The sequence below is a fragment of the Arvicanthis niloticus genome, unplaced genomic scaffold (genome assembly GCF_011762505.2).
Source record: "Arvicanthis niloticus isolate mArvNil1 unplaced genomic scaffold, mArvNil1.pat.X pat_scaffold_914_arrow_ctg1, whole genome shotgun sequence".
In the NCBI taxonomy this organism is placed as follows: Eukaryota; Metazoa; Chordata; class Mammalia; order Rodentia; family Muridae; genus Arvicanthis; species Arvicanthis niloticus.
The window spans coordinates 1-52,691 of NW_023046486.1; the positions used below are offsets into that span (position 1 = coordinate 1).

The following is a 52,691-nucleotide window of genomic DNA, read 5'->3' on the forward strand; positions in this document are numbered from 1 at the left end:
TTTCCATCCCTTGCCCATGTTCTCTAGTGGATGATTCCTCTGGGGCACAACAAGCTGCCCTGAGCAGTCTCCTATCCACAGTGGACATCTATTCTTCCACTACCTCTCTGCCCACTCTCGTCAGACTTTTTAATCCTGAACCACACAGTTTAGATTCTCTTCCTCCACATATCTTCCCTGCTCTCTAAATCCTCTGGGCAGGCCATGCTGCTTTGAGCAGCATGACAGCACAGATGAACCTCCATTCTTCTCCCAACTCTCTACCCACCTTCATTGGTTCTATGGCTCCTGAACCATACACACCTGCAGATTCTGAACCATACAAACATTCAGATCTAGAACCATACAACCCAAGGATAACCATCTGAGGCTTTCTATACTAGGAGCATTGAGGTTAACATCCCTCCCAATACCTACTACAACAAAAACATCTAGGGACCAAAGCTATCCAGATGGCCAAAGGCCCCCAAAAGGACACAATCAACAAATCCAGGGCAATTTGACATCTGCAAAGCACAGATACCCCACTACAGCAAGCTCTGGATATTCTAACACAACCAAACCACAAGAACATGACCTTAAATCCACACTTATAAAATAATAGAGGTATTTAAGGAGAAAATGAATAAATCCTTTGAAGTAAATACAGGAAAATACAGTCAAACCGATAAAGGTATTGAAAGATGAAATAAACAAATCCCTTAAAAGATATATAGGAAACTACAATTAAACAAGTAAAGGAAATAAAACTGTGCAAGACATGAAAGTGGAAATAAAAGAAATAAAGAAAGCACAAACTGAGGGAATCCTGGGGATAGAAAACTTAGGGAAGAGAACAGGAACTACAGATACAACCATCAGGAACAGAATACAGTTGATGGAGTATAAAAGATACAATAAAAGAAATTGATACACCACTCAAAGAAAATATTAAAGCTAAAAAAAATCCCTGACACAAAACATCTAGACAATCTGGGATACCATGAAAAGACCTAACCTAAATATATATATATATATATATATATATATATATATATATATATATATATATGAAGAGTACCACCTCCAAAGCCTAGAAAATATTTTCAACACAATCATAGAAGAAAACTTCACCAACCTAAAGAAAAAGATGCCTATAAATATACAAGAAGCTTATAAAAAAACATTTACACTGGACTAGAATAAAAATCCTCCATCCACATAATAATCAAACCACAAAATCTACAGAACGAAGAAAGAATATTAAAAGCAGCAATGAAAAATGGGCAGGTAAGATACAATGGCTGACCTATCAGAATTACTCCTGACTTTTCAACAGAGACACTAGAAGCTACAAAGTCCTGGTCAGATATCTTGTAACCTCTTAAAAATCCCCAGGTGCCAACCTAGGCAATATACCCAGCAAAACTCTCAATTACTATAGATGGATAAAACAAGATATTTCAAGACTGATCAAAATTCAAAGAAGATCTATCTACAAATCCAGCTTTATAGAAAATACTAGAAGTAAAACTCCAAGAAGGATAACTACATCTAAGAAAATGCAGGAGATAAGTAATTTCATACCAGCAAAAAAAAAAAAGAAAGTGCATGTACACACGCAAACACACACACACACACACACACACACACACACACACACACGCACCACTACCACCACCAATGTCAAAACAATAGAAATTAGCCATCACTGGTCATCAATATCTCTCATATCAATTAATTTAATTCCGAAATAAAAATACAAAGGCTAACAGAATGGATGTAAAAACAGGATCCATCGTTCTACTTCATACAAGAAACACACCTCAGCCATAAAGATAGACATTACCTCAGAAGAAAGGGCTAGGAGCTGTTTTCCAAGCAAATAGACATGAAGCAGGATGAAGTAGCCATTCTAATTTCCTCATACCTGCTACCATACTCCACAGCCCTGCCTGTGTCCTAAGAGGTGTGCTCTAAGTCTAGACACAGAGGCACTGTTCTAAACAGGGACACAGTAGGTCTTCTCTAAATAGGGACACTGGAGTCCTGCTCCAAACAGATACAATACTGCCTGCCTCCCAGGAGGCCTGTTTTAACCCATGTCACACAGATATACCTGCCTTAGGGCAGGTCTGTTCTAATCTGAGATACTAAGGTCACTTAACACCAGAGATAACCAGATGGCCCAGGGCAAACACAAGAACATAAGCAGCAGAAGCCAATGTGATTTGGCACCATCATAGCCCAATTCTACCATCATAGCATGTCTTGGACACCCAAACATACTCAAAGATGAAGATTCTGACCTAAGATTCAATCCCATGGAGATAATAGAGACCTTTAAGGGCCACATAAATAATCCCTTTAAGAAGTACAAGAAAGCACAGGCAAACAAGTAGAACCCCTTAAAGAGGATACAAATCCCTTAAAGAAATACAAGGAAAAAAACCAGTCAAAACAGGTCAAGGAATTTAACAAAATTGTCCAAGACCTAAAAATAGAAACAATAACAATAAAGAAATAACAAATGAAGGAAACCCTGTTATGAGCTGGTCTGCATGTAGACAAATACAAATAGATCCACATTTATCACCCTGCACAAATCTCAAGTCCAAGTAAACTAGGACCCCAATATGAAACCAGATACACTGAATCTAACAGAAGAAAAAATGGAAAATAGCTTCCAACAAATTGACACACGGGAAAGTTTTCTGAAGAGAAGACCAATGGCTCAGGCTCTAAGGATAAAAAATGATATATGGAAATCTTGAAGCTTAAAAGCCTTTGTAAGTAAAAGGACACTGACAATAAGACAAAATGGGAACCTGCAAATTGGTAAAAGATCTTCACTAACCCTATATCCAGTAGAGGGCTAAAATACAAAACATATAAAAAACACAAGAAGTTAGACTTCAAAAAAACAAACCCAATTTAAAAATGGGGTACAGAGCTTAACTGAGAATTCTAAGTAAAGGACTCTCAAATGGTTGAGAAACACCTAAAGAAATGTTCAGCATCCCCAGTCATGATGGAAAAGTAAATCAAAATTACTCTGAGATTCCACCTCCCACAAATCAAAATGGCTAACATCAAAACTGCAATTGAGCACATGCTGGCAAAGATGTAGAGAAAGAGGAACATTTCTCCATAGCTAGTGAGATTGAAATCTTGTACAAGTACACTGGAAAATCACTCTGGGGTTTCCTCCAAAAGTTAGAAATAGTTCTACCTAAAGACCCAGCTATATTACTCTTGGGCATATACTCAAAGGATGCCCCACCATATCACAAGAATACTTGATCCATTATGTCCATAGCTCCCTTATTCAAAATGGCCAGAAACTGGAAGCAACCCAAATGGGCACAGAAAATGTGGTTCATTTACACAATGGGATACCATTCAGCTGTTTTTTTTATTTGGTTATTTTTTTTTTATATTTTATTTACATTTCAGATGCTGGCCCCTTTCCCCATTTCCCCTCCCTAGAAAACCCCTATCCCATGCCCCTTTTTCCATTTTGCTTTTATACAATTTTTAAAATGTTAATCAAAGGCTTTATAAGTTTGGTAATGCTCAATCAGAAGAATAACCCAGTATCCAAACTAGATATATAAACTATCTTTGACTGGTGGAGACATGTGAACATCTGCCTCCATGCCCCTCCTCTCTTTCTCTCTCTTTGTCTCTCTCATCACCTAGCTTCTCCTCTCCTTCATCTTCTCCTCTCCTTACTCCATCTCTTCCTCTTGGTACTCCTTCCCCCTTAGCTCCTCCTACATATCATCCTTCCTGTTAAAATAAAACTTTTTTCTCACAATTAGAGCATACTTATGCCCAACTGTACCAGTGAGGTACAAGATAGTCCTAATACCCAGTCCATCATTTTGGTGACTAACCAGAACCTCTGTCATCTCTCCTAACTAAAACACTTAATTTTGAACCTGGCTTTTTTCTTGGCTTTAGAATAAATGTCAGCTGAAAATCATCCACTCAGATCTTTTCTCTCAAAGTAAATAGTCAGGATTGGCTATGAGACTATAGGTCTTCAACCCTGTCAGAAATCCAGAATGACTGAGTTAACTGAAATTATGGGAAGCACTAAACATAGCTTCTAAGACTTAGGCGATTTATAGAGACCACTGAACACCTGGAAAGCCCCTATACTACCGAATGCTGGAGCATCAAATCTTCAGCCTTCTGGCCCAGAATCATCTGACAGACATTAGTGATGCAGAATTATTAAGGGCTGATTACTCTGTCTAGGCAGATATAATCAGTTGACTATTCTGCAAGTGTGTCCTTTTCTGGACAGTAATTTGTCTGTAGATGAGAAGAGGCAATTCTTCCCTAGTGGCTATCACTGCACAATTGGAGTAACTCCCAAGAATGCTCAATTTCTTCTTAGAATACATGACAGGAGGCTGTCCGGAGCAGACAGGTCTCTAATCAAAATGAACATTAATATATAAATATTTGTAATGTCAATTCTATGGACTTCTGATGTTTTGAAAACCAACTATCCATGTAAGGTAACCTGGACTGTTGTTTGTTAACTCCTCTCAGCTATTTCTAAATAAAATATGGAAAACACCCTAACAATAAACTCAAAGCCATGAATTTGCTATAGTCCCTTAACTCATAGGCTAACTGTCCCAAATCAGTCAAAAAAGTAAAAGAAGGACTGGGTCTAAGCTTTGTATTACTAAATGTGTTATACAGGCACAATGCCCATGAGAGTATCAATATTCATCTCACTTTTATATCAGTAAGAAGCTTGTACCAATGAAAACCTTAAATTTGAAATCAAAGTAAATTTTGTACCATTTAAGAAATTATAACTTCATCTTGATAATAATTATACAGATTTCTACCAATAGGTTGTGGCTATGCAATAAGTCCTAGCTAATCCTCCCTGTTCCAACAAAACCACTACTTTTCCCTAGAAAGACAGCCCAATACTAACCACCTTAGTCCCCAAGCCCAGGGAATAGGGGCGCTGACTCTTCTTTACTCCGCTGTTAAAAATGGTTTTTTGCAGACACATGGATGTAATTCGTGAAGTGTTTATAAAAAGGTAAAGAGATAAAGAGAGTATGTTCTCTGAGTGTGTTGAGAGGTATGGGGAAGGAGATATCTCAGCGGGCCCATGTAGAGGCATCTCTTCCTGTGAGAGACCATTCTCACACCAGTATAGTATAGAATAGAGTTTATTGAGGGCATGGTGAGTGGAGCCAGGAGGGTAGTAGAGGCAGAGAGAGAGAGAGAGAGAGAGAGAGAGAGAGAGAGAGAGAGAGAGAGAGAGAGAGAGAGAAGCAGAGAAGCAGAAAAGCAGAGGAGTAGAGGCTGGCATGACCATGTGGAGAGAGAGGAAGGGGGGAGGGGACAGAGAGACAAGAGAGTAAGAGATTAAGAGGGTAAGAGAGTAAGAGATTAAGAGAGTGAGGAGGGGCAAGCAGCCCCTTTTATAGTGGGCCAGGCCTACCTGGCTGTTGCCAGGTAAATGTGGAGGTGGAGTTCAGACAGAATACTAACATTGCCCCGTTTTGGTTTAATTAAAAAAGAAAAATTACAAAGAGGTGATGGTGATGCAGGAATAGGGTCTTGTGATATCTGGCTACTTCCTGCTGGCATTGGGGTGATGTGTCTCTATGGGGAACCTAGAAGAATGGGTATGGGGGGTGTTTGTCCGGTCTTAGGAAAGTTGACTATTTCCTGCTCTCCAAGGTCTATGGAGCCCATCTGAGGTAGGTCAGAAGGAACTGGTCCAGTAGAAGCAGCTGTGTATGTGACAGGATGTGGGGAAGAAATTTCGCGGGGGTGAGGGAGTCTGGCGGTGGGGTCCTGGCAGTCCAGCAGCGGGTCAGGGGCACGCTTCCCACACTGCCGGCCAGGGGTCCCACATTCACACAGCTGCCTCAGGCTGGTGGCTGCAGTGGCGGCTGTGGTTCAAGGTTCCAAAGGCTGGGAATCTGGCGGAGAGACCAGGCGACACATGGAGTCCGGTTTTCCAAAGCTTTATTGTTCACGACATGGCAAGTGGGTGTACATGAGGAGCACTCCCCCGAAAGCCAGGCTCACATGGCCTTTTATAGGGAGGGGGGAAAGGGGAGTGAATAATTTAATTAGCTATGCCCCTGGCCTTTAGATAACTCATTAGTATTTAAATCTCTGGAGGTGGAGACTTGTTAATCATGCCCTCTACCTGTGTCCTATGTGATTGATGGGTGCAGGTTAAATGGAGTTACCTCATCCAAGGCCCAACAACAGGAGATGGAGCAGCTGGAGGTTGCTTCTCTGGAAAGAAAATTTTTTCTAAGATGTACATTTGAAACACAGAGGGATCCTACTCTTTGGAATAGGTAGTAAGTGGGAACTTTAGGCAGATATACTTATCTGGATGGCATTTATTTGGTCTGTGAGAGGTAGATCTGAGTGGGTTTCCTGTAGCTTATAAGTTTACAAAAGAGATAACAGCATGAGTTAATAACATGAGTAGTCTTTTAAGATCTGTTAGATTGTATAGTGGAATGTTTTATTAGAAGTAGGTGACCCGACCTGAGGGTCTTGGTTATTCGTGGGCACGATGAGGACTGTAACCTGAAAGAAGAATGGGAGAGACAGGGGAAAGGGCTCAAGGAAGCAAATGCTTGTCAAGAATCATGTATTTGGGCACAAAACACATTTTTTTATACCATAGTTTGTAAAGGGAGAGGTAAAAGGGATCGAGGTGGTGGGAAAGTACAGAATCTTCTCGGCCTGTGCCCTGAAACAATATGGGGTCCACCTGATTTTCTCAAAAGATTTGGTACACTGCTTTTTCCAGAAGACACAGTACGCTGCTTTGAATCTACCTGCAGCTTCCAAGCAGGATCTTGTGGTTGCCAGGCAGGATGAAGCTGCAGAGGACATTGTGCAGGTGGGGAGAAGTAGGGGGTGAGGGTAAGAGGCAAGGGTCCTGGCTTCTGACAAGTCGACAATTTTATAGGAACTCAGATAATATTAGGACAGTGGCATAGCAAAAAGAGGAAATATGAAGCATTTAATTGAAGGTAACTGAGTTTAGGTAATGAGGTAACAGATTACATCTGTGAAAGGTTAGCTGTCAATGCAGTCAGAAATCTGAAAGAGTAAACAATAATCTACCAGTTATATATTATTTTAAAAAATGACAGAGTCTACTAGCCAACAGTTCCTATGGTCTCCATAGACTCTTGGGCAAAGTCAGTTTGGCTTCCAAGTGCAGAAGACACAGGGCTCTTTCTCTGTGGAATGGATACGTGTGACATGAGAAATGATTTACCTTGGTTTAGCCAAGTCATTTGACTCAGGGCATCCAGTTTATTCCACTGCGTTTGTTAGTGACCATATCATCGCATACAATCCAGGCTGTATTTTCTAGGTGTCCAAGTCTTCTGAAACCATCTTGGGTCAACTGTTATAGCCTTTGGGAATTCTGTCAGCTATAAACTTAAATATATTATTAGCAGACTTCTGACAAGATTGAGAGCCATAAGGATTAATTGTAACTGAATAGAATTTAATAGCAGTACTAAAAATCTATTAAGACAGGATAGGAAAGAGTCTTAAGTAACTGTGGCAGGTTTCATAGGTAGAGAAAAGCACATTCTTGTATTAGCAAAGAAACGTTTGGCTAGGACCAGAATAAGAAAGCTGGCAACAGTAGCATAGGATCATAAGGCTGGCGGGTCAGGGCTGTGGGCCACAGGTGCTGCAGGTCAGGTCAGTTGTGGCAGCAGAGTAGGACTTCCGACTAGCAGCCGGAAGTCACTGCCCAGTACCTCTGACAGCTAGAGTCGGCAGTGGGCAAGGAAAAGCATGTCACAGCAATGTTCATGTTAGCTGCTCCTGTGGCAGAAGGCACCCCTAACACTCACTTTACAGGTCCCAGGCAGAGAGGGAGAGAGAGAGCCTTCCTTGATTGTGCGGGTGGCCAAGCCCTTTGTGCGGGTGGTTGTGCATGTGGGGAAGCAAGTCTCAGAGAGGGTCCCTGGCAGAATGTAAGGAGTAGACCCAGAGCAGAGCAGAGCTAAGGAACACAGGGGAAGGGAGCAAGCCAGGTCCCGGACCCACTGCTTTTCAGGCAAACCAGCTGAGATAAATGGTCACAGCTGGCCGCAAATGATGGAGGGGCAGGAGAAGAGTCCTACCTTAGCAGGCAGAGGACTGACCCCTCCAGGAGACACGCTAGGGACTAGAGCTTGGAGCAAGTGCTCCTGAGAGAGAGAACAGTCTGTCCAGGCCTGGCCTGGGGTACTCTGCTGTGAGTAAGAAACTGTCTCAAGAAAAGAGGAAAAGTGTCTCATCCAAGGGGAGTCCTAGAACAAGGGTCAGGGAAGGAAAGGGTTATCTCTGAGCTCAAGAAATCTTTCTTGGGACCATGTGGATGGTTACTCTGATCAGTGGCAGATGGCTAAAAAAACAACCTGGGGTGGGGAACAGGTAGAACACATGGAGGGATTAGAGTAAAAGTAGATGAATGCTTGGATATAGGAAATTTCTTTCCATTTACCAGACTGCTGTCTGTATGTATGAAGACATTTAAAATGACTGGGTCTAGTGTGCCATTAGGTAGCCATTTTAAACCATTATCTAGAGGATACCAAATCCAGACTTTATTGCAGAGATATATCAATTTGGAAGGCCTCAAATCAGGCGTTAATTTTAGAGATCTGAGGTTTTTAAGGAGACAACCCAGTGGGGTGTCTGGGGGTGCAGCTGAAGACAATGTAGTGCCCACTGGGTGATGGGGGGGGGGGCTTACTGAGCTATTCTTATTGGCATCCCAATACAAATAATAATAATAATAATAATAATAATAATAATAATAATAATAATAAGGTCGTCACAAGAAAATTTTGTGACAATCTTGGGGCCTTGGCAAAATCCTGGAGATCGCCAAAAGCAGTTTAACCTGGTACCAGGATTTCTGGCAGCTGCAAGAGCTCAGAGGGGGGAGGGAGACTGTAAACTGCTTTGGGGCGGTCACCCAGTGGCCAATGTCCTAAGTAGTAGTTCAGCTAGGAGGCCAGTCATATGGACTGGGGCATACAAATGCCAACACCTCTCAGCCCAGGGAAGGCTGGCCAGGCCTTATCTGGGCATCTAGGGTCCCTCCCGCCAATTGGAATCTCCTTACCAATCCATATGCCAGTGTGTGTTTGCAGGCTTATGCAGTCTGGTATCAGGAAAATGGAAATGGGAGATCTATGTGGGCCTGTCTGGCTGCCTAACCCATGTGGCAAAGTACCATGTGGTAGGCCATAGGCATATTAAGTCTGCAACAGTGGTAGAGATTCACATGATCGGTGATGGCAGGTAGCAGATATGGAGTCTACATGGCACAGAGGCAGTTGCAGTAGTGGTAGAGGCAGGCCACATGGCATTGGTCCTGCTCAGTTACAGCAGCCAGCTGCTGTGGAAGACTGCAGCATGGCAATTCCCGAAGTTTTTGTATCCGAGTCTCGGCACCAGTGAAGTGTTTATAAAAAGATAAAAAGATAAAGAGTATGTTCTGTGGGTGTGTGGAGAGGTACAGGGAAGGGGATGTCTCAGCAGGCTCATGTAGAGGCATTTCTTCCTGTGAGGGACCATTCTCACACCAGTATAGTATAGAATAGAGTTATTGAGGGCATGGCGAGTGGAGCCAGGAGGGTAGTGGAGGCAGAGAGAGAGAAAGAGAGAGAGAGAGAGAGAGAGAGAGAGAGAGAGAGAGAGAGAGAGAGAGAGAAAGAGAAGCAGAGAAGCAGAGGAGTAGAGAAGTAGAGGCTGGCCATGATCATGTGGAGAGAGAGGAAAGGGGGGGAGGGACAGAGAGACAAGAGAGTAAGAGATTAAGAGGGTAAGAGAGTAAGAGATTAAGAGAGTGAGGAGGGGGCAAGCAGCCCCTTTTATAGTGGGCCAGGCCTACCTGGCTGTTGCCAGGTAACTGTGGAGGTGGAGTTTAGACAAAATACTAGAAATATTAGAAAATATCATCCTGAGTAAGGTAACTCAGACACAAAAGGACATATATGGTATGTACTCATTGATAAGTGAATATTAGCCAAAAAGTACCGAATATCCATGATAAAACCCACAGGCCATAAGAAGATCAACAAGAAGGAAGGCCCAAGTGTGGATACTTTAATTCTACTTAGGAGGGGGAACAAAGTAATCATTGGAGGCAGAGGAGGGAGGGACCTTAATGGGAGAGAAAAGGGGTAGGGGTAATGGGGCATGATCAAATATGGGGGGAGACATGAGAGAACTCCAGAGGGCTAGGAGAATGAATGGAAATTTGCAGCTGCTGGGGGTGGGCAGTGCTGGTCTGTTAATATACAGAAAGTCTTAGAGACCTGGGATATGTGAGGTACCCAGGACTCAATATGGGTGACCTTAGCCTACATACCCAAAAGTGGGGTGACAGAACCTGAATAATCCATCTCTAATATAGTAAGACAGGGTATCCAGTGGAGGGATAGGAACACCAAATCACCTTCAAAATTTTAGATCCAGAATTATTCTTATCTAAAAGCAATTCAGGGAAAAAATGGAGTAGGGTCAGAAGGAATAGCCAACCAGTGACTAGCCTAACTTGGGATCCATCTCATGGACAGGCACTAAAGCCTGATACTATTGCTAATGCTATGTTGTGCTTTGGAGAAAGGAGACTAGAATGACTGTCCTCTGAGAGGCTCTACTATCAGCTGACTGAGACAGATGCAGGTACATGCCAGCAACCTTTGGACTGACATTAGGAAGCCCTATGGAAGAGTTAGGGGAAGAACATAAGGAGTTTAACAGGATGGCAACCCCATAAGTAGACTAACAGTATTAATTAACCTGTACTAATAGATCTTAAAGACTGAGCCACCAACTTAAGAGCATACAAAGGCTAGTCCAAGTCCCCAGCACATATGTAGCAGAGGACTAACTGCCTGTTTGACCCCAGTGGGAGAGGATGTACCTAGTCCTATAGAGATGTAATGTTTGTAGAGAAGATATCCTGTGGGAGGCACCCTCTCAATGGTGAAGAGGAGTGATGGGATGGAGAAATCTGGAAGGGGTCAACTGGGAGTAGGAACAACATTTGAGAAGTAAATAAAGTAATAAAAAAGAAAGAAATTAGAAAATGACACCATTTACAACAGCCCCAACTATCTGGGTATAACTTTAACCAAGCAAGTAAAGGATCTGTGTGACAAGAACCTCAAGTCCCTGAAAAGAAATTGAAGAAGATCTCAGAACACGGAGAAATGCTCATGCTCAAGTGTAGGATCCCAGTCAAAACACTAACACAGTTTTAATAGACCTTGAAAGAACAATTCTCAACTTCAGGTGGAAAAAATCCAAGATACTCAAAACAATCCTAAACAATAAATAAACTTTGGGAGAAATCACTGTCTTTGATCTCAAGCCTTACTACAGAGCAATAGTGATAAAATCTGCATAGTTTTGGTGAAAAACCAGACATAAGGGAGGCACCCATGAATCAATGGGGGTGACCTGAGTTGTGCCTGATAGCATTGGGGATATGGAACCTGAAAAAGCTTCCTGCTGTAATGAGACAGGAACCCTGGTAGTGTGATAGGGACATTAACCCCCACACAAAGTCATTTGGAACTTTTGAGTGTGGCCAGTTTAAGGAGAGTTTACAGGCCTCATTTTACTCCACTCATTGTCTTAGAACTTTTAAGTACTTAACTACATCATTTAGACTAACTTAGTATTGGACTGATCACAGAGGACCTTTCCAACTTTATTATATTATATCCCTAATTAAAGGTCTTTCTTAGATGGACATAAATAACGAAGGAACCATAATATTAATTATATCTTTACCAATGTAGTACATGTTATATGACTGAATACGTACTGCAATATATAACTCTATGATTATTTTATTTGCTGAAATAAACTCAGAAGTACCATTTCAATTGTGATCTTCCCATGTCATATAATTAAAAAATAAATAAATCCCTGAAATCCAGCTGCAATACTAAATCTACAAATTGAACAATATTTTAAAAATTATGAGTGGTAGTTATGTCTACCTTCTTTAAAATGACCAAAAACATAATAAAGAATAATTTTATTTCCTTTTTAAAACTGTGGAAATAAAATATTTCTTAAAAGAATTCACACATAAACATTTAAAGGTAAGAATGTCCTACATGCTTGGAAAGATTCACAAGTGGAAAAATCTCAAGGAGGCTTGAGAGCCTTGTTTTATAACCACATCATATTATCTGATTGTTCAGATCCTTGTTTTATAACTACAACATATTATCTGATTGTTCTGTAGAGAAATGTACAAGGCCAGCCAAAAAGAACTATAATATAGAACAGTTTATCATTTCAGTTGCTAAATGCAATGTATTTTAAATATTTTCAAGGGTAAGTTTTATGTCTAAGTATTGCAAAGTTGATAAAGAAGTACTATTACTATAATCAATTTTATTATTGACACACATATGCTCAAACATACCTATAATATAACCAATAAAGACTTAAAAAATAATTAGTAATTGCTGCATTAATATGTTCACAGAATATTTCTTTATACATTTAAATAATAGCATCACTTTATTAGTAAAATTTTAGCAATTACAATGTTTTGGGTAAAGGCATTATTTAGATATTTATTAACAATGCTGAGATAGAATTCAGGTAATGTTGTAGAACAGATGAGCATTCTATGACTAACATACATTTCTGGATGTTACAGGACACATTTCACATATTAAAATAAATTTTCATTATAATTTAAAGAAATAGAAATTACTTGGTTGTACTTATTAAGTTGTATTGTCTACATCTTCCATGGTTCCTAGAGACCTCTCCCTCCTAACTCTCTCCTCATTCATTGCTTTATCCCAGCCCCAAATCCTAAGGCACTTGTTACTAACACAGAGAGGCCACTCTTGCCAGGGTCACAGGTAGGCTGACTGCAAATCTTCAGCTCTCCCTCTGTTCCTATAGATCCAATTCTCTTGTCTTATCCCAACTCTGAAGCAGAAAACATGTGGCAGCTTCCCTAAATTCCACTCCAGCCAGTTTCCTGCCTGGCTCTATAGTATATCTTCTGGGGGTGAACTCTTTTCACTTTCTGCTCCCATTCCACGGAGACTAAATGAGCAGATTCTGATATAACAGGCTGCTTTCTTCCCATCTGCTACCCCCCTCAGCCTATCTCTATTCCAATATTCAGAAACACATTTTCCCTGGAAACTCCAGTGGTCACACATACTAAGGCCACAGAATATTCTCTGCCAGGCAATACAGGCACCATACTAACCCAAAAATCAGAGACAAATTAGAAGCAAGGAAGAAAATACCTCCACCCAACAAAGACAAAACCAGGTGTCAGCACCTAGACCTGTAATTTTCTCTATTACAGATGCCTAGATGCCAAGGCAAAAATACAGTAACTGCAAGAATAATATGTGTCCACTGGAGCTGAAAAATCCTACAACAGTGGGCCATTAATATTTCAACATAACTAAAGCACAAAGAAAGAGACCTTAAAAATTGCCTGTATAAAATACAATAAATATCTTTAAGTGGGGAATGTTTTCATCCTTAAAGATATTCAGAAAATACAAAAAAATTATTGAAAGAAGTGAATAAATCTGTTCAAGACCTGAATTTGGAAATACAATCAATAAAGAAAACCCAAACTGAGGGAAATCTGGAAATGAAAAACTTAGGAAATCAATTGAGAACTACAGATTCACCAACAAAATACAGAGTTAGAAAGGAGAATCTCTGGTGTTGATGGTGCAACAGAAGAAATGGATATATTCATCAAAGATAATGTTAAAGAAAAAAATACTCTGGCACAAAATATCTAAGAAGTTAGGAACATTTAGCAATATTTGGAACAGAGAATGGAAAAGAAACCCAGGTGAAGGCCCAGAAAAATATTTTAAAAAATCATACAAGAAAAATTTTGACCATAAAGAAGGAGATGCCTATCAAGTACAAGGAGCAAAACAGAAATCAAAAGATATTAGACCAGAAAACAAAATACATGTGGTGCATAATAATCAAAATATTAAACATATGAGACAAAGAAAGAGTATTAAAGAATTGTAATGGGAAAAGACCATGTAGTATATAAAGGTAGACCTATTAGAATAACACTGGACTACTCAGTGTAACCTCTAAAAATTCAGAGGGGCCTGAGCAGATGTTTTTAAGATGCTAACACAGGCTACTATATACAGCAAAAATTTCAAACACCATAGATGGAGAAAATAAAACATTCTATGATAAAACCAATTTAAGTAATATCCAGCCATACAGAAGGTACTGGAAGAAAAACTCTCACCTTAAAACATTAACTATAACAATAAAATACAAAAAATAAATAATCACTCATTATCAAAAACAAAAGAAAGGGAAGCAAACAGTACACATATACAACCAACACCAGAATCACTACCAACAAGTTCATAGTGCTAAATCCCTACCATTAAAAAGAAAGAAAGAAAAATCTGTACAAGTAAGTAAACAGCACACATGAAATCTCTAGAACAAAAATTAAAAATCACACCCATAACTGTCCAAAAAGTACTCAAACTCAGGGTTGAGATACAGATGCAGATACAGCCAACCATCAGACTGAGCCCAGGGATGCCAATGGAAGAGCTAGGGGAAGGGCTGAAGAAACTGAAGGGGATTAAAAGATTAAAACCCCACAGAAAGAACAATATCAATAAACTGGACCACCCAGAGATCCCAAAGACTAAACAACTAACCAAAGAGTATACATGGAGTGATTCATGGCTCCAGATATATATGTAGCAGAGGATTACCTTATCTGATATCAATGGAAGGGGAAGTTCTTGGTCCTGTGGAAGATTGATGCTCCAGTGCAGGGGGATGCTTAGAGAAATGAGGCAGGAGTGATTGATTGAGTGGAAGAGAACCATCATAGAGGCAAAGGGAAGGGGAAGTGTGGGGATGGGATGGGGGTTGTGTAGGGATAACCGAGAAGGGGAATATCATTTGAAATGTAAATGAATAAAATGAGTAATAAAAAGAAAAGAACTTTAAATACATACTTCACAGAACAAATAACTATGTGTGAAAAAGAGAATCAAACATAAAATAATAAAAAGAATCAATGAAACAAGGAGTTTGTTTTTTGATAAAATGAATAAGATTGACAAACCATTATTCAAATGAACTAAAATGCTGAAAGGTAATATCCAAATTAACAAACTCAGAAATGAAAATGAGACATAACAATATATATTAAGGAAATACAGAGAATCATAAAGGCATAGTTTAAAACCCTGAACTTGACCAATTGAAAAATCTTTTAAAAGTGGATAATTTTAAATCAAGATTACTCAACAATTAAAACAAACATGTAACCCCTAGGGAAATAGAGGTAGTCATTAAACTTGTCTTAACCCAATAAAGCCTGGGTTTAAATGGGTTTAGCATAGAATTCTACCAGACTTTCTTTTTTTAAAAAATGCCCCCATTAGACTGGCCTGAAGGCAAGCCTGCACTGCATTTTCCTCTTCCTTGTCCTCCCTCCCTCCCTCCCTCCCTCCCTCCCTTTTTTTTTTTTTTTTTTTTTTTCGAGACAGGGTTTCTCTTTGTAGTCCTGGCTGTCCTGGAACTCACTCTTTAGACCAGGCTGGCCTCAAACCCAGAAATCTGCCTGCTTCTGCCTCCCAAGTGCTGGAATTAAAGGTATGCACCACCACCGCCCGGCCTCTACCAGACTTTAACAGAAGTGTTAATACTAATACTCCTCAATTTTTCCACAAAATATAAAGAAAAGGAACATTTACTATTCATTGTACAAGGCCACAGATACCCTGATACCCAACTACCTAAAAACCCAACATGTCCTAAATAAGATAATCAAGATCCAAACAGAAAAAATATAGTATGTATTCTGTTATATGTACATATTAGTCATTAAGTAAATGATAGCAAAACTTCAGAGGTTACATATAAAGAAAAAGACTAAGGGCAGCCCATGAATCTTCCTTGGAGAGGAAAATAAAATAGATCTTATGAGTGGACTGGGTTCAGGGTGGGGCAGAAACTGAAGAAAGTTGGAGACCAGGAAATTGAGTTGAGGGAAGGAATAGGAAGATATAAAGCTAAAATTGAGGGGCAATTGAAAGGTGATATAGAAATCCAGTGCAGTTAAAACTCCCTAAAGTCTGTAAGGAGATCCTAATGAAGTCTACACATAATTGGGGAGACAGAGTCTTAACTGATTATATCTTGTTTGCAAAATGAAGCTTCCAGTCCTAGGACTGGGTGGAATCCCATTGAATTGTTGGCCAAATGGGTCCCACAGAAATCCTCAAACAAGTCATACTATTCCTAAAACAATAGGTGTTATCCACAAACTGAGAGCAAGGCTACCTTGCTAGAGATAATACCTATACTACTCACTGAACATGGAGAGGTTGACCTCATGCCTCACCCTTACAAAGAACCTTCATCCTACATTCTAGTGTTTTCGTGCTTCATGCCTACATAGAACCTGCATCCTACATTTTAGTGTCTTTGGTACTGGAAGGTACTTTGCAGACTACAAAAATAGAGATAAAAACACCAACTCAGGCACAAAACCTTTGGTCTACTCTGATTGGCTGCTTACTCATCACCCCATATTATGCCCCAGGATGGGCAGTGGCTTGGCGTGCTTTTGCCTCTTGCACCTGCGCAGTTTAGTTGTTTACTTGTGGGAGCATCGGATGCCTGCGCCATCTTGTAATGGAGAATGTTGTCACCGCTCACCGTGGCTCCCTACATCTCTCCCTATCTATTTTATGAAGATGGAACAGCCTTTTGCCTATCAAGTATGGCACCAACTCAGTGAGAGAAAGCAGAGGCCTGATCCCCTGTGCAAAATGAGATATTGTAATGGGTTTTCTTCACTTGTAGTCGTGCAATGAGTAATACTTCCCATACCCATCTCGATGCCTTTGTCGGGGAAAGGGAGCCTCTCCCTGGGGTGCCACCAGGAGAGGAGGTTTTTGGCATCAAACCTTTGTGCAATCAGGCATACTTTCGGGAAATCTATCCACACTCGTGGAACATTCCCTGTCGAGTACCCACTCACAAACACCTCTAATATTCAGGTACCACAGTTATTCAGGCAAGGGCTGGCTAGACTTAGACCTCTCATCGATCCAGTGCAATGGGCTGACCCTTGGGGTGCATCGACTGAGGGTCTCAGTCATCAGTTTACTTTCTTAGCATCGATAGCCAAATTTCAGCGGAAGATCCTTATTCCAAGGTTATGAGTGCTTGGGCAATAGCAACCTTGTCACGTTTTTGTTGGGCTCTGAGCTTGCAGACCAACCATAACATGAACACTAATCCACAACATAGGGCTGCACCAAACAGGCCTATCCCCACCCTTTCCTTAAAGAAAAGAAAATGCAGAGGTAAGCCAAGAAGTAAATCGCCAAGGGTAACAGGGTCCAATCGTGTTCCATTAAGGCTCAAGATCCGGATCTGCAATTGCTGCTGCATCTGGTCCAGCTCCTTAGTCCAATTCCCTTGTAAATAAGCAGAAAGATTATGGCTTTGAATAAATGTATCGTTCATAAATCTCAAGGTGTAATACATAGATGTGGGGTTGCTGACACGCAGCTCATTTGAACCACATCTGTGAGTTGTTCCACATGGGCTTGGAGCAAATCAACTTTCTGATTGACCAACAGAATGCCTGTGATGCCAAGTGTGCATCCAATTTCTGTAGAGTGGTCAAAAGCCTCAGAAGTCTTTTCCTGAAATTTGATTAACAATGGTAGCTGTTGCAACTTGATTAGCCATGGCTATGCCGGCTGTCACAGCTGCAGCTGCAGAGATGATAATAGCAGTGATAATGGCTGCAGTAATGCCAAAGTCTCTCTTCTGTCTAAATAAAGTCAAGGTCCAGACGTCTGAACGGGGATAGGGAATCCATTGTTGTATTCTGGCTATTAGGGGCCTGCTTATAGACAAGAGCAGAACAGCACTGGGACATAAAGCAAATTACATTGGTACAAGTATTAAAGGAGTGGTTGGATAAGATGAAAAGAAATGAAGGATACACACAAACTGGAGTGAGGCATTAATTTGCTCAGTATAGTTAAAGGTATAGGAGAAATTCTGTTTAGCAGAAGTGGCACCTTTTAAGAAGGCAAGGGCATAGGTTTTGGAAAAAGCAGATAGGATAGCCATCTAAATTCACTATATATACTAGGAACCCAAGCTTGGAGAATCCATGTAGAGATTCAAAAGCATTCTTAGGGGAATCCGCTGAGGAATCATCATCCGCAACCGTGAGGCCTCACGTCAGGCGTTCCGGCAACCAAAACGGGTTGTCTTCTTCCTGTGGAAAAACACAAACCGCTCCCCTGGATCTTATTAAAATAGGATCCGGGCCTTTCCACTGACCAGTCAAAACATGCTTTCCATTTTTATCATTCTTTTGGGCTAGTTGGTTCCAGGCAATGGCGATGAGCCGCCGTGTTGCCCTGACTGTCCAAATTCAAAAAATTAAGAGTAAAAAGTGCCAGAGAGACAATACCCGTGGCACCATGGGCAGAGCTTCCTCAACTTCTCCTTTTTGTTTTATCAAATAAGTTTTTAAGGGTATGATGAGCACGCTCAATGATGCCCTGTCCCTGAGGGTTGTAAGGAAGACCCATCAGGTGTGTTCACCTCCATTTGGCGACAAAATTGTCTAAACTTTTGAGAAGTGTAGGGTGGTAACATTGTCAGTTTAAGGATTTTAGGCTTTCCCCCAGGCACTCCAAGCCTCGAGACAATGTTGAATAACATGGGCTGCCTTTCTCCTGTCAATGGAGAGGCGAACATAACTCCAGAACAGGTTATCAATGGAGACATGCAAATGTTGTAAATTTGCCAAAGGATGGGATGTGGGTAACATCCATTTTGCCAGATCTGTAATGGCCCAATCCCACCGAGGGTTAATTCTGGTATGGGGAACAGGTAGGAATTGACAGCAGTTTTGGCATTGAGTCACGATATCTCTAGCCTCCTTTCTAGTGATGTTAAATCGACATCGTAGAGTCTCAGCTGTCACATGAAACCTTTTATGGAAGTCTTTATCCAAATCCAATTTTGGTGAAAGGGCAATTGCAATCAACTTTGTGGCTCGATCTGCCAGGTCATTTCCACGGGACATAGGTTCCAGTAAGCCTGAGTGAGCCCTAATATGAGTTATAAGACAGGGAATCTTCGCTTAGCCAGGGTAAGCTGAATCTTTTGAAAAACTTCCACAAGTCTGCTAGATGTCTTAATTAACCCAGCAACTTCTAATGCTTTTACTGCATTAACCACATAGAAGGAATCTGAAACAATATTTAAGGGACCTGGAAAGATTTCCAGAACCTCTGACACCACTAGGCATTCCACAATTTGAGGTGAGGTTTCATGGTATTGTTTGGATATAACCTTATCATTAACCACATAGGCACCCACTCCTGTTTTTGACCCATCCGTATAAACTACCATTCCATCTGGGAGTGGCTCCTGAGACACAATATGCAGAAATATGATAGCTTGAGTTAAGGCAAATTGTAAGATGGGATGCTTAGGATAATGATTATCTATTTGACCATTGAAGGAAGTAACCAGCACTGCCCACACATCAGAGGTTGCCGTTAATATTTGGAATTGATGGGCAGTATAAGGCACTACCAAAACCTTAGGCTCCTTTCCAAAATGGGTAATGGCTGCTTTTAGTCCACGAAGGGCAAGCTGAACGACTGAATCTGGATACCATTCAATGGTCTTTGCAGGAGAAGCATTGGGATGGATCCATAACAAGGGCCCCTCCTGCCATAACACAGCAGTTGGTAAGTGTCTAGTTTTAAAAACACATAAGTCAAAGGCTTTGGTTTCATCTATGCATTTTAGTTGGGCATCTTGTAAAGCATTTTCTACTACTTGTAGAGCACGGCTCGCAGCCGGTGTTAAGGCCCTCGGTGAGGAAATATGAGCATCCCCTTCCAAAATATCAAATAAAGGTTTCAGCTCAGCCGAGGGAATTTTTTAAAATGGTGTTAGCCAATTTATATCATCTAATAATTTCTGAAAATCATTCAAAGTATGTAAATGTTCTCTGCGAATCTCTAATTTTTGAGGAACTATTTTTTCTGGATAAATAACCGTTCCTAGAAAAGAGCCAATTTCTGAAATTTTTGGGATCTGAAATGCCCAAAGATTCTGCCAGCTGCCTCAGTCATATGGGCCACAAAGTCACAGAAGGACTCACTGGTCCCCTGAGTTATTTTGGACAAATAAAGATTACTCCCTTCTCGTCTGAGGAGAGACTTCCAGGCCTTAACAGCAGCTGTCGCTATTTGTGCATATACCTGCCAAGGGTGAGCGGTCTGGTCATTGGCATGTGCGCCAACTCCAGCCAGCATGTCAAAAGTCCATAATTGTTGACCCTCAATGCTTGCATTAGCTCTGGCTTGTTTTTGTAACTGCTCATGCCAGATCGCTTTCCATTCCAAATATTGGCCCATATTGGTAAGTACCACCTTCACTGTGTCCTGCCAGTCCCCTGGCGTCATAGCAGCTGTACTTAATCTCTCCACTTGGGATACGGTAAAATTAGCCCCAATTCCATATGCATGTACTGCCTCAGCTAATTCTTTGACCTGCCTATACTCTACTGAGGCATGAACACGGGCTCCCTCTGCCCCTTCAAAGACCAAAAATGCCAGCTGTAGCTGTCTCTGATCTCCTGAGCTGAGAAATGAATTAGAGACGCTGCCTGGGCGTAGGCAAGAGGCAAGGGAGGGGGCCAAGGGACTCAAGGTCTTTCTTAGTCTTATCTCAGGATGGTTATTTTTTGGTCCATATCTGTTTGTTCATAGGCGGCTCCCTCTTCCTCTAGGCTTCCTTCCTCTCCTTGCGTTAGATCTTCTTAGGAGCTGCTAAGGTCTATGGCGGCAAGCTCCTTAATGGGGTAAAGGGGGGGTCCTTTTGACCTCCACTCTCTCTTTACCAGCCGGTGAAGGGTCCTTATTCTTAACAGGCCCTGCAGTGGCCTCCGTTTCTTTTGAGTACTCTCTCTTTTTACCAGACTCCTGGGTCTGCTTCTTTTGTCCAGGCCTTCTTGCCTGCTTCCCTTTCCTAGGCTCCTTGGCCTTACCTTCCCCCCCCCCGGCTCCTTGGCCTGATGATGGCTAACATGCTCTGTTTCTGATACACTGGAGTGGACCTCTTCTAAAACCTTTTGACTTGCATTAATAGCTGTGCTGCAAGCTGGATCTTCACAACACAAATAAGCTAAAAGCGAAAGCAACACAAGCAAGAGGCCAACTAGTGCAGCGGCTGCAATGAGTGAAAATCCGCTCGCAACCAGGCTTCCACCCCAAACATACCTCTCAGAGACGTACCTCGATCCTGGAGTCTTTTAACCCGCCCTGAGTCTCGGGGGGGGGGGTGTCCGCAGCGCCTTGAAGTTCCCAGGTTTTCGGCACCAGATGTTCCGCACCCCTTCCGAATCCCCTCGCCTGCAAGAGAGACACGGGAGGCAGTGTTTGGGTAGTTACTACAGCGAGGCTTTATTCTTGTATCAGCTGAAGCAGAAGACACCAAGCTCCAAAAGGCACTGCTTATATGCACCCTAGAGTGGCATGTTTACTTCTGATTGGCTGCTTACTCATCACCCCATATTACGCCCCGGGATGGGCAGTGGCTTGGCATGCTTTCGCCTCTTGCACCTGTGCAGTTTAGTTGTTTACTTGTGGGAGCACAGGATGCCCGAGCCATCTTGTAATGGCGAATGTTGTCACCGCACGCCGCGGCTCCCTACAGTCTACAATGTTATTCTGCCTAAAATATTCTAAGGCAACTAACTGTATCACCAAGATTGTGGGAGTAATCTTGGATTTGACTTAATACCCACTCCATGAGATAGAATGCATACATGAGACTAAGTGGATGACCACAAACCAGAGACTAGATACTCCAGAGATCTAGGATAAAACCAAATACTAGTAGTAGCAATAAATGACTCCTAATAATATTATTGCCATTATCAGAGATGCTTCCTCCCACAGCAGATGAGAACAAATGTAGAGACCCATAGTTTGACATTGCATACAGAGAGATAGACTTTGAAACATCCAACTCTAGATGGTATGTCTCCATAAAATTCCTTACTTTAGAGCTTAGGGATTCCTGCAGAAGAGGAGACAAAGAGTGCCAGAGCCAGAGCAGATGGATAATACCACATGTGCAGGCCCCTTAAATCAACTAAGCAAACTCATATGAACTCAGACTGAAGCAGCATGCACAGGACTTGCATACTTCTGCAGTAAGTCCTCTACATATATATTATAGCTTTCAGTTTGGTATTTTTATGGAATTCCCAAGTGGTGAATGAGTGGGTCTCTGATGCTTGTGGCTTCTCTTGGAGCTCTTTTCTCTCTGCTAGTTTTCTTCTCCAAATTGAATGTAATTTTTTATCTTATATTTGTTTTTATGTTTTGCTATCTCTTAGAATCCTGTTATTTCCTGATGAGACAGAAGGGACTAAGTAGAAGTGTGAGGGAAGATGAGGACCACCTGAGATAAATAAAGAGAATATATACTATAATCAGTGTATATTCTAAGAGATACGAATTTATTTTCAGTAAAGGGGGGGGAAGGCGAATCAGCCTAGGTGTCAACAGATAAATGGATAATGAAAAATGATTCCCTATCTAGGAATTCTGTTCTGTGAAAAAAATGAAATTTGTGAGTAAATATATAGAAGTTAGAAAAACATTATAGTGAAGCAAACTATATCCAGATAAGCAAACACAGCATGTTCAATTTTATTGTTCCTAACTTTGAAATAATCATTTACATATTTAATCTAGAGTAAATGTGAAAACCAGACTAGAAAGGGCATATTAAGGGTATAATATAATGCAATAAATTGAAAGTAGGAAGAGTTCATAGTAAAACATAGTAACATGAATAAGAGAGGGAAAATACTGTGGTCAAAAGTTTAATCAGGTAATAGGATAGTGTGTCCAGGGGCAGGTAAACAGTATGAAGGTATATGAGGAAGCTGTGTAGAAACCAACTACTTTATAACCCAACAAAAATATTATTTAAAAATAATAGGTAGGAAAAATTGTAGGGGAGAGGTTTTAGGCAGAGCTCAGAGAACCCTGAGGAAGAGTGTGAGGAAGAACTCAGGAGCCAGAGGGGTCAAGAACACCACAAGAAAATGGCTCACACAATCAACTGAGCAGGGCTCCTAGGGGCTTATAGAGACTAAACTGATGATCAGGGAGTCTATATGGGTCTGAGTGAGCTCCTCTACACATATGTTGTATAGTTTAGTGTTTATGTGTGACTTCTAACAGTGAGAGATCAAGTTGTCTAACACTTTTGCCTGCTTTTAGAATCCTTTTTCTTCCTTCTAAGTTGCCCTATCCAGCCTTGATATGAGGCTTGTTACTAGAGTTATTGTAACTTGTTATGCTGTGCTTGGTGTCCCTGGGAGGCCTGATCATTTGTAAATTGGATGGAAGAGGAGTGGATCTGGGAGGGAGGAGAGGTTGGAGGATGGAATGGGAAAAGTGGAGAGAGGAGAAACTATGGTCAGGATGTAATATATGAGTAAAGAATAAAAAATAATAGTTATAATGAAAATACCCTGCATGCCTTGATAATGTTGTTTCTAGAAGTTATGGTTTATGAAACAACAGTGTAAGAAGGATATTGCTGTATAAGTTGTTAATAAACTTAGATGTCCCCATAACAGGCCAGGATATTCTCATCCTTCTTTGTAGCTGTTTAATTTAATTTCTGATATTGTAATAAATATCCCGAGACAAAGCAATTTATGGGAGAAAGGAATTTATTTCCACTTATCGTCCATTATATTAGAAAAGGCATCATAGCAGGAAGTCAATGTAGCTAGTCACATAATGCACAGTCAGGAGCATGTGGAAATAAATGCATGCATGCATCCTTTATTGCTTGCTTTCTCTTTTCTTAAGCCAAGCATAACAAATAGTACTGCCCACATTGGACTGAACTTTCCCACATCAATTAACAAACAAGGTGATGCCTCACAGGCTAACTTGATCCATACTCAAACTTCAGTTAACAAACTCTTCCAAAGCTGGAAGTGGTGGTACATGTCCTTAATCCCAGCACTAGGGTGGCAGCCTAATCTAGAGAAAGTTCCAGGACAGTTTGAATGAGATCATGATAGAAAATTCTTCTCCCAGGTGACCCTATGTTGTGTCAAGTTGACAGTTAACAGTTAACTGTCAACTGTAAATATCTCCTAAGCAAAATATAGGTTCTTGAATGCTACCCATTCTAAAATTTTGGCTGGCTTGATCTAACAGTTCTTTTGCAAGTAACCACAAATGTAATGATTTCACATGTGCAACAATTCTGCCATATCCAGAAGACAGCATTTGACAACATTCCAGAATACTCTCTTTTTATTATATCATTTCTTCTTTATTGACAAAGGTTAAGAGCAACTTAGGTCTATGGGTATGAACATAAATATTTAGAAAGTTTTTGACAACATGAATTTTTAATAAAATAATAATAAGCAGGCTCTACTCTAGAGCTTATGACACTCTCAGCCATGGGTTTTTGTGATTTTGACCAATATGATTTAAAAAGTAACTGGTTATACCAAAAGAAGAACTATTCTTTGTGTGTAGCCACTGGCAGGTTGTCCATGCTCCATTGAATTACTCCACAATTATGCACATATAAGTGGCACTAATGGAACTTTTGGGGTTACTAAAATAATATACACAAAGAGGACATAAATTTGTGTAACAGGGAAAGATCAAGAGGTACTTTAAGTGAATAATATAGGTGAATACTATCATATTTTATTGTATACATGTAGGGGATCCTTAATGAAAAAATAGTAATGTACAAAAACTTTCCTGACAATCATGTTTTTCCTATCATAATCAGATGATAAAACTTCATGATGAAAAATAGAGCTATAAATGTTCCTTTTTGGTAGCTAATATTCATAGTTGTTAATGGACTCTACAAGCTATGAGTAGAGGAGAGCAGTCAATAGTTTTCCAGCTATAAATCCTATGAACTTCTATACCACATATCAGACAAGATGTACTTGTTTCACAATAATGACAAGAAATATTATACTGGTAAACAGCTGCTGTCTGATTGGATTTGAGTGGATTGCACTGACTCATAAATGTATAACCCACTCAAAACCATATGGATAAGAAATTCATAAAATACTGGATTGGGGAACATATTATAGTTGTTAAGCTAAACTGTGACACAGCATCAAACTGCTTGCAAAATATTTTTGTTTCTACTGTCAGTATTATTCTCTCTGTTATTCAGGGATGCCTGTCTTTGTATTGAAGGGTCATGAACGCACAGATTCATGGATACTCAGGTGCTAAGAATCCGTGATGGCTGAGTGTTTATCCAAAGCAGGGTATTTATATAACTACCTCTAAGTCTACATTGCTACATCTATGAAACAGAAGAGAAGACCGAAAGAATGTATACACCAAAAGATTGGGAGAAGACCTAAAAAACATCAACTTTGGGACATAACACAGCCACTGCAATCTTGAACACACCACAGTTATGGTTGCCTAAATTGGGACTATAAAAAGAAAAGTCTTGTCACAGTCAGTCATCATTAGGGATAGGGAAGAAACACATAGGGGTCTTATCTCTTCATGCTGAAATATCAGTTACTAAAAGTTTGTGATAGTAGGTGGTCATTTGGTCAAATGTACCAACAGTGGGAGTTGGTACATTTCTCACTCTTTTACCTGCTCTTAAGACTCCTTTCCTCCTATTGAGTTGACATGTCCAGTCTCAATAGGAAGCCTCTCACCTTGTCTTACTGTATATTGTTTTGGCCAGTTTGGCTCTAATCTCTGAGATACCTACTCTTTACTTAAGAGGAAATGGAAGGAGGGTGGATCTGGAGGAGAAGGAAAGTTGGAGGAAGCTAGGAGGAGTAAAGGGAGGAGAAACTGAGACTGGAATGTATTGTATGACAAAAAAATCTATTTTTAATAGAAACAAAAAGAAACATTAAAAAGAAAGAAAATACTTAATTCTGGGACAGGCAACTTTAGTCTAAAGCTAACCCTCTCATTTAAGATCATAGGCTACTTACAATCTGTGATGTGAGTTCTGTAGTATTTCATCTCTCAACAAATGACTAGTGTTGGCTCAGAAACATCTCCCAAACCATCCTACCTTTTTTGCTTCTGAATGCATGCAGCTATTGCCATGGCTACATTATGACATAAGGAACAACTATCCCTGAAGTGGCCTCTCAGCAGATGCTGAACCACTAGAAAGGAGACAACATTCATGGGCTAAGGACCTGCTGCTCTGGTGGACTGGGAACAACGGAGGTACCTTTCATTCCCCTGGGTAGTCCAACTAAACATTCTATTGCTGACGTGTAAATGATCAAATCCAGACATGCTTAATTCACCTAGTTTAGATAATCCAGCTGTGATTTTTGACAATGGTTCTGGACTTTGTAAAGTTGGAATTTCAGGAGAGATTGTACCCCATCATGTCATCAACTCTGTTGTTGGTCACCCAAAATTCAACATACCATCTGCAAGATCCAATCGGAAAAGGTACTTTGTGGGAGAGAAGCCCAGTGCATGTACGATGGCTTATACCTACACTATCCTATTGAGCGTGGACTGGTAACTAGATGGGATGACATGGAAAAGCTATGGAAGGACCTTTTTGAGTGGGAGCTAGGAGTGAAACCCAATGAACAGCCAGTTTTTATGACTGAGCCCTCCTTGAACCCCCGAGAGACCCGAGAGAAGACTACAGAAATAATGTTTGAGAAATTTAACGTACCTGCCTTGTACCTTTGCAACCATGCAGTAGGAGCCTTGTGTGCTTCTGCCTGTATCACTGGCCTGGTGCTGGACAGTGGTGATGGGGTAACTTGCACTGTTCCTGTCTACGAAGGCTACTCTCTGCCTCATGCTATCACCAAGCTATACGTGGCAGGGAGAGATATCACAGAACACCTCACCCGACTCCTTCTTGCTAAAGGCTACACTTTCCCTGCATCCTCAACAAAGCTGTGGTGGATGATATTAAAGAGAAGTTATGTGTTGTCTCCTGTGGTTATAAAGACATAGAAAAGAGCTGTGAGCAGTCCCTATGTGAATACAGACTACCAGATGGAAATATCATCCAGATGAATGACCACCTGTGTCAGGTACCTGAGGTTCTTTTTACACCTGACCATCTAGGTATTCATGATTTAGGAATCTCTAAAATGGTCTGCAACAGTATCATGAAGTGTGACACTGACATCCAGGAGAATCTGTTTGCTGAGATTGTGCTTTCTGGAGGAACCACATTGTTTCCCGGGCTTCAGGATAGACTACTCAAAGAACTGGAAGTTCTGGCTTTTGAGGGAACCCCTATCAAGATCACAGCTTCCCCAGACAGATGTTATTCAGCTTGGATTGGTGGATCTGTCATGACATCCATGACAACATTCAAGCAGATGTGGGTCACTGCTGAGGATTTCAAGGAGTATGGGGCATTTGTGGTTCAAAGAAAGTGCTTTTAAGTACCATTGAACGATGGGAACCACTATAAATACCAGATGACAGGAGTATTGGTGGGGGTAAACATCATTCCTTGGCATTTAACAGAATAAACAATAAAGCTGTCACTGATTTCATGTTTCAATTATTTATGCCCCCCAAATAACTTCTTTTTCTTTATATTTTCTTTTTTTGTTTTTGTTATTAATATTTCTTTTTCTTTTATTGGATATTTTCTTTATTTACATTTCAAATGTTATCTTAAAGATTTATTTTGTGTGTGTGCCCAAGTATATGTATATGCACCAAACACATCAAGGGCCCTTGGCACCAGTAGAGGACATCAAATTCCTTTTCCTTGGAGTTACAGATGGTTGTGAGTAACCAGTTTTGGATGCTGAGTGACAAACTCATGTTCTCTACACTCAACTTCTGAGTCATCTCTCCAGTTATCCAAAAGGTTTTTATTTGTTGTATTACATATGTCTTTAGTTTACTATAGGTCTCTTAAGTGTGTTGTTTACTCAGAAAAGAGTGTGAATTGTTTAAATGAGCATTTGGTAGGTGTGCAGTAAAAGGTACTAGGACCTTATGCATAGAAAGCTGGTTGATTAGAGTCCTATGAATCTGTTTCAAATTGCTTTCTCATAAACCCCAGTGCTTAGTACAAACAAAAATGTCTAAGAAAACAGTATAGCTTTCAAATAAAGTGCAAGAAACAATACCACCTTACACCTTCTTATGGGTAAAATCACATTTTGAATTGATTATTACTGTTGTTTTAAGAAGTGAGGCAACTAAACAAGTGGGCTCATAAATTTCCATTAGTTTAAAACCCAATAAAAGATGAACTATGCTCCCAGATGATTAGTTTGTTTTTAGTTTCACAGAAATTGATTTCATAATTTTCTTAGGAAGTAGAATGCTAGAAATAGATAATATATTCTAATTAAGTAACTGTTGAATAAATTATATGTAAATACTTATTTTCAGTAACTATGTATTTTCCACAAACATTATAGAGAGATGGAGTAAAAATCTATTTCTGTAAGAAAAAAAATGACATTTCTGCTATCATAAGAGGAAAAATTACATACACATATAATTTTACTTATTTCATATATAAATATAAATTAACACTTATTTCATATAAGCATTTGGAAGTAAGTTTGAGTGCTCTAGTTTGCTTTCTGTTGCTGTGATAAATAATTGAACAAACCAACTGGGTAAGGAAGGGGTTTATTGCATCTTACAGGTTAGAATTCACATCAAAGGAAGCCAAGGCAGGAGTTCAAGATGGAAACCTGGAGGCAGGAACTGAAGCATAGACCAAAGAGGAACACTGGTTAATGGCTTGTTCTTTCTGGCTTGATGAGCTTCTTCCTTATATAGCAGAAGACCACCTGCTCAGGAATGGTACTACTCACAGTCATCTTGGCTTTTTACAGAAATTAGCAATTAATAAAATGGCCCACCAACACACACCCAGGGAAGTCTGATAGCAGCAATTCCTGAACTGAGTTTCCTTTATTTCCTAGGTGAGTCAATTGACCAACTGAAGGTAACTATGAGAGTAAGCATCATGAGTTACTAATTACTTTTGAATGGATTTTTAAAAGTACAGTATAAGGGTTTTTTCCATTTTTAAGTTCTTCTTAGCAGTACTAGGTATAAGTTTGTTCCAATGGATCAGGCTTTAAATCTGAAAGCTACTGGTTACCCCCTCAACTTTCATCCTACTATGTCATCAATGGGCATGTTGTTTCATATCAGTAGTTATCATAGCTCACAGGGTTTATGGAGTTGAATAAACCTGTTGAAAACTGTTCTCCTTCAGGAGTCTGTTTATTGCCTTCTGGTACTATGAAAGCTAGTCACCAGGAAGAAAGTTCATGGGTTAGTCTCAGCTTTATTTCTCCCTGTGCTTTTCATATGGTGTCCTCAGAATATTAGTATCAAGATCAGCTATGCAACCAAGAGTAAATATCCACAACAGCTTTTACTGATAGAGGAGAATTATTTTGTTAAATGGACATAATATCAAACAAAAAGGGTATAATATCAACCAGCCTTCTAAATACTTATATATATGCATATATTACAGCTCTCATTTCTCACTGAAAATACTTTTTATGCTAAATAATGGCTAATTCAGAGACCCATAACTGGTGAAGGTATAGTAAATAAATGACCATAGAGTTTTCAGTCTTAAATATCACAACTTTATAACACTTTGTACAACAAAGGATCATAAAGCATTTCAAATTAGGGGATAAAATGATTTTAAGATCCAAAGGACAACCTTAGATGAAATGCCCTACAATGAAAAGAGGGAACTTATAGAGTCCATTATCGTTAGAAAGACAGGGCATGGAGTAGAGAGATGGGGTTGCCATATCACAGTCAAAAACTCTGACCCAGAATTGTTCCTGTCTGATAGAACTGCAGAGACAAAAGTGGAGAAGAACCTGAGGAAAAGGAGGTCCAGTGACAGGCCCAAATTGAGATCAGTTCAGGGGGAGGCCCCAAGGCCTGATACTATTACTGTTTCTATGGTGTGCTTACAGACAAGAACCTATCATGACTGACCTCTGAAAGGCCAACAAGCAGCTGAAAGAGTCAGATGCAGATATTTACACCCAACCAGTAGACAGAAGCTGCTGACCCCTGTGGTTGAATTAGGGAAACGCTGGAAGAACCTGAGGAGGAGGGTGATCTTATAGGAAGACCAGCAGTCTCAACTAACCTGGACCTTTGGGATTTTTCAGACACTGAGCCACCAACCAGGCGGCATACACTAGCTGATATGACATGTATACAGCAGAGGACTGCCGAGTCCGGGTTCAGTCAGAGAAGATGCACCTAACCCTCAAAAGACTTGGGGCCTCAGTGAGTGGAGTGGTTTGGTGGAGTGGGGGTGGGGGTTGGGGACATCTTCTTGGAGATGGGAGGGGGGAGATGATATGGGATATGGAACAGTAGGAGGGAGGACTGTGGGGAGGGTAAAGTCTGAACTGTAAAATAAGATTAAAGTAAAAGTAAAGAGAAAGAAGAAAGAAAAGAAAGAAAGAAAGAAAAAGAAAGAAAAGAAAGAAAGAAAGAAAGAAAGTTTTAAAAAAGGTTCAAAGGGAGGATTGCTGTGAAATAGTGTCTTCAGGAAAGTATGACAATGCTATTGAACTCACAATAGCCATTATTCTCTGCACAAGATCAAGCGGGTCAACAGTTCATTGTGGGTAGAGTAAGAGGTTGTGAGAACCTATCCTTAAGTGAAAGAAAATGACAGTTTTATCTACTGGAGTAATGTTAGTTTTCTTCAGGGGTAGGGCTTCTCACTTGTTGGGTGTGCTCCAGTGGATGACTGACCACCTGCTAGTATATGGGCCTCACCAACTGGATTCAGTATGTTATAAAAAGTGAGAGGACATGAGAGGAGAGAAGACTGTGAGAAAATATGGAAGAGACACATTTTAAGAGCTGATAAGAGCAGATAACACCAAGGAAATGGCATTTTCTGTTCATGTCAGGTCTCATGGACATATAAACTCTTGAAGACTGTAGCAGCACACACAAGACATTCACAGATTCAAGCAATGTGGTTCCAGAACTGAAAGGAGGAAGTGGACACAAGATCAAAAAAGATATACCCATTGACATTCGTTTGCAGAGGAAAAAAAAATATAGTAGTTTCTCCAGTGGCATCTCACTAGGCTCAAAAGTAGTCCCCCTTGCCCAGTAATAGATGACCAACACAAAATGAACTCAATGGTATTTTTGTAGACTTTTTGTCCTGTAATGTTTTGGTTGTTTTAGTTGGTTGGTTTGGTTTTCATTTTGTTATTGTTTTATTGCATTGGTCATTTGCTTATATATTATGATTTCTGATTTTGTGTTTTTTAGGTTGTTGGTTTTGTTCTTTGTGTGTGTGTTGGGTGTGTGTGGATGTTCATGTGTGTGTATTTGTATGTGTTTCTTGGTTTTTGGTTTTATATTTTTAATTCTGTTCCTGTTAATTTCTTTTCTTTTGTTTTGTTTCAGGGAAGGGTTGCTTGTTTTGTTTTGTTTTGCCTCTTTTTTAAGTACAAAGAGATAAAGAAGGCCTGGAGTTGGACTTTTCTATAGGTGTGTGGCCAGTCACTGGTAGGCACTCCATGTTTGAGTGGATAGCTCTCTAGATGTACAGAAGAGACATTTTATCCATTAAATCAACATAATATAAGCTATATAGAGTTTTCAAGAAAGAGAAAAACTACATGATTTTGTTTCAAATTAAAGAAAAATTGATAGATTTCTGAAAGTTATTTTACTAGCAATGTTTTGTGATGAAAATAAAAGATCTTAAGACTCTGCATAAACACAAGTTTAAATGGATCAAATAGATTAACATAAAACCACACCCACTTAATCTAATATAAGAGACATTGGGGAGTAGCCTTGAACTTGTAAGTAAAGGAAACAACTTCCTGAACAGAACACCAACAGACCAGACACTAAAGTCAAGAATCAATAAATGGGACTTCATGAAACTAAAAAACAAAAGTAAGGCCAAAAACATTGTCATCAGGAAAAAACAACAGCTTACAGATTGGGAAATGTTTTTTCACTATCCCTACATCTGACAGAAGAGTAATATCCAAAATAAATAAAATATCACCCTGAGTGAGGTTATGTAGATGCAAAAGGATTTGCATGGTATGTACTCACTTATAAGTGTATATTAGCCCAAATGTTGGGAGCTGACTTTAGTAGAAAGCAGCTAGATCAACTTTGCAGCCATCTGGAACCATATACCCTGATGAAAGACTTGGTTTTCAAAAGCATATAACAGTTGAAGCACACTCTGATAAATATATTGTTTATCCCACATAGCTTGTTTTGCTGTTTGGTGACCTCAGCTGTATGGTGCATGTGGCATGAGTTCATGGGCTCCTGGCAGAGTTTATAAGCTGTGCCCAGGAAGGGATCGGGGGCTCGCCATCTTGACTACCAACTGCTAAGCATCCTGAGTAAACTGCTGTGAGAAGGAACCGGTTGTTCTGTGTTTTAATTCCTGCTGGTCAGGGTTGAAGCGGCACCCCCAAAAGCTCAGAATACCCATGATACATCTCACAGACCATATGAACTTTAACAAGAAAGAAGACCGAAATGAAAATGCTTCAGTCCCACTTAGAAGGGGGAACAAAATAATCATGAGAAGCAAAGGGAGGGAGGGAACTCAGTGGAAGAGAGGAGGGAAAGGGGGTCATGATCGCACATAGGAGGAGGCATGAGATAACCCCAGAGGGCCAAGAGAATGAAAGGTAATTTGCAGCTGCTTCAAGGGAGCTGGAATGAGGAGAACCTCTAGACAATCCCAGAGACTTAAGATGTGAAAGGCTCTCAGGACTCAATGGGGATGACTTAGCTGAAATGCCCAACAGTGGGTAGATGGAATCTGAAGAGGCATCTTCAGTAGGTAGACAAAGGCTCCTAGACAGATGGGGCCACCCACCTATCTTCAATTATTTTTTACCCAGTATTGTTCCTGTCTAAAGAAAATAGACACAAAAATGCAGCACAGACTGAAGGAAAGGCTATCCAATGACCAGTCAAAGTTGGGGTCCATCTTATCTGCAATCATCAAACACTGACTCTATTACAGATGCCATGTGTGCTTGCAGAAATGAGCCTAGTATGGCTGTCTTCTGAAAGGCTCTCCTATCTGACTGAAACAGATGTAGACATTCACAGTCAACTATTGGTCTGAGGTCTAAGATCCCTATAGAACAGTTAAGAGAAGGATTGGAGGAGCTGAAGAAGATGGCAACCCCATAGGAAAAAAAAAGCAACAGTAGCAACTAACTTGGACACTTTAGAGCTCCCAGAGATAAAGCCACCTACCAAAGAGCATATATCAACTGGTCCATGGCCACCATCACATAAAGAGCAGAGTGCTGCCTTATCTGTCATCAGTGGGAAAGGATGTGCCTAATTCTATAGAGTCATAATCCCCTAGAGAAGAGGGATACAGAAGGGGACTAGGTGGGGGTAGTTAAGTGTGGGGGTGTCAGGGAGCACTATCTCAGAAGCCAAAAGAAGGGAGAGAGTGTAAAGAACTATGGGAAGAGGGACAGGGAAGGGGGTCAACATTTAGAATATAAATAAATAAAATAATTTAATAGATAAAAAAAGAACTCAAGAAGTGAGACACCAACAATCCCCAATTTAAATGGCATACAGAACTAAACAGAGGAATCTTAAATGGCCAAGAAGCACTTTAAAAATCAAAATTACCCTAATATTCTACGTTATACATATCAGAATAGCTAAGATCAAAACCTCAGGCAAAAGCAAATGGTGAGGATGTGAAGAAAGAGGAACATTTTCCCATTGCTGATGGGATCGTACTGCAAACGGGTACAAGCACTCTGGAAATCAATCTGAGGTTCCTCAGTTAATTGGAACTAGATCTATCTGAAGACCCAGCAATTCCACTCTTGGGAATATACCCAAAAGATGTCTTATCATGCCACAGGGGCAAGTGTTCCACTGTGTTCATAGCAGCCTTATTTGTGATAGCCAGAAGAAGCTGGAAAATTCCATATATCCCATGACAGAAGAATAGATACATAAAATGTGGTTCATCTACACAATGGAATACTAGTCAGCTATTAAGAATGAGGACATCCTAAGTTTTGCAGGCAAGTGGATAGAACTAAAAAATATCATGCTAAGTGAGGTAACTCAGACACAAAAGGACATGCATGGTATGTACTCACTAATAGTGTAGATTAGCCAATAAAAAAGTGCAGAATACCCAAGATACAGTCCACAGAACTCAAAAAGGTCAACAAAGGCCCAAGTAAGGATACCGCAGTCCTACTTGGGAGGGAGAAGAAAGCAATCACAAGTGCGGAGGGAAAGTGGACAGGGGGCAGGGAGGGGAATCTGGTCTGGTATTGATCTGGTATTGGATGAAGCCCTGAAGGCCAACAGAAAGAATGGAAACAGGCAACCTCAGGAGGTAGGAGGTTGGGGGACCCTCCAGAATGCACCAGAGACCTGGGAGATGAGAGACTCTCAAGACTCAAAGGGAAGAACCTTAGATGAAATGTCTGGCACTAGGGAGAGTGAAGTTATAGAACCCACCTCCAACAGGAAGACAGGATATCAAGTGAGGGAGGGGGTTGCCATCCCACAGTCAAAATTCTGACCCATAATTGTTCCTGTCTGAAAGAGTTGCAGGGATGGAAATGGAGAGGAGCCTGAGAAAAAGAAGGTTCTGTGACAGGCTCAAAAGTGAGATCCAGTTCAAGTGGCGGTCCCAAGAACTGACACTATTACTGAGGCTGTGGAGCATTCACAAAAAGGAACCTATCATAACTGCCATTTGAAAGACCCAACAAGCAGCTGAAAGAGTTAGATGCAGATATTTTCATCCAAACAGTGGGCAAAAGCTGGTGACCCCTATTGCCGAATTATGGAAAAGCTGGAAGAAGCTGAGGTGAAGGGTGACCCTGTAGGAGGACCAGCAGTCTCAATTATCTTGGGCCCCCGAGATCTCTCAATCACTGGACCACCAACCAGGCGGCATACACCAGCTGATATGAGTCCCCCAGCACATACATAGTAGAGGACTGCCATGTCTCCCTTTAATCAGATAAGATGTGCCTAACCCTCAAGAGACTGGAGGCCACAGGGTGTTTAGAGGTCTGGTGATGTGGGAGGGGTGGGGATAAGTACACCCTTGTAGAGACATGGGGGCAGAGAAGAGGTATGAGATGTAAAATAGTCAGAGGTTGACCATGAGGGAAATAAAATTTGGAGTTTAAAATTAATTAATTAATTAATTAATTTAAAAATCTTTAAAGTCCTTAGTTATCAGGAAAATGCAAATTGAAACAACTCTTGAGATTCCACTTCATATCCATCAGAATGGTTAAGACTGAAAACTCAAAGCACAATACATGCTGGTGAAGATGTAGAGAAAGGGGAAATCTCTTCCACTACTGGTAGGATTGCAAACTTGTACACAAACTCTGGATATCAATTTGGTAGTTTCTTAGAAGATTGGTGAATAGTTTTCCCTCAAGACTCTGCTATACCATTCCTGCGCATATACCCAAATTGATATTCCATTGTCCTATAAGGACACTTGCTCAACTATGTTCATAGCAACTTTATTCATAATAGTCACAGACAGGAAGCAACCTAGATGTCTCTCAACTGAAGAATAGATAGAGAAAATGTGGTAGATCTACACAATGCAATACTATTCAGCTATTAAAAATGATGACATCATGAATTTTGCAGGCAAATGAATGGGACTAAAAATTATCATCCTGGTTGAGGTCACCCAGACCCAAAAGGACATGCATGGTATGTACTTATTTATAAGTTGACATTAGCCAAGAAGTACAGGATAATAAAGACCCAAAAAAAAAGCCAAATAACAAAGAAAGCACAAGGGAAGATGGTTGAATCTTTCTCAGAATCGGAAACAAAATAGATATCAGAGGTCAATGGAAGGAGGGAACTAGATAGAAGAGGGAATGCATAGGGAGTGTGACTGACTGGGGAGGTGTCTTATATGTGAGGGGAAGAGAGGAAAGAGAGAAGGGACATTGGCTAGGAGTGGGAACAATCTCTTGCATGTACCAGAAACCTGGGATGGGGAGAGGCTCCAGATGGTCCAAAGGGGCAACTTTAGCTGAGAGACCCAACAGTTGTATATTTAGATCCTGAATTGACCACTTCCTGTAGCCAGACAGAAGTCCCAGTGGAAAGAGAAAGAAAACAACCCATCCATAAAGCCTTCAACCCAAAATGTATCCTGCCTACAAGATGTACAGGGACAAAGATGGAGCAGAGATGAAGGGAATGGCTAACCAATCACTGGCCCAAATTGAGACCCATCCCATCAATAAGAGCCAATCCTTGACACTATTAATGATATTCTGTTATGCTTGCAAACAGGACTCTAGCATAACTGTCCTCTAAGAGGTTCTACCCAACAGTCAATGGAAAAAGACACAGAGACTCAGACTTAAAAAGTGTCTGTGTGGGGGGGTTGTGTTGAAACTTAGGTTTCCCCTACTACAGGGAATGGGGCAAAGATTTACATGAAGAGGTACTTGAAAGAGAGGAAAGATTGATATTTGGTTGTAAAGAGAATAAATAAATTAATTAAAACTATGTATTAACCAAATAAGAAGTATAACTTTAGAAAACAGCACATTTTCCACTGTTGTTATACTTCATTGTATTGAATCATTGTATCAGCATCATTAAACACACAGACATGTATGCTACGATGTTTTTACAAATAATGATGAACTAAAAAGCAACTATGCCTTTATAATTTATAATTATACGTTTTGTATAGATATCTTCATCTCACCCATATCACATTTAGTAGTTTCAATAAAGACTGTATATATGAAAATTTAAACTATTTGCTGTCTCTATCTTTAAGGAAAGTTGACCAAATATGGTTCTGTTACAAATTGTTAGAATCCATACTTAAATATGAGAAGTTGGATAAATCAAAATACATCTATGCAGCTGAGTATAGTTGGTGGGTATGAAGGGTATTAAGAATGTTTTATTTTATATACCATATCTACTTGTTATAACATACTACTCTTTTGGTAATATGGAATGGTAATTTTTAAATATTGATTTTTTGAAAAGGATTATGTAAAATAAATAAGTGGATTCCTGTAGTCATTGTATCTGATGCTGAATAAAAATGGTGAACAAGAACTGTATAAATGAGGAGATGGTATGATTTCATGATTCTTACTATATATTGCACTTTGGCCATATATGCATATTATATGTACCTATTTATAATTAAAGTGAAATTGAAAATAAAAATAATAAAATTAAAGAAAATAAAAACAAACTTAGCAATAAATAAAAATTGAAATAGCATTTACAATGACATCTGACAGTCCTATAAGAAGTTATTGGTGCTCCATTGCCCGGATCACTAAAGCTGAAGCAGTCACACAGCTGATATGCTCCCCTGAGGAAACTGCATCCTGAGGCATCCAAGGGAGGTCACAGACTGCATAGCTGCAGGTAGGAGGACCCGCACACCACCCTAGGCCTCAGAACCACAACTAGCAGTAGGGAGCCCCCAGAGTGCACCTGACATCAAGAACCCGCCCCTGTGGAAAACCACTCCCCTTCCGCACATTGCCCAGATCCGAGAGGCTAAAGCAGTCACACAGCTAATCTGCACCCCTGAGGAAACTGTGTCCAGAGGCATCCTAGAGAGGTCACAGACCTCAGAGCTTCAGGCATCCTAGACAGGTCATGGAACACAGAGCTGCAGAGCAGGGGACACCATATCCTGAAGCATCCTAGAGGAGCAACTACACTCAGAGCAGCAAACACCTAGCTGGTCTACTACTGTGGAGACACCATATCCTGAGATATCCTAGAGGAGCCACTGTACCCAGAACAGCTGGAGCTCAGGATCATAGAGACATCTGGACCCCAAGGAGTTCTGACACAACCAAAATAACTGGAAAGGCAGACTCCAGTCAGAACCAGTGAGTGCAAGTAGCACTAGAGCTAACCAAATGGAGAAAGGCAAGCATAAGAATGTAAACAACAGAAACCAAAGTTACTTGGAATCACCAGAACCCAGTTCTCCCACCACAGCAAGTCCTGAACACCATATCACACCAGATAAGCAGGACTCAGAATTAAAATCAGTTCTCATGATGATGATAGAGGACTTTTAAAAAGGACATAAACAACACTCTCATAGAATTTGAGGACAACCCAGGTAAACAGGTAGAAGCCCTTAAAGAAATGCAAGAAAACACAACCAAACAGGTGAAGGAATTACCAAAACAATCCATGATCTAAAAATGGAAGTAGAAACAATAAAGAAATCTCAAAGGGAGACTACCCTGGAGATAGAAAACCTAGGAAAAAGATCAGGAGTCATAGACACAAGCATCACCAACAGAATACAAGAGGTAGAAGAGAGAATTTCATGCTCAGAAGATACCATGGAAAACATAGACACAATAGTCAAAGAAAATGTAAAATGCAAAAAGCTTCTAACACAAAACATCCAGGAAATCCAGGACACAATGAGAAGACCAAACCTAAGGATAATAGGTATAGATGAGGGGGAAGACCCCCAACTTAAAGGGCCAGTAAATATCTTCAACAAAATTATAGAGGAAAACTTCCCTAACCTAAAGAAAGAGATGTCCTTAAATATACAAGAAGCCTACAGAACCCAAATAGACTAGACCAAAAAAGAAATACCTCCCATCACATAATAATCAAAATAACAAATATACAAAACAAAGAGAAGATACTAAAAGCAGTAAGGGAAAAAGGAAAAGTAACATATAAAGGCAGACCTATAAGAATTATACCAGATTTCTCAGCAGAGACTATAAAAGGCAGAAGATCCTGGACTGATATCATACAGGCCTAAGAGAACACAAATGCCAGCCCAGACTACTATACCCAGCAAACTGTCAATCATTATTGATGGAGAAACCAAAATATTCCATGATAAATCCAAATTTACACAATATCTTACCACAAATCCAGCATTTCAAAGGATAATTGGTGAAAAACTCCAACTCAAGGAGAGAAACTGCAACCTAGAAAAGTCAAGAAAGTAATCTTCCAACAACCCTAAAACAAGGTAGCTATATAAACATCATAACTCCACTGCCAATAACAAAAATAACAAGAAACAACATTCATTTTTCCTTGATATTTCTTAATATCAATGGACTCAATTCTCCAATAAAAAGACATAGACTATCAGACTGGATACATAAACAGCATCCAACATTTTTCTGCATACAGAAAATACACCTTTGTGAAAAAGAAAGACACTACCTCAGAGTAAAAGGTTGGAAAACAATCTTCCAAGCAAATGGTCCCAAGAAACAAGCTGGAGTAGCGATTCTAATATCAAATAAAATCGATTTTCAACCAAATGTAATAAAAAAAAGACAAAAAAGGTCACTTCATATTCATCAAAGAAAAAATGTACCAAGAGGAACTCACAATTCTGAACATCTATTTCCCAAATGCAAGGGCATCCACATACATGAAAGAAACTTTACTAAAGCTTAAAGCATACATTGCACCTCACACAATAATAGTGGGAGATTTCAACACCCCACTCTCAGCTATGGACAGATCATGGAAACAGAAACTAAACCTAGACACAATGAAACAAAGAGAAGTTATAAACCAATTGGACTTAACTGACATCTATAGAACATTTCATCCTAAAACAAAAGCATATAACTTCTTCTCAGCATCTCATGATAGACCATATAATTGGTCACAAAACAGGCCTCAACAGATACAAACAGATACAAAAAGATTGAAATAATCCCTTGTACCCTATCAGACCACCATGGAATAACACTTGTCTTTGATATAGACAAAAACAATGGAATGCCTACATACACATGTAAACTGAACAATGTTCTACTCAATGATAACTTGGTCAAGGAAGAAATTAAGAAAGAAATTAAACACTTTTTAGAATTTAATGAAAATGAGGACACATCATATCAAACTTGTGGGACTCCATGAAAGCAGTAATAAGAGAAAATTCATAGCTCTAAGTGCCCACAGAAAGAAAATGGAAAGATCATACACTAACAACTTGACAGAACACCTGAAAGATCTAGAACAAAAAGAAGCTAATATACCCAAGAGGAGTAGACGTCAGGAAATAATTAAACTCAGGGCTGAAATTAACCAAATTGAAACAGAAAGAACTATACAAAATAGCAACAAAACCAGGAGCTGGTTCTTTGAGAAAATCAACAAGATAGACAAACCCTTAGCCAGACTAACCAAAGGGCACAGAGACAGTACTCAAATTAATAAATCAGAAATGAGAAGGGAGACATAACAACAGAAAGAGAGAAAATTTAAAAAATCATCAGATCCTACTACAAAGGCCTATACTCAACAAAATTGGAAAATCTGGATGAAATGGATAATTTTCTAGATAGATACCAGGTACCAAAGTTAAACAAGGAGCAGATAAACCATCTAAACAGCCACACAACCCCTAAAGAAATAGAAGCAGTTATTAAAAACCTTCCCACCAAAAAAGTCCAGGGCCAGATGGTTTTAGTGCAGAATTTTATCAGACCTTCAAGGAAGACCTAATACCAATTCTCTTCAAACTATTCCACAGAATAGAAACAGAAGGAACACTACCCAATTTGTTCTATGAAGCTACAATTACGCTCATACCTAAGTCTCACAAAGACCCAACAAAGAAAGATAACTGCAGACCAATCTCTCATATGACTATTGATGCAAAAATACTCAATACAATTCTTGCAAACCGAATCCAAAAACACATCAAAGCAATCATCCATCATGATCAAGTAGGCTTTATCCCAGGAATGCAGGGATAGTTCAATATTCAGAAATCCATTAATGTAATCCACTACATAAATAAACTCAAAGAAAAAACCATATGATCATCTCACTAGATGCTGAGAAAGCATTTGACAAAATTCAACATCCATCCCTTCATGTTAAAAGTCTTAGAAAAATCAGAAATTCAAGGTCTACACCTAAAAATAGTAAAAGCAATATACAGCAAGCCAGTAGCCAACATCAAACTAAATGGAGAGAAACTTGAAGCAATCCCACTAAAATCAGGGACTATACAAGGCTGCCCACTCTCACCCTACCTATTCAATATAGTACTGGAAGTGCTAGCTGAAGCACTTAGACAACAAAAAAGAAGTCAAAGAGATACAAATAGGAAGGAAGAAGTCAAAATTTCACTATTTGCAGATGATATGATAGTATACTGAAGTGACCCTAAAACTTCCACCAGAGAACTCCTAAATCTGATAAACAACTTCAGTAAAGTGGGTGGATATGAAATCAACTCAAACAAATCAGTAGCCTTTCTATACTCAAAAGAGAAACAGGCTGAGAAAGAAATTAGGGAAATGATACCCTTCACGATAGTTACAAATAATATAAAATATCTTGGAGTGAATCTAACCAAGCAATTGAAAGATCTGTATGACAAGAACTTCAAGTCTCTGAAGAAAGAAATAGAAGAAGATCTCAGAAGATGGAAAGATCTCACATGCTCCTGGATTGGCAGGATTAATTTAGTAAAAATGGCCATCTTGCCAAAAGCAATCTACAGATTCAATGCAATCCCCATCAAAATTCCAAATCAATTTTTCATAGAGATAGAAAGAGCAATTTGCAAATTCATTTAGAACAACAGAAAACCTAGGATAGCGAGAACCAATCTCACCTATGGTCACTTGATCCTTGACAAAAAAGCTAAACCATCCAGTGGGAAAAGGACAGCATTTTCAGAAAATGGTGCTGGATCAACTATAGGTCAGCATGTAGAAGAATGCAAATCAATCCATTCCTATCCCCTTGTACAAAGTTCAAGTCCAAGTGGGTAAACGGCCTTCACATAAAACCATATACACTGAAACTAATAGAAAAGAAGGTGGGGAAGACCCTTGAATGCATAGGCACAGGGGAACAGTTCCTGAAAATAACACCAATGGCTTATGCTCTAAGATCAAGAATTGACATTTGGGACCTCATAAAATTGCAAAGCTTCTGTAAGGCAAAAGATGCTGTCAATAAGACAAAACAGCAACCAACAGATTGGGAAAAGATCATCACCTATCCTAGATCCAATAGAGGGTTAATATCCAATATACACAAAGAACTCAAGAAATAAGACTCCAGACAACCAAATAACCCTATTAAAAATGGGGTACAGAGCTAAACAAAGAATTCTTACCTGAGGAAATTCGAATGGCCGGGAAGCACCTTAAGAAATGCTCAACTTCCTTAGTCATCAGGGAAATGCAAATCAAAACAACCCTGAGATACCACCTCACACCAGCCAGAATGGCTAAGATAAAAATTTCAAGTGATGGTAGATGCTAGCGAGGATGTGGAGAAAGAGGAACACTCCTCCCTTGTTGGTGGGAATGCAAGCTGGTAGAACCACTCTGGAAATCAGTCTGGCAGTTTCTCAGAAAATTGGACATAGCACTACCTGAGTACCCAGCTATACCACTCCTGGGCATATACCCAGAAGATTCTCCAACATATAATAAGGATATATGCTCCACTATGTTCATAGCAGCCTTATTTATAATAGCCAAAAGCTAGAATGAACCAAGATGTCCTTCAACAGAGGAATGGATACAAAAAAAATTGTGGTATATTTACACAATGGAGTACTACTCAGCTATTAAAAATGAATTTGAGAAATTCTTAGGTAAATGGATGGAACTAGAAAATGTCATCCTGAGTGAGGTAACCCAATCACAAAAGAACACACATGGTATTTATTCACTGATAAGCAGATGTTAGCCCAAAAAGCTTGGAATAGCGAAGACTCAACCCACAGACAACATGAAGCTCATGAAGAAGGAAGACCAAGATGCCTAAGTTCTACTTAGAGCGAGAAGCAAAAATCCTCAAGGGAGCAAATATGGAAACAAAACATGGGACAGAAACTGAAGGAGGGTCCATCTGGAGACCACTCCACCTGGGTATCCATCCCATGTACAGTCACCTAAGCTAGACACTGATGTGGATGGCTGGAAGTGCATGCTGTCAAGAACATGATATAGCTGTCTCCTTAGAGTTCTGCCAGAGACTGACATATTCAGAGGACGATGCTCACAGCTAACCACTGATATGATTTAAAAAAAGAAGTTATTGGTACAAAAGTTCTATGAAGAAGATTTTGAAATAATTTTTAAAATTTTGAAAAAATAAGGAAATGCTAAATCTGTCTTGATTATTGATACACTCATTCCAAATTATAAAGGTATTTCATCTACAAAATAATATCTAATTTAATAAATTCTAATTATAATGCAAATAATATTATAGGACAAAATTTTCATATCTTAGCATTTATTTCTCTAAGGTCACAGGCAAAAATATTCAATTCAGTGCAGAAATGAAACTGTGATTCTGAAGTTGATATGAGATATTAAGAATCATTATAATTAAGATACTATGATAATGACTGAAGGGAAGATAAACCAAAGTATATTAACATTAAGTGACTCCAGAAATGAAAACAGAGCTAATGCAAACCTCTCGGAACAACTGGACAGTAAGAAAAGATGAAATGAGGTAGATGTCATAGATAATACCTCTTGGGTCTGATCTTCACTACAATGAGATGGAAAAAATCTATGGAAATTTATGCAGATGGGGTATTAGTAAAGGCCCAGTAGAGGGAACCATGGTAATGAGAGAATATTTCAACTTTGAACAGTTTAATTTGAAAAAACCTTAATATAAGAATTGAGTAAACCCCTTACAGGCTGGCTCATTTGAATATGAAATATGGAAGAGATAGAGTTATTATGAGTGCTGTTGATGCAGAAAAACATGACCCATTACTACTTAAGAAAAGGATATTAAATAAGATTATATGAAAAAAACATGTCCCCAGTTAAACTAATTTTGTACAAGCAAATTGGATATAATTGGCTCATGTCCCATGATTATTAAGTGACTGAACAACAACTGAGAAAGGATATATGTTACAAGAAAGTTAGGTGAGAAAGAGGTGGTGATTAAGTTCATTGAACCAAATAAGAATGAGCTCACAGGAAAGTTAACAGTGTGACTCAGGAACAATGAAACTTGCAGGAAGAATGAGTGGCTTCACTGAACTCCATGTTAAAAGATGATACTTACCAGGTAGAATTTAGAGTCTAGAAGACCTGAATATTTTACCTGGCATGAAACAGAACTAAAGCAATTATGGGGGGAGGGGGTTGAAACAAAATAGCAGGTGTGAAGAAATCTGTCTTTCTCATTCAAATTCCAATGTGGAAATTTTTGTCTTGAGCCAGGGTTGCTAAGTAAAATATTGAGAAAGCCAAACCCAATGTTTGTGTGCATCTAATTAATAAATGTATAAATGATACAGAGGTACAGTTAAAAAAATCTTTGCTTAATTCAATGATGATGAGTTATGCACCTTGTACAATGTAGATAGAAATTGTTTAACCAGTCATCTTGCTCATTGTTTCTAGATGCAGCTAATTGACAATAAACATCATGACATAGTTTTGGCTGAGGAAATGTCAAATTCAGAAAGCTTCTGTGGGTATAATAGATGAGATCATGGCCATCCACTTCCTTGTCCCTAGACAATCTGAAACAATGAGAGTCAGCCCAGGCCTAATTGAATGTACTACATGTACGTGATAAATGGACGCCCCATGGCAGCAATTTGTGATAAAAAGCAAACTGGCTCATGGAGAATAAATATGATGATAGATGGAGAACTTATTAAGCTAGTGTTTCCTATCCATGATGCTGAAGGATCATTTAAAGGGCCATTTGATACAAATTATGAAAGTTGTTCATGCTGTACTAAACTTTACTAACATTTTTCATTTACTACAGGTGTCCTAGATGACACTGGTTGAGTGAGTTAGGGATCTTCATCTACCATCTTCCACTTGCAAAGCTACATTATTTAATAGTTATATAATGCTAGCTTCTTGAGTGCTTTACACATTTAAGATATCTGAATGCCATGAGTGCAGACCTAAAGAATTATGGATGGAAAACACTTCAAATGGGTTAGAGACAAGGTACAATTGTGGTATCTTGGAAACTTTAATGTTGGGTTAGTCACAGATGACTCACAACAAGTTTAATAAACAATATGTGTCTAGAAACATCAATAAAGGAATTTAAAATATACATGCATAGGAAATGACTCTACCAGAAGAACATTAAATTTATTAATTAAAAATCCTAGTATCAGACTGTTCTACCTGCATAGGAGTTGTCAGCCTCTGAGGCACTGAAACAACACAAGATCTTGTTATTGGTTTAGGTTGTCTTAAAAAGTAGACTGTAAGACTATACCTGAAAACATCATATTTTTTAATGGAAAAACAGGAAAATTGCACTCAGACTACTCTGTATGTTTCATCCCTTCTGTCCAGCATTCAAATTGCCAGATCTAAATACAGCCTTGCTATTTTATTTTTTATGAGGACATTTTATTTATTTATATTTCAGATATCATCCCCTCTCTCCATTTCCCTTCACTAGAACTCCTTATCCCATCCCCCGCTTCTTTTTGCTTCTATACCATTTTAATTACATGTATGTTTTAATGTCAGTTCTAGGTTGAGGAACTAGCAATACAATAGGTGCAAATAGTTAAGGAATATGCAAGACAATAAACACAAATAGTCAAAGAACAAGCAAGGCTTTAAACACAATTACATGAACACTCCCATGATCACTGTTTCTAAGGGCTTATCAGGATGACCAAAATATCTCAGCCTTCTTCCCTGTCCTAGCCCAAAGTCATTTTCATGTCTGAAGCCTACTTCCATGTTCTAGCCTAATATTTAGATTCCTGCCTGAAATCACTTCTTTGTTCTAGCATAAGATTTAGATTCCTACCTGAAATTACTTCTTTGTTCTAGCCTAATGTCAGATTCCTGCCTGAAGTCTACTTTCTTGTCCTTGGCCAATGTAATATTCCTGCCAAGCAACTAATTTCCTTGTCCTTGCCCTATGCTATATTCTTGCCAAGCAGCCACAAAGGCTCTCTGCCTTTCCCCATTTTTTTCATTAACAAGACTGAGCCTGTCTTAGGTCATTCTGACAAGAATGTCTTCCTTACCCATCACAGAATATGCATTATCCAAATCAATGCACTTCTGTCTCAGGTTGGTAAGGCTCTATGCAGAATCTTACCTGTCCTTGGCTTGCCAGCCCATTAATTTAATAACTCTGTCTGGGGGTCCATTTTCACATTCAAGCCATGTACTTTGGCTGCCAACATGTTGGTGTTATTAAAGATAAGCTTTAACACGATGGTCATGAATAAAAGTATTCCCAGAATGAAAAAGGCTAGCATGATCAAGCTATATATGCCATTCTTGAAGCTTGACCAAAATAGAAATACTGACCTCAGGCCATGGGTAATTTTATCAGCAGTATCAGCCATATCAACGCTCAGCAGAGCACCATTCTTTAAATTTACATGCTCATTATACAAAATTAATACATCAGAGACATGTTAGAATTATGCCAAATACACTGCAAATATTTTTAAACTTCTTCCTAATTATAATGACTACCATTGTAAATTTTAGAACTAACATGAATCCAATGGTATTTGGAATGACACTCAAGATGGCTCCTTACCCTTAAATTCTGAACCTCCTTCTAGTAATTTGAATACGATAAATAGCAATAAAACCACATGCATTTAATTAAATTATTGTCCATATATGTAGAGAAGTGTAAAATAACAATACAAAGTTTATGTTGTGTCATATGACTTTCTGGAGTTGAAACATGGACTACAACGTCAAGGCCATTGTGGGACACCCAATAATGTGTTCTTAGAAATAAGCTAGTATTACTAATACTAATAACATCAATAACAGTGATGACAATAATAAGGAGATAAATGAATGTAAATTTATGGTAAGAAAATGATACAAATGAATAACTTGAATTACCAGGAAACCACATAGAGGATAAACAAACATAAATTTAAATGTCTCATTTCTTTTCCTAACATCATTATCAAATATAAAATTTACAAAGTATCATAATATTATGCTCTGGAGATAATGTATATAGGAGAAGCAATGAAATGATTCAATAGATTGTATATATACATATATATATGCATATATATGCATGTATATAATAATAATACCTTTTAAAAGGCCATGAATTTATAGGGAAGACATAAAAGTCCTTTGGGGTATGTTATAATAAGTAGTCTTGCATGAGGTTCTCAAAATATAAGATTAAAACATCTATAGATGTAATGTTTATTCATAACAATATCAATGTAAAATGGAGGGATATAAACTACGAAAATGATAGTTCTATATTACATGTAAATTAAATTGCATAACTCTGTTACAGATTCTGATGCAAGAAAGTATATGCTATAAATAATGAAACAGACATTAAGAAATTATCTGTAAACATATGGTTACGTAATCAATGAGGGAATGAAAATATTTTAGAATAAAACATACTCCTAAATAAATAAATAAATAAATAAACAAAGTATATAACAAAACTTAATGAAGACATAGAAAAATGATTAAAAAGATAGACATTATTAAGATTAAATGTGAACATATCTAAATTTCAATCCAAAGGCATAGTTTATTATGAAATTTCCACATCCATTTGGTAAATGGGAGACATATAATGTTCCAAGTTAGGAAACTAATATCAGAGAAATGAGACATGCAAATATGTCACTACAGATAAAGAAACATAATAGTATAGTAATAGAATAAACACACAGGAAGAATAGCTATAAACATATAAATAACCCTGCCAACAAAGCCCCCAGTTATATAAAACAACAGAATTAAGAGATTCAATAATTTCACAATAGTAGTTAGACAAATCAATATGTAATATTTAGTAATACAAAGAAGATGACTAGATTCAATGAATACATATGAGCCACTCACTCCAGCGACTGAAGAATACAAATTATTGCTAACTGAATTCTAAAACATTCTCTAGCATAACAATATACTAAACAATGAAATAAAGCACAATATATTTAAAAGTATCAACATCATAGTAAGTAAGTTCTCCAAAGTTGAAATTGAAATTGTTATGCTGAGATTGTAAGGTTCCCACAGACCACTAGAGACCACCAGAGGCCAACTGTATGCAAAAGGTAGGATTCCAACATCCTAGCACAGTGGAAGGTGCTGTGCTGGTACAAGTATTGCCTATTCATCATGGTAACAGGTTGAGGGACATTCCAACTTGGCAGTTACATGATTGGTTGACATTTGCTTGGCCCATTTCCATTTGGCTAGCAATGATTTCAACTTGGTATGAACAGTGGTTGCTAACTTCACCAAATCTACTTTAGACATTAGGTATTTTACCCCATTAAGAACTGATTGGTTGTTGCTAGGAGTTGCATGGCTATTTGCCCAGGGAAATTGTGATTGTTACCTGGGTGACATGGCTCCTTGAACAAGTTGGGATTTTTCCAATACCTAAGTTCATTCAGAGAGCAAGTTAATCATAAAATGGAGTCTGAAAACAAAATAGAGTTTCTAATGTTAGCTGGACCCTTCAGAAATTAATATAAATTTGAAAAATTCAAACTTATGTAAATAATAAATATTAGGTCTAAAAGCAACCTGGGACAACTGGCTGATGAAGATGTCAATTAACATCACAATGGATTCTGGCCAGCTCTCTCAGTATCACCCAGAACCTGTGCCTCCTCCCAGCACATCTCCCTACACTGAACTTCTCCATGCTAGGAGCTGGGATTCTACTACCCTCACATCAGCTCCTGATCCCTATATAACTTAGATATTTTGGCTATGCTTCCTTTTGGTCTCTGGGTTCCCAGGTATTCTTTTGGCTTCCTATCTCTTTTTTTCCTCTTTTGCTTTTACCCCACCTTCTTTTCTCATGACCCTGTTCAGTTTGGACTTTTCCTTATATCTTCTTTCCCTTATATCTTCATCAAACCTTCTCCTTGACCCATACTTAGTCATATGCTAATTATTTTTCATTCAGTAAACACACTTCCATGCAACTAGGAAGTGAAACGAATAATAAGGGTAATTTGAAAACACATGGAAATAAAAGAAAATGAAGAAAAAGCATAGTAATAGGACAAGAGTCCTTAGAGAGAAAATTAAAATTATAATTGTTTACATTAAAATAAAAAAATCTCAGAGTGATATCTAAACTTTATGACTTCTATAGTGGTAAATGGCAGGACACAGCTACTATCAGAAAAAAAAATGGGAAAATTGGAAGAAGCCTTTAAATGTGGAGAGAGGTATAGGACAAAACAGAGAAAGAAAGAGGGATAAATAACACTAAGTATATTTTTTTAAAAAAAATAGGGAATCATATTATTTTATGTTTACCTAAATTTATATATAATGTATATATAATTATATGCAGAGATATAGTTTAAATTAAGTTATTCTACTTATGATGGTGAAACTACCCTCCCACAAGCTATATACTATCTTACAAATATTCCAGGACTAAATAGAAAACAACTTCTAAATTGTTGTTCAGAGAATCCAACAAATCCTCTGAAACAATTGCTGTTGCTCTTGGGTGTCTCCTAGAATTCAAAGTCTGTCTTTATTGCCAAAGAGATCACTCATGTCAGTCACGGGACATGGAGAAATGGGAAAGTAGTCTAAAAGTACACTCCCTCAGAGTGACTCATCATATTGGAAGACAACATGACAGCTGTCAGGGGAGGTGAAATTATTAGTCTTACTTGGCAATAATGCTTATCAAGCATAAAAATGACCACCCACCAAATACTTCCATAGTGTAATGGTGGCACTTTTAGCTTGGTCAAAAGCAACAGCTGTCTAACTGGACTCAATTCGTGGACATTCATACTTGCCCTTATAAAACTAACCACCTATCCATGGTTAGTTATACCGTTTATCTAGAGGAGAACCTACCACTTTTACTTTCCAAAAATAAAATTTCTATTTCCTAAGTATCTTTCCTTATACCCACAGACAAATATAGCTTTCACCATTTATAAAATAAACTACTTTTTACAAATTTGGAGACTACTACAGATATCCAAAAATGGTCAATATATACAGAACAAGTGACCGTCTAGTGCCCAACCCTCAGTGATACACTTTTAAGCAACTCCTACACCTAAGACTCAAAGAAAGTAATAGAAAATGAGGAAGAAATATTGTTAAGAGTCAGAGGCCCGAGATGTGTGCTGTTAGATAATATGTCCTAGACATGACATAGAAAATGTACCCCAACCTCTTAAGCATATTGTTACCTGAACAAGATCAGTATATTTGCACCAGTTGGAGTGCAAAATTGGACAAGGGAAATTTCACATGGTCCTGTATCTTGATAAAGAGATACTCATAGCCAATGGGTACTCATAGCCAATAGGAGAATTAGATTCTTCCAGAGATGTTGGCCAATCCCAAGGGTCACCTTGGAAACGTGTATATGAGCAATATTAAATGGAAGCAGTAGCTTATACATACATATGTGTGTATACAAAGATCATGAATTGAGGTAAGCATAGGAGGAGGAATTGGAGAAATACAGGGAGGGGTCAAGAGTGATGGAGATGCTGTGATCATGTATGAAGTTTTCAGAAAATAAAAAAAATTAAATAATACTTGTTGGTTAGACTAGTATAGGGAAGCAATGAAAATCATTGATTCATTCATTCAAAATATGTTTATCACTAACTACATGGTATGGACAATATTAGGTTCTGGAAATTGAAGTTAATGTGTGTCTTAGTTAACATTTTAATGCTGTGAAAAGACACTATGATCAAAGCAACTCTTGGACATTTACTTGGGGCTGGCTTACAGGTTCAGAGGTTCAGTCCATTATCATCAAGGTAGGAGCATGGCAGCATCCAGGTAGGCACAGAGCAGGAGGAGCTGAGTGTTCTACATCTTTATCTAAAGGCTGCTATGAGAATACTGCTCCCAGGCAGCTAAGATGAGAGTCCTAAAGCCCATGCCCACAGTGATATACTAACTCCAACAAAGCCATACCTCGTAATGTTGCCACACCGTGGGCCAACCATATACAAACCATCACATTCCACTCCCTGGCCCCCATAGGCTTCTTCAAATGATTCCATGAAGGCCATACCTAAACATAGTATGATGTAAAATAAATTTAATACAGTTTCAAAGTCTCCATAGTCTATAGCAGTCTCAACAATGTTAGAAGTCCAAAATTCAAAATCTTTTCTGAGATTCAAGCCATACTTCTGAATGTTGTGATGCCTAGATGAAGAATATACAAACCATCACAATGTGGGTCTGAAGTTTACTTGTACAGTTTCCCCCTTAATTTGCAGATCTGGAATATGACTGCCATATACTAACCTAAGTATATATTAAGTGATTAAATGTTCTGAGAATAAGCACATTAATATAAAGAATAAGGATCAGAAGAACATTTATATAGTACAACAAAGGCAAGCTCCAGAATGAAGAGATCAGGAGCTGGAATGGTGAAGTACTAAAGGAAAAGAGAAAGCAAGCTGCAGTATCCTAAGACAGGTAAGAACTAACACTAAAGACAACTTCTTTCTGGCTGTAAAGGATGATAAGGTGTAAAAATAGACAAAGGGCTTAAAATGAGGCTGTAGATAGACAGTAGACCAGATCAATGAGGTCTACTTAAGTTATGAAAAGCAGTTTGAATTCTTTTATAAAAACAAGAGCTACATTGTAGAGAAATTGTAATCCAGAAACATGGCTACTCTGGGAATGGATCACATCCAAAAATCTTCTAGATCTATCTGATCTGGCTAGAATATAGACATGGCCTGGATTAAAATATAATCTATCTAGAATATAGATATGTGCTTAATACACATCTTTTTATCCTTACTAATGAAGGTAAGATTAGCTTGTAGAAGGAAGAAGTCATGCTTAAAAGTGATGTATAGTTTGAGGGGCAGGCAAATTGATGAATCAGAAAATATATGACAGAATCAGAGACAGAATATGCCCAACCCTCAGAACAGTACAGGAAAAGATGCTACTTCAAATCAGCAAGAGAAAAAAGGTATGGTACATATGTATGACAGATTTATGGAGAATTGATGGTAAAGAGAATAAGCTAGACACGGGTGAAGACAGAATGAGCCAGAGAATGAGAAGGAGCCAGAAGATTATAGCATATTGCCAGAGTTAGTATGAGCTAAAACAGAGCAATTCAGTCAGAAGCTGAGAAATGCTGGATTGACTTCTTCATCTTGTAAGATTAAGTTGTAAAAAGGCTAGAAGCTTTAGGCATCTCTCTAGTGATAGAAAAGATAAAGAATGTTCTAGAATCAGGACAAGCCAAGTATTTTGCACAGCTTGGGTATAGCTTTCATCTCATCCCTTCATCTGAGGAAATAAAAGTCATTTACTGTAGATGAGTTTTCAAATAATAGGCATGAAGAGAATATATAGGTGTCTTTAATTGAATCCCAATGTCAAATATAGAAAAAAAAGAGGATTTTGTTTTTGCTACCCTTGAATGAAAAAACAATGAAATAAAATAAAA

General features: G+C 38.9%; 1 protein-coding gene across 1 annotated transcript; it reads left to right on the plus strand.

The window, feature by feature from the left end:
* The first annotated feature begins 26,388 nt into the window (after positions 1-26,388).
* Positions 26,389-27,653, plus strand: LOC117702530 (actin-related protein T1-like). Its single transcript, XM_034493625.2, is given in 3 exon segments — positions 26,389-26,638; positions 26,641-27,066; positions 27,069-27,653. Coding segments are annotated over 3 exon segments (1,125 nt in total). The 5' UTR covers positions 26,389-26,463; the 3' UTR covers positions 27,593-27,653.
* Positions 27,654-52,691: the final 25,038 nt, after the last annotated feature.